This window comes from Arachis ipaensis, chromosome B5 (genome assembly GCF_059453495.1).
Source record: "Arachis ipaensis isolate K30076 ecotype BB chromosome B5, ASM5945349v1, whole genome shotgun sequence".
In the NCBI taxonomy this organism is placed as follows: Eukaryota; Viridiplantae; Streptophyta; class Magnoliopsida; order Fabales; family Fabaceae; genus Arachis; species Arachis ipaensis.
The window spans coordinates 2,773,796-2,844,321 of NC_142440.1; the positions used below are offsets into that span (position 1 = coordinate 2,773,796).

Genomic DNA, 70,526 nt, shown 5'->3' on the forward strand with positions numbered 1-70,526 from the left:
TTTTTTTTTTACACAGAAACTAATCAGTCAAAAAAAAAATATCAAGGACCGGATTGAATATTTTTTTTAGACCTCATTGTCCTTTTGAAATAATTGTCAGGATCAAATGGATATTCACTCTAATTTATTTGTAAATTTTTAGTAAATAGATACTTAAATTAATCCCAAAAAGATTCTCATCACCTACTTTCTTTTCCAATAAATTTTGGTTACACTAAAAGTTTTTAAAATTATTTGATTTATAGTAATATTTTGAACACTTAATTGCTTTATAATAAAATTTAGAAGAAAAAAAAAAAAAGAAATTCATGTCTTTGAACGCTAAACAGAAGCAGCAAGGAGCAGAACACACCAACACTGAGAAATCAGAACAGAACAAACAGAAGCGAGTCAAATTTGGGAAACAGCAATCTGCACCAAAATCTAACTTTTACCGTCTTTCAATTTCACACTCCCTCGAAAGATGAAAGAAGAAACAAGGACGAAGATGGATTCAAAGGGTGATGATTTGTGAATGCGAGACAGAGGAACCAGAATCAGATGGGGTTGGTTAAAACCTGCGAAGAAGTCACACATTCTCGGCCTCTGTTCTTGACGATCTACACAGTTGTCATCGTTGGCCTCGTCGTTTCCACATGCTACGTCTTCTCCGCTATTTACTCTGCCAACCCTTCTTCACCTGATTCCTCTTCCTCCACATGGTTCTCTTTGTCTTCTCAACCTTCCTCTCCCGTTTCAGGTACTCACTCACTCTAACTATTCTTAATGCATTGAAGCTGTTTGATAAAAGTCATGTAGCTGACTATGACATCAATTATTGATAAACTTCTGATGTATTGGTTGCATGTTCTTTTTTAGCATCAAAATCATGCCTTTGCTTGTTACTTGGCAGTTTTGGCTTGAATGTGGAGCACCCTTTGGTATTAAGAGTCTGGTAACATGTAGTGATATTAGTTTTACCTGCCTTTGATGCTATATCAGTGGGTTTGTTTGAATGAATGGATTGTTGGTATCTTTCAATATAGACCTTTTTTATTTGTTAGTTTGTCACATTCACCGGATTTTGTTATTGGCTTGTGTAACATACTTTTTAGCCATGTGTTGGTGGGATTTTAAACTTTTAATTGAAAATGGTTTTGGATTTTTCTTTTCCAGATGAGGGTCGTGGTCCTACAGATCAGACACTCAACTTTTCTAAGTCAGAAACTGTGCATGATGTGCACCCTTCAACCCCAGAAACACAAAAAGTATTATGGAAAAGACCTGTTTTGGATGTTCCACCACCGCCTCACCCTAAAAAGATGCCACCTTTGGAGGATTTCCGACTGACCAAAGAACTGATTCAGCAAAGAGTGAAAGATAACATCGTAATAGTGACTTTTGGGAATTATGCATTCATGGACTTTATTATGACTTGGGTTAGACACCTGGATGATCTTGGAGTCTCTAATTATCTTGTCGGTGAGCATCGCCGTTTAAGCTTTCATTATTTTTTCTTTTTTCTTATATATTGTTTTTGTTTAGTTGGCCATGACATTTTCCTAAGCATGTTAGGTATTCTTTACAGTTGACTAGTTAGGATTTTGTTAAATGAGCTTGAAATCTAACTTTTAGGTGCAATGGACACCAAAGTGTTGGAGGCACTGTTTTGGAAAGGGGTTCCAGTATTTGACATGGATAGCCATATGAGCACAGTGGATGTTGGCTGGGGTTCTCCAACATTTCATAAGATGGGGAGAGAGAAAGTTATTCTAATAAACTCAATACTTCCTTTTGGTTATGAACTATTGATGTGTGACACTGACATGGTTTGGTTGAAGGTACTTTCCTCCATTTTCTCAATATTTTTGTTTGCTTATAATGGTGACTGATAAGCTTGCGAAGTTCTTTTGTGCATCATCCAAATTGAACAAGTTTCTTTTTGACCTTGTTATATTTCTTTTTCACTAATCTTAATTTAGTATGGTTTCATTTTATCCTTTTGCTACATATTTTATGTTCCATTATCACATTATATCAACCTTTTATCCTCATAGTTAAGGATGTCTCCAACACTAGTATGTGATTGTTCTCAACTTATATATGTTGTTTTTCAAATATATATTCAATTTGGTGATTGTGGAGCAGAACCCCCTTCCATATCTTGCTCGTTATCCTGAAGCAGATGTATTGACGTCTAGCGATCAAGTTATACCAACAGTTGTTGATGATAGTCTGGAAGTTTGGCAAGAAGGTGAATATCTGATAATGAACAGAGCTTAATGATTTAGATTTTAGTGTTCTTTTCTAGTGGGGCTTATTTACTGCAACTGCATAATTATGAGTCATGTTGAACTCTTAACATATCATTTGCAAGTGATAATCAAGTGAAACCTATTTACATGAGAATGCTCCTTATAATGATAGTAACCTTTTATGCCATCTTGTACACACTTAGTTTTTCAGGCATCATTAGATTTCCTCATCATGCTTTTCGAATGACTTAAGATATGAAACCAGCAAAATATATTCTCAGGATGAAGTTTTTTACTGTAGTATTATTGGTATTCTCTGGTTTCAGAAGCAAATTTAATCTTACTGAGATATACATCCTGTGGCTCACTCTTTCTGACCATATACTAAGTATACTGTCTATCATCTTGAATAGTCGGTGCTGCCTACAACATTGGAATCTTTCATTGGAGACCAACAAAGTCTGCAAAAACATTGGCTTTGGAATGGAAAGAACTGGTTCTAGCTGATGAAAAGATATGGGATCAGACTGGTTTTAATGATATTGTTCACAGACAGTTAGGACCTTCTGTAGATGAAGACAGTGGGCTTGTTTATGCTTATGATGGAAATCTAAAGCTGGGAATTTTACCGGCTAGTATCTTCTGTAGTGGCCACACATATTTTATACAGGTTGGATCTAGTTAAACAATTTCAACCATTTGAGTTCTTTCTTTTCTTTTTTGGCTTGATTTCACATATGATGGGTTCTGTTTTACGCAAGTTATCTAAAGGAGTTCTTGTTGGACCCTGTGATCTCATTACTATCAATATTCTTGATGCTATCATTGTATAGGCTATGTATCAGCAACTCAGGTTGGAACCATATGCAGTGCACACAACATTTCAATTTGCAGGGACTGAAGGAAAGCGCCACCGACTGAGAGAAGCCATGTTCTTCCGTGATCCACCAGAATACTATAATCCTCCTGGTAAGTAGTTAATGCTCCTGCCTCCCGCTATTCTGTTGAGGAGATCATTCACTTAATTTTATTTTTCATTGCAGAACTGAGAATTACTATTTACATTTGTCTATGCTTGTTACTTAGTACTTCATGCATTTGAGAAATTTCCATGCTGTCCATCTTTCAAGCGGGCTTTCACATTCATACTTTTATAGTTAACTGTCACCTAGACGGGTCTGCTTTTGGACATTTTGACTCCTTTTCATTAAATTGCCGCAGCCTAACTCTTGGATTAACTTTTCCAGGAGGATTCTTGTCATTTAAGCCATCTATTCCAAAAAGCTTGTTGTTAAGTGGGAATCATACTGTTGGATCACATTTTACTCTTGTTAATTACCAAGTATGCATGTATATACCTGATCCTTTTCACTTATAAATTTTGAACAGAAATTTTTATGTTGTATTTTGTGATACATAAAATGAATTTGTGCAGATAAAACAGATTAGGACAGCACTTGCTATTGCTTCCATTCTGAACAGAACACTGGTGAGAATTGTTTTCTGGAATCATAAAATTGCATATTAAATGCATGTTTTTTAGTGATAGGTAGCAGCACTCATCTTGAACAAGTAACACTCTGAGGAGGACCTGGAATTATGTCCCCATGATTTATATGCTTTTCTTATAAGATTATGGATGTGGACAAAACAAAGTATGTATCAATTATCGAATTACTTTCACGTTATTAAATTTGCAAGGAGTTCTACCTTTCAAAATATCTTTGCCTAACATGTTGCCCATGATATCTGATTAGGGTAATCGATTTGAGTGTTCAAGTGGTTCTTAGTAATCGGCTATGATAATATTCTTTTTTGTTTTTTCAGTTCATTCTGTCTTCATAAATTATATTTAATGATCTTAAAATCGGCTCTAATATATGTGTTTTAGGTCATGCCTCCAATATGGTGCAGGCTTGATAGGCTGTGGTTCCCCCATCCTGGCGTTTTAGAGGGGTCTATGACTAGACAACCTTTTCTCTGTCCTTTGGATCATGTATTTGAGGTATTTCCCTTTTGATTTGGTGACCTTTATTGTTATTATTGTTCATTTATGCTTTAGTTGCGAGGCAATGCTACATAAAGGGGGAAAAGAAAAGATCTCAAAACCTTATCTACTTCACCACCCTCTTTCCCATGACCATATATTATTGGCCCCATTGCAGGTGAATGTCATGTTGAAAGAACTCCCCGAGGAAGAGTTTGGCCCTCGAATAGATATTAGAGAGTACTCATTATTTGATAATCCCTCTCTGCCGCCTGAGGTGAATATTATTCCAAGTTCCATCAAATTTTAGATCATGAGTTCTGCTATATTGTTGTAGTTTACTGAGTGAAAATCATGGTTGGATTCTTGATCAGGTTAAAAGATCATGGCTTGATGTTCAGCTCTGTAAAGAAGGCAGCCAAGATTGCAATGCATCAGATAATACCATTGGGGGAGTACTTAAATTTCCAAAGCATAGCAATGAAGAGATGGTATTTGAAATTTTGATCCGCTAAGTATTGAATTCAGTTCAAATTCTTCGAAACAACCTTATAAAGTACACTGATATGATCATATTAGAATGCTAGAACTTTTTTGATTCTACCAAGGGAACTCATTAACTTGCATTAAGGAGCTGATACAAAGAAAGAACTACAAATAGACTCTACAATATTTTCATTTTACTTGCATTTGAAATTCGTAGTTTTGCTTGAATTCACAGTACCAGAAAGTGTTCCCGTCATTCAAGGATGTAAAAGTCATTCAGTTCAGTTCGATGCAAGATGCTTTCGCAGGATTCACCGACAAGGTACGGCCATTTTGTCTTCTCCTGTTTGGAATTTTTCTATTAGTATGTTGCATAATGAAAAGAAACTTGTGTTGATTCATCCAGTCCTGATTACCATCCTTTCTTGTTTTAATCAGGAAAGGGAAGAAAAATTCCGAAAACGCGTCAAACGGTATTTAGGCATATGGTGCTGTGTGTTGGATCACACCCCCGGTCACATTTATTATGACATGTACTGGGACGAGAAACCTGGATGGACGCCGCTCCCTCCTCAAACTTCTGCAGATGATCATCCACCTTGGTGAGGTCAAATTCAGGATTATGTTTGTTAATATACTGTAATACACGCAAGAGTTTAAAAGATGGTTCGGTTTCTGATTCGTCGTCAAGACCACGGTTTCCATACTTACAGAAGCTAAAGAATCTAACGAATCTTGTATCCACTTTGAAGATGTAAGTTACCACTGAGATGAGACTCTGGTTCTTGTGTAACAATTGTAAGTAAAATTGCCTTGTACCAAGTTTTCAACATTGCAAGAAAAAAGAAAGTGAAGCCTACAATGTCTTAACATGAGGTTGCAGTTTTTGCACGTTGATATCTTAGTTGATATTGAATTGCATGTTTTATAATAAACTTAATACTAATCACATTAGATTATGGAAATATAACACCTAATGGCTAACACAATAGTTCAATGAATTCTTTTACAAACAAATTCGTGTTAAAAAGAAAAGAGAAAAAAAAAAAGTTATAGAACAAGATAATCCACATCAACACCTGAGTTGGCAGTTGCTCCAGAAATCCTAGACCCTACCCATCAAATAGCGAAATTTCTCTTTTGCAAATGCAAGCCTTTCATTGCAAGATTTTTCGTATTCTACAGTGATGTGAAAATGAGAACATGGGTAGCTTTTCCTTTTCAATTGCTCCTAAAGCATATAACAAGATGGGCCTCTCAAAATTTAGCCTTTCTTCCACCAAGAAGATCACTATCATCCAATTCATTTTCTTCACAGAACTACCATAAGGGAAGGTTCAGCAATTTTAAGGGGCAAAGAGATTTCATTCTATCAAATTCTCGTCCTCTGTTGTCATCTTTTGGTCATTGTTTTTCCACTGCCATTCAACTGTTCGAGGAAATGCCACAAAGGAGCTTTTGTGTCAATAATGTTCATTTTGGATTAGTTCTTGATTACATTAGATTGTCCCTCAAAAAACCAAGAACTGTGACTGCCTATGTTGCTCACTGTGCTTCCTTAAAAATAGGTGCTCTAGGTCACCTACCTATTTCAACATCTCTACTCACTGTTTATTCTAAGGCTGGAGATTTCAAATCCTCAAGAGATTTGTTTGGTGAGATTCATAACAGAGATATCATAGCTTGGAATGCCATTGTTGCAGCATGTCTTGAAAATAACTGTTATAGTAGAGCAATGGAATTCTTAGAGGAAATGAATAAGGCTCAAATTGGGTTTGATTCCACCACTCTATTGCTTATGGTATCAGTTTCACTCCACATGAAAAATTTTGAACATGGACAGGCAATTCATTGTTTGAGTGTAAAATCTGGGATGCTTGTGGATATCAGTCTAGGTAATGCTTTAACTGATATGCATGCAAAGTGCGGCGATCTAAGCTCCGCTGAGAGTCTATTTGAAGAGATGGAATATAAAGATGTTGTTTCATGGAATTCAATAATGAGAGGAAGCCTTTACAATAGTGATCCAGAGAAATCACTATATTACTTCAAAAGGATGACTTGTGCTGGAGAAACAGCCGATTGCATTGGTCTATCTTGTGCTATTTCGGCTTCTTCAAGGTTGGGAAAGTTGGCTTTTGGCCAGTCCATTCATGGGCAGGGAATCAAACTAGGTTACAGGGACAGATCACATGTTTCATTTTCCAACTCTCTCATTTCGTTGTATTCACAAAGTGGCAACATCAGCGACGCTGAGACAGTATTCAGGGAAATAGCACAGAAAGATGTCGTTTCCTGGAATGCAATGATGGAAGGATTTGCTTCAAATGAAAAAGTTAATGAAGTATTTGATCTTCTGCTTGAAATGCAAACAACAGGATCTTTCCAACCTGATGTTGTAACATTTACCACCATACTTCCACTATGTGCAGAGCTTCTGCTCTCCAAAGAAGGAAGAACTATCCATGCATTCGCAATTCGACGACAGATGGTACCTGATCATCTTCCTATGCTGAACAGCCTGATAGACATGTACTCAAAGTTCAACCTTGTGGAGAAAGCCAGGATCTTGTTCAATTCTGCCTCACAGAGAGATTTGGTATCATGGAATGTAATGATATCTGGCTATTCCCAAAACAGTTATTCTGAGGAAGCTCGAGATTTGTTCAGGGAGTTGCTAAACCGGGTTCCAAATTGCAGTCCTTCAACTGTTTTTGCTATTCTTTCTTCCTGTGATTCCCTTGATAGTCTCCACTTTGGAAGATCAATTCACTGCTGGAAGTTAAAATCTGGATTTTTGAACGACATTCTTCTTGTAAATTCTCTCATGCACATGTATATCATTTGTGGTGACCTGAAAGCTGGTTTCTCAATTTTGCAAGAGAACTCTGCAGTTGCAGATATCGGTTCATGGAACACTCTTATTGTAGGTTGTGTAAGAGGTGACCATTTTCAAGAGGCTTTAGAAACTTTCAGTTTGATGAGGCAATTAGCTGCTTTCAACCATGACTCCATAACCATTGTGGGTGCCTTGTCAGCTTGTGCAAACCTAGGACTACTCAGCCAAGGAAAAACTCTCCATGGTCTTACCCACAAATCTCCTTTGCAGTCAGATACTCGTGTTCAAAACTCGCTAATTACCATGTATGGCAGATGCGAGGACATTGACAGTGCCAGAGTAGTCTTCAAATTCTGCTCTGTTCCCAACCTATGCTCATGGAACTGCATGATCTCAGCTCTATCTCATAATAAAGAAAGTAGAGAAGCATTGGAATTTTTTCGTGATCTTCAGTTCAAACCAAATGAATTCACCATTGTGAGTATTCTGTCAGGTTGTTCTCAACTTGGCATCCTAAGACATGGAAAACAAGTTCATGCTCATGTGTTTAGGTCCAGAATTCAATGTAATTCTTTCATAGCAACAGCTCTTGTAGACTTGTACAGCAACTGTGGAAGACTGGACATTGCTCTCAAAGTATTTAGACACTCAGAGAAGTCAGAATCAGCTTGGAACTCCACGATTGCTGCATATGGATATCATGGAAAAGGAGAGCAAGCAATTGAACTCTTCCATGAAATGTGCAAATCAGGAACAAGGGTGACAAAGAGCACTTTTGTTAGCCTATTATCTGCTTGCAGCCATTCAGGACTAGTTAACCAAGGTCTTTGGTTCTACAACCGGATGTTAGAGGAATACGGCGTGGAACCAGAGATTGAGCATCAAGTTTATGTGGTCGACATGCTAGGTAAATCAGGTAGGCTTGATGAGGCTTATGAGTTTACAAAAGGCTTGGAATCAAAGGCCACCTCAGGTGTATGGGGAACACTTCTAAGTGCATGCAACTATCATGGAGCAATCAAGTTGGGGAAACAAGTAGCTCAACATCTCTTTGAAGTGGATCCTCAGAATGTTGGATATTACATATCATTGTCAAATATGTATGTTGCTGCAGGAAGCTGGAAAGATGCCACTGAATTGAGAGAGTATGTACAGGACCAAGGATTAAAAAAGGCTGCAGGCTATAGCCTTATTGATGTTGGCTTGGGACAGGAGAGTGCTTAAGAAAATTAATCAAATTTCAAGGGATAAAGTTATTGACTAATAGAAATGCTTTTAAACTGTAGATATGTAAATCTAGTTTTATAGTGAGCAGTCTCATATCTATCATTTGATCCACCCCTTCTCAATGGAAATATCTACCAAGATGCAGAGTAGATTTGATTAGACACTCTCTTAAAGCTTTTTTTACCCCTTAAGCAAAGTATCATGTTCAAACTGAGAATTGGCTAGAAACAAATTTGAAACATGATTACAACAGATATACACCACATAATTAAAATAAGCAACACTTCTATTCCATAAAATTTTAATATCTTTGCTGAAGTTTTTTTTACTATATCTTCTCAATTTCATTCATCCTTTAGTAACTACTATATGACTGAATAGTTATACTAACCTCTCTATTCGACATTGCCATCAGGAGTGTAATGTAAACTCCATGGTTTCTTTAATTAAATTAACGAGAGCATCCTCCTTCACAATGTGTATGATGCAATTCTAGAAAATATTTTAGAAATTAATATTTGGTTAAATTATGTGTAAGTTGCGTTTAGCTACAACTATTTTCTATTTATGTTGAGACTTGAAATTACATGGTAAAGACATAATTACGTAAAGTTGTATTAGTTGAACATAAAATCAAATCTATCTTATATGGTTAAGAAAGATTCTCATGAGTTATTAACTATTTTACTGTTTCTCTTGAACATTAGATTTGTGGACAAATTTAATTTGTATTTACGAGCCAAAGTAACCACCTAGATGCTTTGTGTGTAACTGCTATTTAAGGGAATTTATAATAATTAAATTTTAAATATTATTTTTTGTTTGATAACCTAATATTTAAATAAAAAAATTAGTACCACTGTACAGAAGAAAGTAGGGGTGAGTACGGGTAGCGGTATTTGATTACCGGTCCGAACTCGAACCGAACCAATTAAATTGGTTCTGAAACCAACGAGTAATTGGGTCCAATCCGAACCAAACTAATGACCTTTGTAAGTAATTTGTTCATGTATCAGTTCTGGGATACGAAATCCGAACCAACCCGTGAACCCGATCATATATTAATTAAATAAAAAATAAAAATATATATGACTTTTAGTGACATTATTCAGTATTAATTTGTTTGGATTTTAATGAGTTTAGTTTTTAATGTATTTAGTGTTTAACATGTTTAGATTATTTATATTAATGTTACATGTTTATTGTACTTGTTGAATTTTTAAGATAAAAATTTGATTTTTTTATGAATTTTAAAGTCATCGGATACCCAATTATTCAAATCGAACCAATCCGTTCTTAATCGGTTTAATTTGGTTCGAACATACACAAAAAAAAATATAAATCCAAATCAAACCGAACTAATTACATTTTAATCGGTTCGATTCTAATTTCACCTTAAACCCGAACCAAACCAACGTGTGCTGACCCTAAAACCTAAGTAAATTGAAAGAATACTGTAAAACACTATTTCAAATTTGAATCTCTTCAATCCCTTGAGAGACACGGGAATGCAGATGGAGGCTCAAGAGCCAACAGCGGCGGTCCTCTTGTGTGAAGTGGTGGTGATGGAGATCCTCTCTTGGCTTCCTGCAAAGCCTCTGACGCGGCTGAAGCTTGTGTGCAAGTCATGGAACTCCATCATCTCCGACCCTCACTTCGTCAAACTTCACCTTCACCGTTCACCCAAAAATGCCATCCTCCTCTTTACGCCCCTCGACGAAGAAAATATATGGGGCTTAGTGTTTAGTAGCGTTGACTCTTTCATCCAGAATCCATCATCTACTCTTGATGCTCAAGAGAATCGCTACTCTCTACACGTAAACGACTGGGTTGTGGGTTCATGCAACGGGTTGGTTTGTGTGGCCCATGTTCTTGACCACACCAAGACCGATATTTGGCATATCTGGGTGCGTTTATTGAACCCTCTCACAGGCTATATTTCAGAGAACTCGCCGTGCTTACGTGTCAATATGCACACTGCTCTTGGATTTGGGTATGATGAGTCAAGTGGCAGTTACAAGGTACTGGCTATCATTTGGGATTCTTCTGGAACATTGATTACGCAAGTTTATAGCTTTGGTGGCAGTTCATGGAAGAGGATCAAGAGTTTTCCTGCTTTTCCGTTTTCTTGTCAAGATAATGGCTACTTCATCGGTGGCACTCTTAATTGGATAGCTTTCCGTACCCCGCATGCAGCTGATTATGATTGGTATGCTGTTACACTTGATATGTTAATGCTTGTTTCTTTTGACCTGAAATCGGATACAAGTAAAGAGATTCCGCTTCCAAAGGGTATAGATGAGATCCCCGGTCAAGAGCCAACTCTGGGAGTTTGGGGAAATAGCCTGTATCTTCTTCATGATTACAACAGCACTCATTTAATTGCATGGCAAATGAAGGAGTTTGGAGATGAAAATTCTTGGACTCAATTGCTAAAGATTAGTTTTCACCATCTCGGTGTTGAATGCCTATTTCCAGGATTTGTATTTGAGAATGGAAATGTCTTCATGTTGAGAGGCAGGCATGGTTTTGAGGCAGTGTTTTATGACCGAAGAGATAATAGTGTTAAACGCGTTAATATCTCGTCCGACACTCATTACCTCGATGCATTTGATTATGTTGAGAGCTTGGTTCAGCTTTGTTAAAATTTGGTTCCTATTCAAAGTTTTGCTTCTGCAGCATTTTGTTCTGTCAGCAAAGTTCAGGTCATTGTGATTATTTTGGGTGTTTCCTTACTCTGGCTACTTCTTGTTGTTGGATCCAAATTTGTAGACGGATCACTTGTATTTTGGCTGCAAACTTTATATATACAGGTGCATAAAATTCTAACATCCTTACCATGACTACTTGTTGCATAAGTTTATTAATTTTTGCTAATTGTTAGATGAAGTTTAAAGACAAATGAAGTTGCGTTGATTTTTTCATTAGTAAGAATCTAGAACATGATTTTCTGGAGTGAAGAATGATTTTCGCGACCATCCCATTGTGAAAGTAATGAAATTTTCACTTTATTTAGTTATTGGTTACTTTATCTTTTCATGACATATATTTTGTATGGTGAAATAGCTTCATGGCAAGCTGAAATCTTATTTATAGTAGTCATGGGATTGGATTGTACTAATAGGAATGAATAATATAAGGATGGAAATAAATTATGACATCCAATTACCCTGCCAAAAAGTACCCTAAGTATGCCCTATCTATGATGTAGATGCTCTATTTATGATGTATATACCTTCATTAGTTTTTTTCCGTGGAAATTATGTGGCTATGTGAAGGTGGCTTTGATCCTGTGTATCTCCATTTCCAATAGTGTTGGAACCAAAAAACTTACGTGTCAGAGTATTGTTTTTAGTTCTTTTTTTCTTCGGAGTAAATTTGTCATGCAGCATATGATTTTTTGGATCTTTAGATACATGTCTAATAGGATAGCAACTAAAATAAGATTTCTTTCTTAGATTGTTACATACATGTCTAATAGGATGGTAACTATGTGTATTCTGAATTTTGTTGCTGTGAGATAGTTAATACGAAGAAAAGATGATGAAGTATTGACTAATGAGAAAATTTTTTGCCACTAGAAAAGTTAGATGTACTTAAGATCTTAAAATGATGTTGTAGAGGGATGGTTGGGAGGGGAGGGGTATCATAACAAAAACTTAATGAGGGAGCTGCTTTTAGTGTTCTATTGCTGTTTTGTCAACAAAATTATCAAGTCCAAGAATTACATATCACATTAGCAGCTGAAAATTTGTTTCAATGCACTAGAAAATATACTGCTAAAAGTCACAATAAGTTTCAATGCTAAAAGTCAATTGACATTATGTCTTTTTTTAAAATCCTTCTTTCTCTCTCTTTGTTTAAACTTTATTCCAACAAATTTGGATCAATATTTATTTATTAATAGCTTGCAAAACTTTCATTGTGGAAGAAGTGAATGGAAAAATAAGTGCGTATATGCAAGTTACTAAATTACGGACTTAGTTGTCAATGGAAATATAAACAACAATTTCTATCTGCAGGGTCTGGAAAATGTGACACCAATGATTGCAAAGATAGACCAGAAGAGTGCAATAGAGCTTGAATCATATGGCTTGGGTACAAGAATGGTAATTCCTACTAGTAGTAGTTATAGTGATTAGATCTTAGCATGTTGCCACCGTAATGTTGAGAACTTTAGATGATACAACATGTGTAGCATGTTATTGCAAGCATAGGAATGTAAGTAGCGAAGATTAAGAACCAAAATTTTATAGAACTAGAAGCAGTTATTAGGTGATATATATGTGTGGTAATTCCTTTGCCAATGTTATTAGTTCCTTTAAAATATTTACTTGTTTTCATGATTTCCATGGGTGCTATCATATCTTATGGTCAACTAGACATTTTATGACAATATCTTGTTATATTGAAGACCAAGAGCAATATTTTCAATCTTAGTAATGATGTTTCTGTATGACGAGATATCCAGTGTCGTGTGTGCAAAAGATTATGGTCAATCCTTGGTTCTTGGTTGACTTCTATGAATTCTTCTGAAATCATGCAAGTGGTTTTAAACCCCTGCATTTCATTCGTGGATACAGAAGATCAGGGTGCCGTAAATACTTTTGGTGTTCCCTTAGTTTGACTAACTGTTGTTCCTGTTTATTCATCATGCTAATTTTGGTTCTAAATATGTTGTTTGGTGAATTTATTTTGAATTTATTCAAGATAATGTTATGAAAAAGTGAGCTAGTATTTGCAAATTATAATATAATGAAGTTAGTTGTAAGTTAGGATATTGACACTGGATCTGTTTTTGATGTGAATTGCAATATTAACACCCAATATGTTTATCTGTTTAGGGTTTATTGCATTATTGTGGTAGATAGTAGAGTATGATTTAACTTTTTAAAATTTCAACCCTGTTAAAATTCAATTCCTCTTCAGAGTTATGCTTCTGCAGTTTTTTGTTCTTTAAGTTATTTTAAATGCTTGCCATTTCATGTAGGCGTAGGAAAAAGTTCAGGTCATTGTGATTATTTTGGGTGTTTTCTTATTATTGTTGGATCACAGATTGCTTCAATTTTGGGTGTTTCCTCATTTTGATCTGTAATGTTTGAAGTAATCTTATTGGAAAATTATCCGGTATTCCACACTACTTTAATGGAATATGGTATGTCATATACGAATAAGTTGCCCATGTTATTTTTGGTGTTTAGTGAGGAGTTAAATTCCTAAAATATCCATCTTATCGATGAAAAGGCTGAAAATAAGCCGCCAAATGTTCTGGACTTTTGGCTTTGAAGGCTGCTGCTCTGATCTTCTTTATTAGTTTTTTTATTTATTAAAAAAGAAATCCAATTAAAAGAAGACACGTGTAAACGTATTAACAGGTAATATTTTTTATTTTTACAAAAAATATTAAAATTAATATTGAGTCTATAGTTTAATTAAAAAATTGATGAAATTAGGTTTAATTAACTTTACGTAAAATTGATAACTGAGAGTCATTAAATGAAAATTTAGTCAAATTAATTATATATAGTCATATATAATGATTTTGAGTAAAATATATGTAAATTTAATTATTAGTTATACTATGCAAACAATTGAATTTTAATATACGTAAAATTTTAATTAATCTACATTATTCTTATATTGATAAATCTTCATCGATCTATAACCTTATGACAATATGTATTATTAATAGATTAATAATATTATTGATGCTTTGAGTTTGTTGAGTTTATAAATGGTCTTCATAATATATATTATGTTTTATTTCATTTAGTATTAGTAACCTGATAGTGTATTTTAGTACAGAGATATCAAATGAAATTATTAATCTAGTTTAAAAAGATAAAAAATTAAGTTTAATATTACTCAAAAGAATTTTAGTATATATCAAATAATATGTTCATTAGTTTCTACTTTATTGCAAAAATTATCGAAATTATAATACTAATAATATATCATAAGATTATTATTATTAATCGTATTTTAATATTTATTATTTATACATTTAAAAATTATTTATTTAATTTCATAATAAATACTATTTTTAAATTTAAATAATTAATTAATTAATTTGTACTTATTACACCATATATTCAATAATTTATTGAAAAAATATATTAATATAATAAATAAAAAAATCATTTGAAAAAAATAATTTAAAGAATAAGAACAAATAATTCCCTAACAAATCTAAATTTAGAGACAATTAAACCCTTATACACTAACACATAAGAACCACCTCAACAAGCATAACGTGACAACTCAGTCATATAACCTAACACACAGACTGCATTTGTGTCACCGAAATTACGTAACAACTCAGTCATATAACCTAACACACGGACTGCATTTGTGTCACCGAAATCACATAACAACTCAGTCATAAAACCTAACACACAGACTGCGTTGTGTCATCGAAATCGGAGATAGTGGCCAAAGTGGAATATTTTTATTGAGAAATCGCATTGTGTCATCGAAATCGGAGATAGTGGCCAAAGTGGAACATTTTTATTGAGAAATCGCGTTGTCATTCCGAAAAATAATCGGAGACCGGATTGATAGTTCACTCTAATTAAAAATTAAAGGAATATAGTTTATCTTTTATAATCGGCTCATTTGATGGCTAAAATTTCATGAAATGATTATTAGCAAGTCACCACAAATCTTGGGTTCGAATCTTAACGTCTTAAGCATTCAAGAAAAATAAGCTGCTCAGACCAAAGTAAATAAAAAGTAAAAACCACTCCGGTGGCAATATATTCCAAAGTAGAGGCATCTATCAAAATCAAGTCACAAGGGAGTGAAACATAATACTCCACATTACATATCCAACTCATAAATTAATAAATTATAAGCTCCCAAGAGAAGATTAAACTCAAATGGTTGTCCCTCTAAATTTGGGGCAACATATGTAAAACGAGACCAATATAAACTAATGTAAACATTCATATCCACCCACCTAAGTCATACCAAAACTGGTGATAAGCAACTGCACTAAATATTTAGGGAATAAAATATACAAAATGCACCAACCAACATAATGGCCTGCATGCATGCATACAGGCTCCTCAATTCATTGCCCAAGATGCCTTCAAGGCCAAAATGATCATCTCCTTATATGCCAAGGCATCAAATGAACTAAAGTTGATATTCCATGAAAAGCTCAAACTGAAGCAATGTTGAGTTGGCCTAGAGAAACTACAACAAGAGAGAATAGATTCAGTTCCCAGTAGGCATTGAAAAGCATTCTGATTTTAGACATGCATTAAGGACAAACCTATCCGCAAGTGTAAACTCAGTCGTCAAGGTAATAGTAAGACCCGGCATTCTTTTGTTCTCTGTCCTTGGTTGAATCAAGTTTGTTAATCCTAGGACGATAATTAGTCGGGTCCCTTCTAAATGTGATATCGAGATGCTGCAACAGCAATGGCAGACATTATATCAATTATGTAAGACTAGCACAGAAATCGAAAGAGGAAAAAAAATGGAATACTTGGAGATAATAACACTTACCGACAAGAAAAGGTTCATGCCAGTCAACAATGATTGCGGAGAATTGGCAGTACAATCAAGTGATGGTTTACCCTCGTAAACAATAACTCTATCAGCAAGATAAGTTGCCATAATGAAATCGTGCTCAACCACAAAAGCTGTTTTCTTCGCATGAAGGATAAACCTCTTGATGACTTTGGCAGCATGAATTCGCTGTTCAGAGTCGAGATATGCACTTGGCTCATCTATCAAATAGATGTCTGCAGGCTGTCATGTAAAATAGCAACAGTCAGAAATCTTCACATGCTCTTTTGTTTATAACAGAGACATCTAGAGAGACAGAAAACTAACAACAAAAACAAGTGACGTGATTCCAAAAATATATTTAGTTCAACTAGAGCCAATAGTATAGGCTTCACACAACAAAATTCAGCTATTAATCTAATTTCCATGATATGGAAATAAAGATACTAACTGTGGATAGGAAAATATGCAGCTACTCAAGAATGTACAGGGTAAAGCCAAATTCAGGCAGGCAAAATGCAAACTGCGATTAAAGGGCACAACCAGTCTTGAGCAGTTCTAAAAAGAAGTTTATAATACCTTTCCAAGACAGAGACATAATGCAACTCTTTGCAGCTCTCCACCAGAAAGATTCACAACCTCTTGGTCCATCAATTGTTCAATAAGAAGTGGCTTCATCACATCTGATATAAACTGGGGATGAGTGTATGCATCACGTATTTTTTGATGCAGCAAGTTTCTAACAGTTGACTGGAACTTTGGGCTAATCTTCTGAGGCTTGTAAGAAACATTAAACTCAGGCATCTCTGCGTCAGATCCACCTTCTATTGTGTCAGGTTTTAACAAACCAGCCTGAATAATCCAAAGTAGTATGGTAATTATACGTGTGGAATAATTACAGATTTCCATAAAATACCAAATATGACAGTATAAAAGAATACCAGCATTCGAATAAATGTTGTCTTTCCAGTTCCATTCTCTCCCAGCATCACAACAATCTGAGAATCCGTGAACTCTCCCTCAACAACACGAAGCTTGAAATTGCCCTGAATTTTGGTCATGGTTGGATATTTGTATCGGGCATATGACTGAGCCTCCTCAGCAGTTTCCTGTGGAGTCTCAGCAACCTAAACAATGCAAGAGTGAGGTATGTGAGATTTGTTGGAATAAAAACACAAACCTCGGAATTCATCCCTAATATTTTAGGACATTTTCATTGTTAGGCTATTATGTTTCAAACACACTAATGTAAATCAGGCAACACTAATGGGAATTATTTGTTCTATAATAACTTTAATTAGGAAGGAACTGCTGCTGAATATATTCGGTGTTCTTTCACGAGCTGAATATCTCCAACATTTCACTGACTTTTTCTTTGGAATCTTTAAACAAAGCAAACCCATATGATTTATTATGCATTCCGGTTTCACCAGCCAAATTGTATTTATATCCAGTACATATGAGAGGGAGATGTCTAAAAGTATTATACATACCTTGAAGGTAAGAGAGTCATCACGGAACCTAAGATTTTCTGTTGGAACAAAACCAGCCAAGAAGATATTAATTCCTTCTCTGACTGAGAAAGGTAATGTCACAACTCCATATGCACCAGGTTTGCCATACAAACAGCAAATGAAATCAGACAAGTAGTCCAAGACACTCAGATCATGCTCCACAACAATTACATAGCTGGAAAACAACAATTGCAAAAAAATCAACATACATCAGCAAAAGTGACACAAACAAGATTTCAAGCAGATAAAACACAGAAGAAAAGACACAAACCTATTAGGCCTAAGCAATGACCGAATAACTTGAGCGGCTTTCAGTCTCTGCTTCACATCAAGATAGCTAGAGGGTTCATCAAACATGTATATCTCTGCATTCTGGATGGCAACAACTGCAATGGCGAACCTTTGGAGCTCTCCACCAGAAAGATCACCAACATTACGATCTATAACCTGGTTAAGCTCCAGATCAGCACAAAGCTCTGCCTTCTTATCTCTCTCATCTTTCTGATCAAGCACCTGCCCCACATTCCCTTGCACTGCTTTTGGAATGTGGTCAACATACTGAGGCTTGATGATAGCCTATAATTCACAAGTAATCAAAATAAGCACAACTACCAAGATGTATACAAATTTTTTTATCACAAGAAGTATGATATCTTTGAAATAAATTCAAGCAACAGCTTAAAGTTGAATAATGAATGCTCAAAAATTTGTCAGTATACCAAAACCCACATTACCAAGTACAGAATTAAAAACGGTTTTTCTGAATACTAGGACAACGAATCCTACAGCGATTGTTCCAAAGTAAAGCATTTAATTTTAGGTGCATGATGAGAATCTAAATCTACAATGCCTTCAAACTTGCATCAACACATTCAAAAGCTTTTCAATTCTGTATTACCTACTTTGCTGATATCAGTAGTGATAGTGTAAAATGGGTGCTCAACTTCAACGTAACATTTCATGTGTGATAATGTTAATATAGTATATTTATGAGAATAAGGCATTTTAATGTACCCAATACCAATGATTGATGCAGTCTCCTACAAACTAATTTTGTGACTTGATACTTATTTACGGAAACAAACTGGCTTAACATATATTCAGGTACATTAACTTAACAACAATGATATGCTGTAAATCACCTGTGAGGGAAACAAAATAATAAGTAATAAAGTTCCATGAACCTAATTGCAAAATCATTGCACTGCTTCTCCTTTGAAGCAGTTTTACAAACTAGCTTAATGGACACTAAGCCTCTACCAAGACATAATTAAACAATGATCAAGTATGAAGACTTGAACGAGAAAGGAATTGACAATATGCACAGGTATGCAAAAGAACATAATATGTGATTACTATTTTCATTGTGACAATAGGAAAATCAGTAAAAACATCACTGCATACATACAGAATAAGGACACAGACATCACCTTAAGATCATCCTCAAGAATTCGAGTAAAATAATTCTGCAATTCAGATCCTCGAAAATAGGTCAGAATCTCCTGCCAATCAGGGGGATTCTGCAGAAGCAAGAGTAAAATCAAATGAACAAAATAAAACCTTGAACATTTTGGGCAAAAAAAAATCGAAAGGCCAGTTTAGTTATTACGGTGAAACGACCAAGGTTTGGCTTCAGCTTTCCGGCCAAAACTTTAAGGGCAGTGGATTTCCCAATACCATTAGTACCAACCAATCCAAGCACTTGACCTGGCCTTGGCACGGGCAACCTGCGATTTTAATTCCATTCATCACAACCGAAAGCAAACATATGGCCACCATTTTTTTAGATAACTGCAGCTAAATGACTCGCCTGTGCAGCTTAAAAGTATTGGGACCATATCTGTGTGTAGTGTCCTTGTCCAAGTCCTTAGGCAAATTGATAATCTGTATGGCTTCAAAAGGGCATTTCTACACCACCGAATATCAAAACCGTCTCAGAACACAAACGCATCAAACTAGAACCTAACAAAACTTAACAACGACAACAATAACGGCATCTTCAATACCTTAACACAAATACCGCATCCAATGCACAACTCCTCAGATATGAAAGCAATCTTTGAAGCAGAAGTAACTTCAATACACAATCTACCTGCAGTCACGTACACAATTCTTCAGTCACCATAAACCCCATAAGAATTAAGAAACACAAAACTACGATGACAGCAATTTCCCTAAATAACAAACCCAAAAGAAAGGGGATAAAACCCAAATCTATGATTGAGCTAAAGCATGAAATTTGAACTTAAATACAAAATCCACGTGTACGCACATAACTTTTTCACACACTAAAAACCTGATAACATCAATTTCTGGGGAAAAAACCTTTAAAAAAAAAAAAAAAAAAAAAACCCTAAATCGATTATTGAGCTGAAGTACCAAAAAATTGAAACTTGCTGGGGGCATCAAGGTATATAAACAAAACAAGAAAAGAATTTGAAATCCATCACAATTCACAAAACAAAATCGTAACAGAGAATGAAGAGATCTAAATTGATTGAATTACCGGTTCTGACGACAGGGCAACTCTTCTTACACTCCTGGCGGCACTTTTTGGGCTTGCACCTGTCGTTGCTAACGATAGCAATACGCGTCAACCGATCCGCCATCTCGCCGCCTAAGAGAAACGATTAAAAAAGCCTTCTTTGATGTTGTAGTTATGGCGGCGATTGAAGAATAAATGGAAGGAATTGATCGGAGAACACCGATCAGAGAGAGAGGGAGAGGGACGCGTGGTGGGAACGTTCTTATGCAGAAGAAAAGCACATAGCATATGGCTAAAGGTCTAAAGCAAAATCTAGGGTTACTTGCTTCAGCTTCTTACCACTCCAATCGGGTTTCTGGGTCGGTTTCAATTCGGGTTCAAACAGGGAAAAGATGAATACAGAATACCTATCTTTAGAATTTAATTTTGATTTTTATTTGATTCACTGGCAGTACACGAACATCTAATACCATAATAATAAAAATAACTCGTTTATATTAACTTCGTGAATAGTCATTTAAAAAATTATTATAATTATAGATTATGTAAAATATTTTATAGTACATCAAAATTAAATTTTTATTTTTAAATTAAAATAATAAATTTTATATATGATAGAATTTATAAATTTAATAATAATTAATATTTTTAATTTTTAATTAATACTATTTAATTTTTAAATATATTAGTAGCTATAATGTATAATCTCCTCTTTATTATTTAAAGTTAGAGGTTTCGAATTTAAGTCTCACTTCTAATTAAAAAAAATACATTGCAATCGTTATCAATAATACATATGATATTTTTTGTTATTTTAGTTATTTTTATATTTACTAATAAGAAATAAGAATATCTTTTTCTTTAAATAAAGGATAATATTACCTTTTTTTAAATATAAGATAAAAATTAAATTCTTATAAATAAACCGAAATTTTATTTCTGTTGTAATTCAAATTCTAAAATTCGTATTTTCATTAGCTTGTGTTGTAAATATTTAATAGATAGATAAGAAAAAAATTATACTAAGAGTATTGAGTTGTTAAGCAATCCAAACACCATCTCGTTGGCCTTTAAAAAACTATCTAAACAATTATTTTGTATATAAATAAAAATAAAAATAAATATTTTCAGAAATTTAAATACTATCTAAAGTTACTTGTCCTCCTTAATTACCTTTATCCAAAGACACTCGCATGTTTTTGAGGGAAGTCACTAAAGCCTTCCACCGTTAGCATCTTTTGCTACGTACATTTAAATCCTAACTCATCAATCAACTTTGGTCGATGGTCAGCTCACTCATCCGCTTAAATAAGTGTCGGGATTCGAATCCCGCCTTGTGCATGCAACAACCCATTGGCCAACAGCAGATCTTTAAATGGAGTTCCGATCCGCGACGAATTAATCCTTAGCCTGTCGGATTGGAAGATACAGTGGACAATCAAAAAAAATCCTAACTCATCCGAATTGAGGGTCTGTTAAGGTAGTTAGAGAGTTAAGAGCTTTATAAATTGTAATTTACTGATTTCTATTCCTATAAGCTTAGAATGGATATTATTCTATTTTCTTTCAGCTTTGTTGCCTTCTATAAACACAGTGCTGCTTTGTTATTCGGTTCTAAAAAGTTCACATTCCAATCGAGTTGAATTTGGTTTGATATAGTGGATAATTCAGTATAATTTAGTTTGATTCAGCATAATCCAATTATAGGTAAAAACTCATATACATTATCTTCTTGTAAAATTTATAGTTAAAAACGGTTAAATAATAAGTTAGTCAAATATATTAAATTATCTAATAATTTTCGATTAGTAACCTCACACAAAAACTACACTGCATTTTCACCTTCAATTTAACGCGACCAACATGGTTTGATATCAAATTCATGTTCATCTTTAAATTCTATCTAATTTCTCCAATATAAACTAATATAATTTATCTTGGCGTAACCCAAACTCTTGCAAACCATTCAAGAGCTCGACAATAACAATAGTTACATCAATTGACTACTGACTTCGTACAAGTTGTCGTTTATTTAATATTTAATTATTTATAGAAGCTATATATATAAAGCATAGTAGTAGATAGGGTATTATTCTACATAGAAGATAGAACTACTTCCACTTCTTGAACATTTTACCAAACTTGCCACGCTTATATTTCCCATGCTTGCCGAACTTTCCATGCTTGAACTTGCCATGCTTGAATTTCCCATGTCCCATGTGTCCCATGTGTCCCATGTAGCCCATGTGTCCGCTATGGTGGCCGTGAGAAAGATGGTGGGCGCCATATGCGGCAGCCGCAGCGGCAGCACCTCCAGCAAGCAATCCTCCCATCCCGCTGCCGCTGTGGTGACTATGCCCTGGTGACAAGGCAGAGAAGTTAGTTTTCGGCAATGTAGACATTAATAGACAGCATAAAAGAGAAAATGAGTCTTCTTATATTTATTTTTTTCACATTACTTTAACATGTTTGATCTCTCACCATTCATCATCTAAAGTCACACATGTGTTGTGCAGCTCTCACATTTCAAATGAGTGGTAAAAAATCACACAATGACAACCAACTCACAACACGAGAATTCATTCTCATAAAAAAGCTTTTCATCTAGCAAATGCATCATTGGATAGGGTTTAACATCATTACAACACATTCAGCAGCAAACATTAGCAAGTTCCAAATGCAGTAAAGAACAGCCAAAATAAACCTAAATGAAAATTGTTAGAATAATCTCAAAGCATGGTCAAAACTATTGACTATTGAAATAATAAATAGATTGTGTTGATTCATTTTATCAAAAGACTCATCACAATTTCTATCAAAGATTATGATTATATCTTTGGGACTGCATATAACATTGCTCAATTTGATTAGCAGTCAACACAAAGTCACAACTAATTTAAGCTAAAACTTAAAAAATCACTATGTTGTATAGGATTCACAATATAAATTAAGATAACAGTCTCATATCTGTTTTCTTACATGACAATTCATACTGTCATTGTAAAACAGTTATTTTTACTAACAAGACATTATGCGATTGGATGCACTTATAAAACTGTTTTGCATTCACAATGAATCAAAATGAAATTCTTTTAAAAAAATTAAAAAACACTATATATCAATTATATAACCATGATAAGTGAAATTACATAACCTAAAGACTAAAGTAGCTTGACAAAACTAAGAAAGAGGGATCATATATGCATACCATGTGGATTAGGATAACCAGCTGGTGGATAACCACCAGGAGGAGGATAGCCACCGGGAGGAGGGTAACCGGCAGGGGGGTAACCGTGGGCGGGAGGGTAACCGTGTTGTCCTGGAGGGTAGGCACCATATCCAACAGGGGGAGGGTACCCTTGAGGAGGGTATCCTCCATGATGTCCATGTGAGTGAGCATAACTTGATGCTGCCCCTTGAGCAAGGTGTGAAAACAACCCTTTCTCATCATGCTCCTTTCCACCTCCCATGATCAAGATCAGATAATAATGAAGGCTGATTCAGTGACTCCAAAATTGAATCTGCACAAAGAATTAAAACATTGGTAATTTGGTTAAAACACACAATCAGATTTAAATAAATAAAAAGAGAGGCAATATTTGTTTGTTATGATAAAGGTAAAAAATTCACCTAAAACTAAAACCTAATTGAAAATTTGTGAATGTTAGTGTTGCATGCAAAAGCCAATAGTAATATCAAATTTTTGTGAACAAGAAGTTCCGAAATAAGGATGAAAATTTTACGAAATGAAATAAAAAAGGGATAAAGGAGCTTACCGAATTAGGGATTTTGAAAGAAGTGGGTGAAGAAATTGGAGGATCTTTAGAAATAGAGGAAGAAGATGAAGATGAGGATGGTATTTATTGAATGAATTTGATTAGATTTGTTATGAGCGCAAAATAAGATAGGAAATATTTCAAGTGTACTGATAGTACCGGTAATCTAATTGTAACCGTTTCTGAATTATAAAAAATATATATAATATATATTAATTAAAATTAACGGTTAAAATAACTAGTACATCAGTACTCCCGGTGTACTTGAAATGTTTCCAATAAGATATGCACGCCGTACGCGTTTGTTGTTATATACGCGTCAAAAACAACTAATACATCGGTACTCCCGGTGCACTTGAAATTGAAATGTTTCCAATAAAATATACACGCCGTACGCATTTGTTGTTATATACGCATCAAAGCATTGCATGCTGCTCTCACACGTTGACACGTGGATATTCCGAAATTGTTGCCCCTCCTCGATTTTAGGCACAGGATCTTGTTGCATGCAAAAGTCAATAGCAATATCAAATTTTTGTGAACAAGAAGTTCCGAAACAAGGATGAAAATTTTACAAAATGAAATAAAAAAGGGATAAAGGAGCTTATCGAATTAGGGATTTTGAAAGAAGTGAGTGAAGAAATTGAAGGATCTTTAGAAATAGAGGAAGAAGATGAAGATGAGGATGGTATTTATTGAATGAATTTGATTAGATTTGTTATGAGCGCGAAATAAGATAGGAAACATTTTAAATGTATTGGGAGTACCAGTACTCCAATTGTTTTAACCGTTGATTTAAATTATAAAAAATATATATAATATATATTAATTAATTATTAACGGTTAAAACAACTAGTATATCAATAATCTCAGTGCACTTAAAATGTTTCCAATAAGATATGCACGCCGTACGCGTTTGTTGTTATCTACGCGTCAAAGCATTGCATGCTGCTCTCACACGTTGAGATGTGGATATTCCGAAATTATTGGCTTCCTCACTAACTACTGACTTATAATCTAAGCAACTTTCTTGTGGATTTTCATCCTAGTAGTACCAAAAAAAAATTCTGAATTTTTAACTTAAAAATACATAAAATTTTAATTAATTAAAAATATAAAATATTTGTTTTATTTTTTAAATACAAGACTTTAAAATTTTTTTTAAGATTTTATTTATTTTCATTCTTAAGAAGTAAGAAATATTTTTATATTTTAATTAATTAACATTTTATTTATTTTTGAGTTAAGAACAGTCAATGATTTATTTATCTTTTTCACTCTAACATTTTTTTAGAAGGAGATATGTCAAATGAAAAATTACATAACTTTGTTTAAGAGTGTAATTTTGATGTATCAAGGATATAAAATTTTTTTAATGACTATTAATGCAATAATTGAAAAGAAGTTTTTTTAATGTGATATATGTAATTGGATGTATATAAAATTTATTTATATACTATATGAGAATTAAATTCTTCTTTTAGTAACCAAAAATATACGAATTATATAATTTAAACTAGTTTAATTTAATTTATGCTGGAGTAATATTTCTTAAACAAACTAAAAACTAAAACGTGTTCAGATTTATTTATTTTATGTGGATGGGGAGATTAGATTTCATTGAATTATTCTAAGAGGAATTCTTAGTTAATTGGAATTGCATCTAAACAAGGAACTTCTTTCAAAGCTAATACAATGATTGCGATCAAAGAATCTGGAGCAATTTTTCTTTGGTCCCCAACTTGTGTTGTGGTGAATCTGATTCTAAGCTGGAATATTATTAAGAGGCATATAGTTTAGGAAAAATTTAAGTGTAGTGTTCTAGTTGTTTTAATCGTTGATTTTAATTAATATATATTATATATATTTTTTATAATTCAAATCAACAGTTAAAACAACTAGAACACTGATATTCCAGGTATACTAGAAACTCTTCCGTTAGTTTAACCAGTTTCAATCCCATTGAAAAAAATGGACAAATATCGGTGAAAAAGTGACATTATTATGTTTTACATAACTACTAATCATCTATCATTAACAACTAAAGCTACTTTGTTGTTAATATGATTAACAAAAATAAATTCGCCGTTGTGAGCATTGTCAGATATTACGTTTTTTCTTTTACATTCTTTTTAACAAAAAAAAGTTTTAGAACACCAATCAAGAAGATTAAAATAGTGATTGCTTCAGTTTCTTCGATCCAACACCTAACTCAACCACCATCCGTGTATGGTTTAAAAGACATGTTTGATTTTGATGGACTGGATGAGGTAACACGTCCTTGACAAATTGCATTTGGTTAATGCTAAACTAAAAATTGAAACTAATCATTATTCTATCATTTCTATTTCTTCGTACGTTACTTGTATCTAATTCCTTTAGGTAGCGTTTGGTGGAGAGACAGAGACGTAAAGACTGAGACTGAGAGACTGAGACTAAGAGATAGAGATTGAAATAAATCTCAGTATTATGTTCGGTACAAAATGAGAAACAGAAATTGAAACAATAATGAAACTAAAATTTAATTTGCACAAATCATAAAATTAGAATTAATTAATTGAAATGAGAATATTTTAAGTATAAAATATTATTAAAGTTTCAGTCTCCATCTCTAAAAATTTTAGTCCCGTGTCCCCATTTTTTAGAAGTACTGAAATACTGAAATTTTGAAGACAGAGACAGAAATTTTAGTAACAGTCTCTGAACCAACAAACATGATATTAAGTCTCAGTATCTCAAAACAAACGCTATCTTGTTATTTCTCCCAAAAGTACCAAGAAATTTTCGAAAACATAAATGAACAATTACTGCAATAACGAGAGAGAGAATGAAAAAATGCCTCAAATGATATTCAACTATACACTACCGCATAGGACTGTCACACGAAATACAAATAGTTAAGGCATATGATAAGACTATTACACGAAATTTAAAATGGGTTTTATAATCTACACCACTGAAATATTTTAATAGGATCTAAATGTGACATTGGAGCATCCACCGAGAAGAGAACAAAGTGAGGAATCAGCAAAACCTTAAAGTTGCTGCCAGCTCCTTCTCATCAGCACAATTGTATCCCAGCGTATAAGCTCTTGCTGTTTAAAGATTACAGAGTAGCAACATAATGAGATGGATGTGCAAGATTTGATTTGATCCGAAAAATGAACAAAGAACAGAAGCCAGAGACAGGGAGAGATGAGTTTACCAAAACGGCCCGACCCCATAAATGGTTCTGCCTCATCAGTTGCACCACCTTGCTGCTGTTCCTGAAGTTTCGAAAGAACAGAAAGCGTTACGAGGACAAGCTATACTGTGTACATGGTTATGTATCAGTATTATAATAGATGCTATTGATAATTAATTTTATGCTATATTAAGTAGACTTTGACCTACAGTATCCGGCTCCATCTCGGACGGTGACAGAAATCTATCGAAACAGTGCCCTGATATTGTACAGACCAAAAGCTCATTGGTGGGATCCATGATTACTTCTCTACAAGTCTCATCACAAACTAGAAAAAGAAAAAGAAACATTCAGTTGATAGATTTAGTCTAAACAAAAGGATTTAAACTTATGCAATGTAAAAATACACTGTAGCATTGTCCATAAAACATGTTTCATACCATGAACTTGCCCGGTCTTCTCACAAATAAATACATCTCCGATTTCATAGTAAGAGCATGTTTCCCCAGAACAAGCATGATCAGTTACCACTGCATCGCTGAGTCCCTTGCTGCTTTTCCATGATGACACTTGATCAGCTAATGTTTTGTCAAGGATTATTCTGTCGTCCTTCACCTTCACATGTTAAACGAATACAATTAGGGGAGGTCACAAACAGTTAAGAGGCACATCTTTTATGGAGGCAAGAAGCATTCACATCAAAACACATTATAGTATTAAGTATTAACAACAAAATTACTTTGCAGCCTAGCATTTGCATAATGTTATGAAATCCCAAATCCCTGTTAAGTTTTATATATACACAGAGCAAAATCAAACAGGCATTACAATATAAAGTTCAGCTTTCCCCTTCATCAAATAGCTTGGACAGCAGGGGAGTACGAACAACGGTACAAGGACCATAACTATTTATCTCCCTAAGATCATTCTCAATATATCAGTAGATATTTCCACATTAATGGAGGCTCCCATTACCTGCGAAGGATGAGGGGCTTGACTCCGCTTAGCTGCTTGCATTTGAATGTAATACTCCTTAAACTCATTTTGGCAGTTTCTGACAAGTTCAACCATATCCTCTTCATCACGCTGCACAATGATAAGACAAATGAAAAGATCCATAAACATGCATGCACAAACAAAATGTATGAATAACTCAACTCAAGCTTCCATGAGAGAAATGATGAAATATGATTATTATAAATACATAAAAAACAAATGTTGAAAGAATAGATATCAAACAAAATGGGCAAAATAAGCAATTACCTGAATATATAACTTTTTCCATGGACATTCCCTTAACTTTCTTGTAGGGGGAAGAAGACCCCATCGCATACAGTACCTGAATAATTTTTATCATGACAATGGACATAAACATGATTCATGAAAACCTAATATCACAAATCATATGAAACAAGGAATCATAATCAACATGAACTATTGAAGTAAAGGAGAACCCACTCCTAAAACCCAATCTGATAGGAGTTGAGATAGGAGGTGAGAGCCACCACTTCAAATGGCAGTTCAAGGTCTCATATCACTTCAGCATCAACTACAAGGACGATGCAAAATGAGGAGATATCATGGATTAAGAGCATGTAATCCAAATTAGTCAGCTCATGTCGTCAGATGCTAAATATTTAACAACTATCAACAACAATCGCAAGACTGCAAACTTTGACATGATGTCATTTACTTACAATCGACGCCACAATGCTTCATCGGATGCTGCATAATTTAGAAACCTACAGACCAAGGAACAAGAAATAAGGTCCTGCACCCATCAAAAAACAACAGAAGTTAGCCAATAAACCCTAAACAATCTATATACGTAGAGACCCTAAAATTCAAGGCTTTTCTCTCCTTCATCTTATTATTATTTTTTTCACAAAAATATATAAAGCGGCAACCTCTGAGGACAGGAATTTAAGGATATGGTGAAAGAGCTCAGGGGGGACTTTGCTGAAAGAACCGGTCTCAATCCTCTTCGGCACCACTACATTATTCACGCTGTAATTCTTCGACTCCAACAATGAATTTGAACTTAAACTTTGTTTGGCACCTTCCTTAGAACTCTCAGCCTCCTCTACCCTCTTTCTCTTTGGTTCAGGCTCCTCCGGATTCTCCTCCTCCTGCAACAAAGCAACTCAATTTAATCCTCCACACCTTAGAATTCGAACAAAATCTGCTAAATACCCAAGCTTTCACCTAAATCCCAATTCAAAACCCTAATCTATCATCTGATATGATAATATCACAAATTACCACACAAAAAGGGAACAATTTTACAAAATAGTGAATACCTGGTCAGAGGTTTCGGAGAGAACCTCCGATTCGAGAAAGTGAGCTAAGGTTTCGTCCTCGTCTTCGGAAATAGTCATGGCGTCACGGAAACACAAGAAAAAGGGAATCGATGAGAGATGGAACGGAAACCGGAGAGAAGATGAATGAACGACGGGTCACCGGTCGGAAAACCGGGAGAAATCAGCTCCGGTGGCCGGAATTGTCTGGGGGTTAGGTGAAATAAAGAGATGAAGGATTTGATGAAGATGGAGAAAGATGAGAAAAGGAATGAACGGTTGGATGCGTTTCGGGTTAACCCTACCGGTTTGAAAGCAATCGGGTTTTGTCCGGTTCTCTAGCATAGTCGGATTTAGATATATATATATTTTTTGGTCATATAAGATTTAAATCAGATCATCTAAATCTAAATCTTATCTGATTTATATCTTTCTTTAAAGTTTTTTTTGGACAGTTTCATGGGCCGGGCAACCCCACCCACAACAACAATATGAAATGCCACCAAATATGCAACTACATTGGGCTCTTGCCCCGTTTAGTACACCAAAACAAAATATGCAACTACATCAGGAACAATCTAGAGTTAGATTCAAAACATTTAATCCTAACTAATAATATCTGAATAGGAGATATAAATTTGGGGTGTTGATGGGCCTCTGATCCAAACTAAGCCCAATTTAAATTGGGCCATTTTTAAATCCAAACCCAATTCGGTAATTTAGGGGAGTATGGCCTATGGTGTAATCGCAGAAGTTGCCAGATGAATCGGATGCGAGTGGGGTTCCGTATCTCCTCTGCCGCCGTGGCTGCGGCGGCCGAAAAGGGAGGAGTATGGCGGAGGAACATGTCGACGGTGTCAAAAGCAAAAGAAATAATTGAAGGGAAGAAGGGCAAAAATCGCAAAGCTACGAGCGAACTCTGCAACTACCTCGGCATCCCTCATCAGTCTCGTTCAGAGATGGCGTTGACCCTCTCTAAGTTCATGAAGCTCTACAATGCCAGGGTTTCCATCTTCAACCCTATTCATACTTATTATCGTGTTATTATTGCAGCGTTTTGGGTCCCTGTTTCGTTGTTTGGGACCTGCATACCAACTGTTTGATAAATGTTCTCACTCAAAGATACCTTAATTTATTACACATTGCTATTTGCTTTGTTAATTGTGATCTTGAACTTTTTAACTTGATCTAGATTATGCAATACTGCAACCTTTAATTTGGTCAGCCATGATTTAGTCTATGATGATTATGAGATTCTATATAGTGTTTTTTATATGCGTCTTCTAGTTTCACTTTGTACACCAATTCCTCAAACTGAAAAATCAACCGAAAAACACAATTTAACTTTGCAACACTAATATACATGCCATGAATGAGCAACTATAACTAGTATTTATATTTGTGTGTTACCTTCAAAGTTATGGGGAACATAGTGAGTTTTTGTATGGATTGTTGTTCATTGGTATTATTATTCTCTAAGGCTGGTTCCATAGAGTGATGATGAGTACTACTACTACTACTACTAGTGTTGTATTCTGGTTTTGGTGCTATTCAGTTTTGTGGCATGGCTAATGATGGCTAAAGAATATAAAAGAAAGTGATGATATGATAGAGATTTATGGTGTTGAATGATGAAATATATGGAGGGGTTTTGAGAGAAGTTAAGAAGTTCCTTTTAATTTCTTGTCAATGTGTTATGTGAGGAGAAAGAAAGCACATAAATATATAGCACAGGCTTAGGATCTTCACTGTGTTGGAATACAGTATTTTAGGCCGTCTTTTGGATGTGCAATCCCACCTTTATTTATTTATTTACCTCACATTATTCTTTATCATGACCAAGCTCTCACCCCAAAACCTCTAGAAATTCTGAGCCACTGTTTTTTTTTTTTTAATTAACACTACATTTAGGTTTGTGAGAGCTTAACTTTAATGATGACATCACTGTTTTCTCTTAATCATCTGCTACTTTGTTAGTAAAACTGTTTAAAATTGACATATGCAACTCATAGACATTAAAATTGGAATGCTAATAACCATAATGCTTCAGTTATAGAAATAAATAATAACTATTTTAGACAAGAATAGTGGCTAGCAATAATGTTATTACATGCGGACCAATAATATAAACAGTAATTTGATGCAAATTAAAACCAACCTCCACTTATATGTTAAAATCCTAAAGGGTAGGTTCAAAATTCAAGGCAGATCAAAATCAAGGAACAAAGAAAACAAAGACTAGAAATGGCACAAGTAGACAAGAAGAAAGGAAATAGTAAAACAGCATCATATGATTTTTGTTTTGTATTTTATGCAAGGAACAAAGAAAGCAAAGACTAGAAATGGCACAGGTAGACAAGAAGAAAGGAAATAGTAAAATAGCATCATATGATTTTTGTTTTGTATTTTATGCAATACAGATAGATAGATAGATAGATAGATAGATAGATAGATAGATAGATTTAATATGTCATGTAAGATTTGATTTGAAACCTATAGAAAGAGAATGCTAGTACTACCTGATTTCTTCTACTTTAATTTTTGAGGTTTGATTATTAATGCATTGTTCACTATGTTGTAGGCATGTGAAAAAAAAAAAAGAAAGCACTATTTGAATAATGTTAAAAAAAAACTGCAGGGTCACTCACCATAATGCCTTTCTTTAACACCATGTTAACAAGAATACAAAACATGCAGAGTGTATATATATCTTTCTACACATCTATCATTGTTTAACCTTCTTAGTTCTTAGTTCTTAGTTTAACCATTTCTGGAGGTTATCTTTCCATTTTCTTTTGGAAGCTGTTATATTTATCTTTTCAATAATAATTCTAATTTTTGGAATATATTTAGACACAAACAAGATTGAAAAACAAGAGACTTCTGACAGGCATATAATTGATCTTAAGTTATACTTAAGATTAATGTAAAGTTGAGCCTAAACAAGATTAATGTGAAAAACCAAACCTAATAATAATATCCAATGTCTATAAAGGAAAACGGTGCTTTTGGTGAGCCATGATTAGTCTATGATGATTATGAGATTCTATATAGTGTTTTTTATATGTTATTGAAGCCTGGTTCTTGGTCGGTTTGGGCTGTTGATACTACTTTTGAGGCGGTCTTTCAGAGGGAGAACTTAGATAATGGATTGCATTTTGCATATCCTTGTGATTTCTGTAGTAATGTAGACAATTTTGGATGCAGTAAAGCATAGCTAGACCATTTGCTAGTTGAAAAATTAAGATTGACATCTTTAAGAATTCTATCACGAGATTTTTGTTGAAATTGGTGTAATGAATTACATTTGTTTCTTTTTCATCATTTATATCTTCATTTGGATTTTATTGTTGTTATGCCAGTGACTTTATAATGATATGGGTTGCACTGCAGAGTCCTGGTATTAAGAAAGATGACATTTGGGAGAAGAATTTGAATACGTTGTTACGTGGCAAAACTAGTATTGGTTTTCCTGAGGTTGCTAGAATTCTGTCTCCAGAATTTGGCCAGCAGGGTGGAATCAGCACCAAGGACAGTAACATGGATTCTCACACGGACAACACAAAGGGGAAGGGTTCAAAAAAGAAAGGGAAATCATCAAAGAAGTAGGTTTTCGCATATCGTTTTTCTGTCCTCTTAGACCCCAAGTTAGATATTAAGAGTTGTGGTTTCTTAGTTTGCGTCACTATCATAATTAGAGAAATCCAATGACAAAACTAGAGTTTTAACTATTGAAACTAGTTTGGTTGTTCTATATGAGAAAACTAGTTTTCCATTAAGAGTCTTGTCCTTCGAAATAATATTGTGTCTTTCCTGCTGCTCTTTTGGTACGTTCATTAGTCTTGAGCTTTAAGAGATGGTCTCTTGCTTAGACATAATTCATACATTGGATATATTTATATTCTAGTATGATAGCGACACAAATATTTGATTACGATCCTATAGTTGTTCTGAAAATTAAACTGGACCGGCCAATTTCACTGGATTAACCGGGAATCGGTCTTCTGGCCAATTCGGTTGACATGAAAAAGCAAAAAATCAGTGAAAGAACGAGTCGAACTGACGGTTAACTGGTAAATCATGTGAACCGGTTCAGTTTTTTTTTAGGGATTTTGGTTTGGTGTTAATCTGTTTAAGACGACACCGTTTTATTTTTTTTAAAAGAACGGAGTTTTTCTCTCTTTTAACAACCCAATAACTCTAAATTTATGTGAGTTAGTTATTATTAAGAAAAAAAAATCAGCTGCATGCTAACTGATGTTGCTAATCCTCATCCTGCAAATTTGTTGATGCAACCAAAGTATATCCAAAATCTAATTAAAATGTAATTTGTGTTGTTATTGGCTATATGTAATTTGGAACACTTAATGATGATTATGATTATAAATTGTGATGAGTAGTATGTTTTGTTTAGTTAAAACTTATTTTTTTTTGTGATGGAACATGTGTTTATCATTTTTGTATCCTCTGATTTTTAGTTATAAACTGTGATGTTTGAATTTGTTTGTAAATTTTTAATAATAAATTATAGATAAGCTATTATATAAAATTGTAAAAATTTAATTTTTATTAGTTTAAAAATTGTTAAATTTAAATATTTGAAATTATATATTAAATTTTTAATAATTTTATTTTATATTTAGTTAAATCAATTTAATCACAGTTCAACTCCAGTTAAATTATTGAATCTACTCTACTGGTTTGTTGACTGGTTTGGTTTGGGGTTGTGAGAGAACGCAATTATAAACTTCAATGTCTTATCACTTATGTATCATGGATAAAATTTCGTGGTTTTATCGAAATTGCGCTAGTTTCTGATTTCGTTCCTAGTTCCTGCTTCCTACCCCAAGAGTCCCTATTCTTTCTTTCTTTTTTTTGCTGGGCTGATAGCGTTGTTGCACCACAAAATTAAGTTTGATGGTCTTGATCTTTCATGCAATAGTTCATCATTGCAAGTTTGAATGTAATAAGTCAATGAGTTTTCCTTGAAGTGGCATTATTGTCCCCCTCCCCTCGAGAGGTCTCGACTTCTAGCTTCTTCAATACAACCAAAAAAGAAGTTTGAAAATACTATCACTTGGGATTTTATGAAGGAAAAAAAAAAGTTAGCAATAACGGTTTGTAAAAAACTAAAAATAAATAGCATAGATCAAATAACAAAATGATAATGCTCTCTAGCAATTATCTTTTGAACTAAACTATTCATTTGCCAAATTGCACTCACAGTTTCTGAGATTTATTCCATCTTTTATCTCAATAAAAACATTCATTCGTACAACATTGATTTTAGAGGATGTCATTCCAATATTTTCATACTGTTTAGACTACCATTGACTTAACCGTCGAAATCTATAAAAGGTTCCCTGAATCCTTCTCTAGCTAACTCCGCACAAGCTTAACCCGTTTTTAACACACACGTGTTTATATATATAGAGGGTAATGTTATGGTGAAGAGTGGAGATTATAGTTTTTACAATAGAAAAAAGAAGAGGTAACTACCAAATCGGTACCCGAAAGATTCTAACGCTGACAAAATGGTATCTGATTTTTATTATTGACAAAATAGTCCCTAAAAAATTTTAAAATTTGACAAGCGTGTCCTCGAACTCGCCGGAGTAAATCTCCGGTAAGCACAATGCTAACGTGGCCGCCGTGACTTGGCAAACCACCCCCAAACCCTAATCCCACCTCCTCATCGCAATCCCCCTTCCCTCTCCCTCCCCAATGCACACTCCCCCCTCCCTCTCCATCGCAACCCCTTACCCAATGCACACTCTCTCCCCATCGCAGCCCCTTCCCTCTCCCTCCCATTACAGACCCCCTCTCCAATGCACACTACCTCCTTCCCTCTCCCTCCCCAATTGCAGCAGCGAAACCTCAATAACAGCAAAAACAACACCATCAGAACCTAAAACAGAACCAATAGAAGAACCTGCACATTCAAAACCTAACCTTGCTTGTTCCTCCTTCTCTCTTTTCCCTCATTCCTTCCTTCTCTTATCAGAGGACCATAACAATAACAATATCCATTCACACACACAGACATTTACACAAACACATAACCTACATATATAAATATAAAGAGAAAAAGAGAGAAAGAGAGAAAGGTTGAGGGGCTGAGGAGATGCGGCTATTCCAGGCCTTGTTGCCGCTCCGATGGTGGTGGCAATAGCCCTTGATAGTGCTCTTGCCGTTGAAGTTGCTATTGCTGTTGAGGTTGTTGCTGCGATAGGAAGGAGAGAAAAGTGTGCGTTGGGGTTGCTGCTGTTGTTGTTGCTTATTGTTGTTGTTGCCGTTGATGTTGAGGTGGTTGTTGCTGCGAGTGGTAGTGGAGAAAGGGAGGGGGAAATGTGCATTGGGGAGGGGGTGCGATGGGAAGGGAGAGGGAAGGGGGCTGCGATGGGAGGGAGTGTGCGTTGGAGAGGGAGAGGGGAGGGGGGTTGCGATGGGGAGGGAGAGGGAGGGGGAGTATGTGCTGGGGAGGGAGGGATTAGGATTTGGGGGTGGTTTGCCAGGTTATGGTGGCCACTTTAGCATTGTGCTTGACGGAGATTTGCTCCGGCGAGCTCGTGGACACGCTTGTCAAATTTTAAAATTTTTTAGGGACTATTTTGTCAATAGTAAAAGTCAGGTACCATTTTGTCAGCGTCAGAATCTTTCGGGTACCGATTTGGTAGTTACCTCAAAAAAGAATAAAAAAATATGGTTTAATTATTCTGCTAGTCCCTATAGTTTTGCGAAATTTTCAATTAGATCCTTATACTTTTTTCTCTTTTAATTGAGTCTTTGTACCAATTTTTTTTTAATTGGTCCCTATATTTTTTTTTCCTTTTATTTAGCTCCTTGTACCGATTCTTTTTTTTAGTTGGGTCCCTATAAAATTAAGCCAATTACTACTAAGAGATACTTAATTGAAAAAAAATTTGATACTGGAACTCAATTAAAAAGAAAAAAAATATAGAAACCTAATTGAAAATTTTACGAAACTATAGAGACCAATAGAATAATTAAACAAAAAAAATATAGACATAACGTACAATGCACACTTTTCTAATAAAAAAACTACAATCTTCACTCTTCACCGAAAACATTCCCATATAATGCGAAGAAAAATATTCATATTCACACTAAAAAAAAAAGCGGGAAACAGAGAAACTTGTGAGCCCATCAACGTCTACCCAAGGCCCGCACGGCCAACTTCCAATGAAAACATGCCACGTCTTCCCTAATTTGAGTCACTTGTACGAAGCATTGAAAAGTTCCGACCGTGTATGTAGCAAGTTAGAAGAGGAAGAGCGAACCCAAAACCCACACTCTCGTAGTCTCGTTTATTGTGTTCACTCTACACTAGTTCTACCACTACTCCCTGTTAGGGTTTTTCACTTTTCAAAAATATTCCAACAAAACCAAGGGTCTTTTGCACTGCGATCATGGCACCAGCTAGGGTTTTTGGCGCTTTTGCCGGAAGAGCGCTCATGGCTGCTGCGGCCAAGGCCGGAGCATCCGCCACGGCCAAGAAGGCGGCGTCCGGTGGAGCTACCACCGCGACTAAGGCGGCGAAGAAGGCGCCGAGCAGGCCGCGGAACAACGTGGGGATACAGAAGGTAGTGCCGGTGTCTTCTGAGCTCGGAAGCTTCCTCGGTGCTTCGGAGGTGTCCCGAACTCACGCTGTGAAGAGAGTGTGGGAGTACATCAAGCTGCAGAATCTTCAGGTATCTTCGTTTTTTTTTTTCTTCTTTCTCCTTTTTTGTGGTTCAATAAGGGTGTTTTCATTTGTGATCTTTGTGGTTTTCGTGCTTTTCAGCCATTTTGTTCACTGATTCTTTCATTTCCTCGCTTAAAGTTACGGCTTTTGTTTGATTTTATTACCATTTTTGTTGTAATTACGTTTATTTGTGTTAGTTCTGGTTTGATTTTAGGGTTTGTGTAAATGTATAGTAACTCTTAGGCTTAGCTATGATGTTTTTTGCAATGTGATTCTTCAGTATTGAAAACTTTAGCTTGTTAGGCAAATAGTGATGGCCTTCTTTGTGCCAAGATTTTGGTTTTGATGTTTGATCCTTAGCTTTGAGACAGTTTCTTCTTTGGTTCGGTTGTGGTGTTAGTGTTGCAAGCTTGAAATAATTGTTCGGATTTTGTTTATTCTGTTTATGCTGGCCTAACGGATTTGGTGGAAACTTTTGTTTCAAGAAGTCTTAGATTGGAAGCCTATTCTCTTGTTGTGTGGCATTTTTCTGTCTTTTTGGCTGCTGGCTGGTCTCTGCAATGGCATAACAGGGCTGTGTTCTTTTGCAGAATCCTAGTAATAAGAAGGAGATCTTTTGTGATGACAAGTTGAAGACTATTTTTGATGGGAAAGACAAGGTCGGGTTCACAGAGATTGCAAGATTGCTAGCTACCCATTTTGTAAAATCAGGCTAGTGATATTCACCTTTGTTCGACTGTTGTTGATGATGATGATGATGATGGTAACTTGATTTTTAGTACATTAAGTAGGTCTTTTTTTTGTGCATGGTTTGTGACCAACCACTAAAGAAACTTGGATTTTGTAATTTCAGACAATTGGGTTTCCGACGTGATGTTCTTTTGTTTCACGTTTGCTATCTCATTGTTTAAGATTATGCATATATGTGCTTTTTATTTTCCAAGCCATGTGTTTTCATCACCTTTTGGTCCGTGATGCTATTTTAAGGATGGTTGTTCACTCAGGTTTCTTCTAATATCCCTTTTATCTCAAATTCATTTGAATATCAATTAATGTATGCATGCAATAGGTTCGGCCAATTTGGGTTACAGAACTATGATTTTGGTTCTTTGTGCAAGAAATAATATTTCTTCCTTTTTTAACTTTGGGTTACCTAGAATGTCCTCCATGGCATCAAAATGGTGGTAGTACGTCAAATTGAGTAACCTATGTTTCATATTTATGTTTAGTTGCAAGATCACAATTTCTTAAGACTTATTCTTCGGCTTCCCAGTTTGGGATAGGTGTTGATTCACCCCTGCTCATACTTTAGTGTCACACTTCGTCATGCATAAAGAAATCTAGTGACCAGTTATTTGTAAATTGTGAGTTACTCGAAGGCATTGGAAAATAACAAACTGTGTGTATATGTGACTGAGGCACTGTGGACATTAGACAATAAACACAGCACAATTTGGAGAACCACATTGAAATATTGAATGCTTTACGAGTTTGATTCATGCACACTTTTTCCGTTCTGTTCTTTTTGGACTTTCGGCTTGATGTTTTGGTCGACACTAGTGGACATTCATAATTTCATATAACGCTAGCTTTCTCCACGGAGTGATTATTCAAGTGAAAAAGAAATATGATGAAGACCCTCCAAAAAGAGGTGATTAAATGTTAAACAAGCTTGAATTCAGCCTCCACGTGCGTAACTAAAGCAGGCAACTATAGGTAACAATATACATTGGCCTAGCACACAAATCACAAATGTTATAAGAGGATCGGAGAACAAAGGAAAGGAACATCTAAACATGGATCAAACAAATGAATACGTTCATCATAGTGATGATAAAGAGGTCTTCACTATTTTGGCATCCCAATCCCTGATCTACTTTAACCATTTCTGTGATGCTTCTGAGAATCAGAATGATCTTACCGGTGCTTGTGACCTTGCTTTCTCAAATGCCTCTGATGATGATAACTATCAGATTCAGATGAATAAGAATGTTCATATCTGTGATACCGGTCAGCACCAGAATCCTTAGATGAATAGTAATCCTTTTTTCTTCTCTCCCTACTCACATCGCGCCTAGGATGTTCAGAACCCTCGGGTATATAGCGATCCTTTTGTTCGATCTTTCTACTCCGATCAACTGTGTCAACATCTGAATCTTCAGATGAATATGAATTCTTAGACATGTTCTTCTGTTTTCCGTGGTAGGGATCAAAATCATCATTTCTGTTATGCTTTTGGGAATCTCGATGGGCTGCTGAAGACTTCCTATGGTTGCACCTTCTATGATTAGAATCATCCGAGGAGTTTGAATTCTTGTCCCTACTCTTGTCATTTCCATGATGATCGTCAGGACCAGAGTCCTCCGATGAATTAGAATGCCTTTTTCTGCTATGTTTTCTCTTATGCTTTTGTATAATCTTTCTCCTTTTATCATCTCTGTCGCTGTCCGAATCATCAGATGAACAATGTTTCTCACTGTTTTTCGAATCCTCAGATGAATAATAATGTCTTTTTCTACCATGTTTCCTCTTATGATTTTGTATATTCTTTCTACTTTGGTCATCCCTGTCACTGTCAGAATCTTCACTTGAATAAGAATGCCTTTGTCTGTCATGTTTACTCTTATGACTATGACGAGAAGAATCTTTGGGCATCTCATGTTTAGTCCTTTTGCTATGGTCAAACTTGTCCCTGTCAGAATCTTCTAAAGAATAAGAACTCTTGCGTCTGCTCTTTCTTCGATCCTTTTCATGATCTGAAGTGTCTGCCGAACTCGACACATGATTTTTCTTCTTTTTGATTAGCTTTACCTTCTTTGATCTCTTCTCTCCATCATCTAGAGATCCCTCACTTCCAGAATTTAGTTGCTGATTCTTGCACTTGCTCTTTTTGGACTTCTTTGGTTTCTTAGAGAAGTTGGTCAACAGATCAGGGATAGTATCCATACCAAGAAAACCTGTAAAATGGTGGTCATGGTGGATTTGGAAAAATCAGGGATACTATCCATCCAAGACTCCAAGGTGTACCAAATATTTTATTAAATAAGGGCAGCAAGCAGTTACCTCCATACTCGTCAAATATTTCCTCAGCAACAATCTGCTGGTTGGGATCATCTGGTTTGAACCCTCCTCGAGGAGGACTGATTCCTGGCTTCTGCTTGAGCTCCCATTTTAGAGGCTGAATCATTGCCAAACAGCAGAATTAAGATTAAGATATATATTCATATGTTTAAATGTTGGGGGGGGGGGGGGGGGGGGGGGCGGGGAGTGATATTCATGTTAACTGCATCTAGACAATAATTTGCATTACAAGTACATAAGAATGCAATAACCAACAGTAAACCAGTGTAACTATTATGGAATTTGGTGGGATCCTGACTTAAAGATTCCTAATCCACATGGGAAGGATCTTTCTTTTCTAAGACTTTCGTCTGAATCAGCGCATGTAGAAGAAAAAATATGCAAAGTCCATATACATGCAATTTACGCTCCTTAGATATCAAAGAAAATAGAAATTGGGTTAGAGATTTAGGAGGACAGGCACAATTGACATTTTTCTTAATGCAATTCTCAGCAAATGTAAATATCAATTTGCAATCAGATATACGCCTACACAATGCAATATAAGCTTGTTTTCTTTTTCTTTCTTTCTTTCTTCTTTTATTTTTTATTTTTTATTTTTTGGTAAGGCTGTAACAAACATATTGCAGTTTAGTGGTATCATGGTGTGATTGAGTTGAACAATGTATTACTTAATGGAAGGATGAAAAAAAAGTAAAAGAAAAGCAAGTAACATTCATATGCAAACAAATTTCAAATTTGTCAAAGAATTAACTTATAACATTTTAAATTAGCCAAACTCAAATGATGCATAAGTGAAACAGTTGACATTGTCAAGACTAAATTGTGAAATTCTCAAAACAATAGTATACTAAACGTGAGTAACTGACCTCAGTAGGGTCTGTGTGCGCGAGGATAGCATTCAAGGGGTCATCTCTTTTCAATCTGCTCTCTTCATTAGGCATTATAACATCCTTCAAGGGACATTCACGATCACCACTTTGATGGCCGTAGTTCCCACATCTTAAACATTTTACATTGCGAACCTCAACTCCAAAAGGTTTCACCCTACCAGCAACTCCTGTTTCCAGCCTAAAAAACATTCAGTTACTAAGATTACAACTAAATAAATCAATAACAATTCATGTTGTACCAGTACTCATGGAAGCAAAACAATTTAACCATGAAACACACTGAATTGTATTAAAAAGCAATGTATGGAAATGACACAGAAATTTACAATCACCTAACAAAGTGATCTAATCTCGGCAGCACTTGTTACTACAGATTTCAACCACTTTCAACATCTGAATGTTGACTTAACACAGCTCCCATTTCCATGATTTAACAAAAGAAAATAACACAGCTCTCTAAATCATATTTAATGACAAAACAACACAGAAAATAAATAAACCTAATGGATATACATACTTTGGTGCATTTTTCAGAATCTCAAATTCTTCTTCGGTTGGCAGAGGGCGACCAAAAACATCTTTAGGCCTTGGTTTCTTCTTCTTCTCTTCACCTAAATGATCCTTGTCAGGCAAGGAACTCGGTGGCCTGCATAGCAAATCAATGGAACGAATTAACAAACAAATCAAGCCACCAAATAACTGATAAAAAAAAATCCAACTTTTAACCTCTCATTCACTAAAAAAACAACAATAATAATTCAGAAGTAGTAGACAAATAGAATTACACTGAAGAGGATGAGGGTCCTCCAGCACCATTACTCAATTCCTCTTTTCTCTTCTCATCAGCTAACTCGGCAGCTTTGGCAGCCTCAGCGTTGTAACCAGGAGGACGAACATACATAAAGCTAACAGCTTGCATCAACTCCACCTAAACCCAATTAGCAAAATTGAAGAGAAAATTGCGATCCAATCAAGGAAATAGGGAAAAAGGAAGCGGGTAGGTATAAAAGAGGGAGCTTTATACCTTTTCCTTGTCTTTCTTGGAGATGAGATTGGTCTGGCGGAAGAACTCTTGCTCCTGAGCGTACTCACGCGCCACCTCTTCGGAACGTCGCTGGCGGTGGGCGTGGGTCTGCTCGGCGATCCACTTGCGGCGCTGGTTCGGGTAAGAGAGAGGGTGCCATGGCTTCTGGTTCAGGTAAGAGTGGCTCCACGCGGTTCCAGATTTCGTCTTGTAATCGACCTCGCCGCCGCCGCCGTTGTCGTTGAACCTCTTGCTCAGCCTTATGCCTCCTCCTTCTTCTCCATCCATCTTCTCTCTCTCTCTCTCTCCGAGCAAGATTACTGAATAACGAGACGATTCGGCGGAACGGGCGTCGTTTCTTTCTTCTAATTGTTTCTATTATTTTTGGTGAATAATAATGGATAATTAAGTTTAAAACAAATTAAAAAAATAATAAATTTTTATTGTTTAATTCTTTTTCAATTTAACTTGAATTAATATGTGGTAAAAAAAATTATAAAACAAACTGTTTTTCAACTAATAATTAATTAATTTTAATTTTTTCTTTAATTTTTTCTCTCTTAAATCTTAATCCAACAAGTTATAATTTAAATAGTATATAGTTTTTTTCATTTTCATTTAAAAATCTTGAGTTTGAGTGTCATGCCTAACTTAAAAAAAAAAAAATCTTAATCATTGTCTATTTACTGATTATTGATCAAAATAAAAAATTTGTTCCTTAAGCTATATGATTAAGTCACCAAAAAAAAACTGTATATGATTAACTACAATGATGACAACTATAACTATTTCTTTTTAGACACTAAAAATAAAAGAAGCGTGTTAGGGATCAGCAATTTTTGTGATTTGTAGCTATCAAATAGTCATTAATGATGTTTTTAATGGTGTGAGATTTTATCTAATAATGTGAAATTACTTATTTTCCTTTTATTGGTTATATATTGGACAGAATTTAATAAAGTTGCTAATCCCTAAATTTTTCCAAAAAAAAAGTAAGTCTTGGAAGTTTGAATAAGATTGACTCCTATTAAAAAACATACTTCTTGCTCTAAGGAGAGTTACAAGCAGCACACTGGAGAATCTCAATGGCAGTTCAAAAAGGATGAAGAAATATAATTCTAGAGGTATATAGTATTAAGTGAATGCTATAGTGGCTAAGAGTGTTTGTCTAATTTATCAAAAGTGAAACAATACTTGTAAAGAAAAAAAAAAGTTCTCAATTTAGATATCAAATTCTCAATTTAACTTTGGACTATACCTCAAGTAAATTTCACTTTTATTGTGAACTACTATGAAATTTTATCATTATTTTAATTATAGACCTGGTGTCTCATTTAATCACAACTAACAATTTACTTGAGCATACTTGGTAATGGAAATAGGGTATTATTTCATTTAGAGGAAAACAAAGATCAATTGTTACATAATAAAACTTTCATTATGAACTTCAATTATTGTCAAAGCTCATAAACCAAGTAGGCAACTATCACAAGCAGCAGAGAATGTCAATATTGTTAGTTTGGTGTGTAGAAATTAGGTACATGTCATTTGAATTTCTTGATTTTTTTTTTCTCTTTTATTCTTTATGGAGAAGCAAGCAAGACTTTTATGTTGGCCTTTTTATTTTGAATGAATGAAATTCAATGATGCTATGCTAGCAGCACTTTGGACATTTGCAATGTGCTGAGAATATAGCATCACTGCCATGGACAAGTCCATACCACTCAAAATTCCACTCACATGTTACAATGTTTCAAATTTCAATTCCATGGTTTTTCCCACTGGATTTTATTTCATCAATCTAGAAAAGCCTACAAATGTTGAACTCTCCTATTGGTATCTAGTTCCTATGACAAAAAATTTTGGAATCCTTTTGTTATCAACTTTGACAAAAATTTCTTGTGTTAGTATCAATGAACTATATATCATGGATTCATGGTTAACTAAATGCTAATAAACAACATCTGTTAAGGATATGATTCATTTCTTTCATAAGTTAAGATTCCTCAAATTAGTTTATTCTTTGTAGTTATAATGTTGGGAAACATACAGCATATTTTACTGCCATCATGACCCTTTTTTCTTTTTATTTTTCATTTTTTTGGTCAAATATGTATGCTAAGGTCAGTGGCATGCATTGTTCTAGGACCTAATCTTCCTAAGAGTATAAGATTCCTTTGGTTGTTTGGACATCTGAACGTGGGGTTTGTACAATAAACTTTAGGCCTCTAATGGATGATATTCAAAACAAGGGAATGTTCCTTTTCTGTTATGAAACATCGATTTCAGGCTAATTTTTTTTGTAATGGATTCCCATTACGTGTTTTTCACTATTATGAATTGTTGTCGTGATTTTAATGGATATGGAGACATTTTTTTTTAAATAACAATCCACAAATCGGAGGCTCAGAATTGTAGAGGAGAGAAAACTTAGGGTTCGATTTGGGGTTGGTGAATTTAAATCCGAGTGATGAACAAATCAGACCCTTGGTATTGTGTGACCAGCTTTTTTTTTTTTTTTTTCAAGTTTGGAGCAAATCGGTGGGTTGATTTTGTAGTTAAAAACCTTAAATTGAACCTTTCGATTTATTGACAGTCATCTTTCACATTCTTGAATAACACACAAAATCTCAATAACAATAAATAACACCACTGATTTTCTCAATATAAAAATTAAAAAACGTTCGATTTGAACTGGTTTTCTTAATATTTAGAGCATTTTTGTATCTAAAAGACATTTTACCATTTTATCTATAAAAAATTATCGCTTTTTGAGATAATTTTAACGGTTTTATACTTCTAATATTTGAGTTTATGAATAGTAACTATAATACATAATAATTCTAATGTCACATAACTACTTCTCTCAAAAACTTAAACGGATAAGATGAGACATATAAATGATTGTATTTTTAACATCTAAAAAACAAATGTCCTTTTTAATTAATTAATTATACAATCATTTCGTGATGCAAAGGAGCATGCCAAGAGTAATGCACATTTTTTTTCTTGTTTGGCAGGAGTTGTTAAATGAAAAAATACATTTGACTCAGAAGGTGCTTAACCATCTAGTATTTTTTTTGAGAAAGTATAGAGAGCCAATGAAATATTTGTACAATGTGTACAGTAGAGGTTTAGGGATGTCCAATTCAGTATTAGAGATATAATTATTAGTGTTACTTTTTTCTATTAGCTTAAACTTTTGGGATGAGTGGTTTTATGATATAGTATCAAAACTCTAGATCTAAAATGTCAAGAGTTCGATCCTTGGTGAACCTAAAATCAGGCGCTTTTTTCATCTAATGACACTTGTGTGATGCAATTTTTTTTTTAAATGCCACCATTATAAAAACAATGACACATAGGTAAATAATTTGAAAAGAGTAATAGTTTGATAATAAGTTTGCATAAAGATAGTAGAAAAATGAGCAATGTCAAGTTCATAATCATGTTTTAATTTATGAAGTCACTCTTCTTTTTAACTACTTTTCTGTAGTAATGATTCTTTACTACTTCCTTATTGATCTCATAAGAGTAAACCATATACTACATGTTTGAAATTTTCATCTTTATTTTACTCTGATATTGATAATGTTACTGTGGTTATAGTCCTTTTCTCTCAAATTCAAAGTGATTTAGAGTGGATAAAGCACTATGCTGAAGTAGAGTGTGACACGGATCTTTTATATGTCATTTCTTATTTTACATCAATTATCAACATTATGATTTCATTGGTCTTAAAGGGTACACAGAAAACACATTGCTATATCCACCCACCACTTTCTATCACCAATTATTTTAGTGCTATTTCTTCATTATTTTTGGGTTAATTAAGCTTAGCTTATTCCAACTGCCATCATCTTGGCATTATTTGATGATGGACTTCAAGTGTTAATAATGCCCATTCTAATTAAAATATCATAAGTGAAAATTCAACCAAAGTTTGTGATGATATTCTTCAGTCAATCGGATAACCAAATATCATGGTTTTGAGAACCATATCAATTTACTGGTTTGACCCAGTCAACTAGAAATTGGTCACTAATTAATCGATTTGGTTCAAGATAAAAACCTCTTGGCAACAAATTAGTTAAAAAAAAAAATCAGTCAAAAAACGAATTAATCACTCAAACCGATTTAAAATAGTAAATTACAAAAGACATTAATTTTTTTAAAAGTATATACTTTTTACATAAATATATTATTTTATTATATTTAATTTAATTTTGGTTAAATTTTGGTTAAACCTTTGAACGTATAATTTCACCAATTTATTGATCGATTTGATATTTAGAACCTTGCTAATATTAAAAACTTCTTGTTATAACATTACTCATGCCTTTTGGAGAATTCAAATTTTTTTTGTGACAGAAAATAAAACAAACAAAAAAAAAAAGAATAAACAAGATATTGCTTTCAAGGCAACAGAAGTTTCATTTGGCGAGAAAGGATTTTCATTGCTGTCTTTGCTATGATGTCTGCTGCTATATTTGTATCTCTCAATATCAACTAGAGATCAGCATGTCATTTCTAAGACATAATATTTCGGATTTTCAACACTAAAGGATCAATAAAACCAGATTAATCCTATAAATTATTGACAATAATAAAGGCCTCCACACAGTCTGTCTCACATATAATATCGCTATTTGTTATTATGTAAGAATCAACTCATCAAATTCAGTGGTTGACAGGAGATCTCCAAAACTTGCCAAACAAGCTGGACTTTTGGAGAATCCCGAATGCAATGTAAAACCGATTCCTGACCTGAAAAACCTCATGGACAGCTATTCATATGCGAAATACTCCGCCTAAAACGAAATGCAACAGTAGAAAAAGTCTCCCGAAGACATAGCCAGGCCAAAAATTTATGTTTTTCCAAAACATATTAACGTCAAAACCAAAGCCAATTCCCTCTGTCCTCCCAACTAAACATCTTCTTACCGACCCACAAATGTAATCTCTCTAGTCACAAATTATGCAGGAAAACATGAAACGAGTAAATTATGGCTTTTAAGGCCTAAAAAATGGTCCACAGGAGAGTTATTTTTTCAGATGAAGACACTCTTGAGAGACTTAACATCTTGCTGATATATTTGACCTTTTTTCTTTCTCTCTTACATATTAGATTTTGTGTGTGATATTATTATCATTACTTCTTATCAAGTGGCATATCCCTTATGTTTAAGCAAATGAATGAAACTCATTCTAAAGTAACAACACCTTGGTAGTATTATAGAAAAATCTTGCTACTTTTCTCTCAATCCTTGAGGGAGATTTTGATACATATATATATATATTTATATTTGATTTGATTACATGAAGTAACATGAAAAGCCTAATATAATTCTAGTTATTATTAGTAGTAATATTATTGCTCAGTTTGAATTAGTACAAAAACCTTTCTTGAAATTCTTCTTCTCCTTGCTATGTGTATGAATCTACCTTACTCTACTGAGTGCTAAATAAGCAATTAGTCTATAACCAACCAACATAAGTGCCATAATGCAAACATCAACCCAAAGATGATTCAATCCCATTGATTTGATTGGTGGAAAATCAGCAACCTTGCACATCACACCCTTTGAGCATTCATAGTAATCATCTTGAGTGTATTGAACACCAAGAAGAAGCTTGTAACAGTAGTAGCTATAGCTCAAGTACTTTAGCCACACTATAAAAGGTGGAATCTGTTGAACATAGTATCCACCAGCAATGAGGAACACAAGGGTTGTGACAGAAGCTAGAGTGGTTGCTTGTTTGATCTCCATTAATATAGCACCAAATGCTAAGCCTAAGCTTTGAGAAACAAGGACACTGTAGAGAACAACAAGAAGAGAAAGGATGAATGTAACAGGATCAGGTTTGAGTCCTCCCATCCAATAGATTATGAACACAAATGCAGTTGGAAGTGCAAGCTCCAATGGCAAGTCTCCTATTGTTCTTGCTAAGAAGTAGGAAGAGAGCCTGTACATTCCTGAAGATCTTTCCTTTATCAGCATTCTCCTCTCTTGTGGGAATGTGAATACTGCATTGTATAGAGGGTAGAATCCCCAGAAAACTGAGAAGAAAAACAGCAATGCTACCTGCATTTTCACCACCCCATGTTAGCCCCTCTTAAGGGCTTTAAAACAACATAGTCAAAGTTTCAAACTTTAGATTTCTTGGACTGTTTCTAATCCATATCACAGAAACTGCATAGAAATTTAAGTACTTTTTACTATGGTTGTCTACACCTAATAACTTACTTCTAGTTTATAACTTTGATTTACAAAGTTGATACCTTTTGAAAAGTATAAAACTATATTAACAACTTCTAAAGTGCTCAAATATCAATTTTGAGATAACAAAGTAAATGTGGTTCAATCAATCAATACTAATCTTGATTAGTTTCAGAATTTTAGATATTTCAAGATGTGATGTTTGACAAGGGAAATTGAAAAGGAAAAGAAAATAAATTTCATTCATATTTTAAAGGCCAATTACATTCCATAACCTTTTTTTCTGTTTAAAGTTAAATGATGTTATTATCAGATATAACAAAAGTAGAAAAGAAGATAAACTTGATAACTGAATGCAAAAATTTTCTTACCCGATCTTCAATGTGTGATTCTGGGGTATGCCACCACAAGAGTCCACCAAGAAAAGCAACACTTATGACTTGGAATATTCTCAGCCTATTGAATGCTTCAAACCTTCTCTCCCTCACTCCCCTCTGCAATAGTACTTTAAACTGATGCCACCAACTTGTGCACCATTGCTCCTGATTTATCTGATTCCCTGCATCAAATTTTCATCAACAGAAAGAAGGATTAAGACCATTGATGAGCAATATCTTTTTCACTGAAAACTAAAAAAGGGTAGTTGGAATAGAAAGACCTACTTGCACAAGCATCTTTGATCATCATGTTGTTGTAGTTGTTCACCTCAACACTGCACAGCTCAGCTTTCAGCTTTGTTGCTATGTTCTTATCATAAGCTGATATTAGTGCTTCTCTAACTTGCTTCCTTTCTTGTTCTAATCCCTCACTTTGTTCACTTGCATGCTTTGAATCTGGAGCAATCCCTGAATCAAAGTTTTCCATTGTTATCATCACATTATTGTTATTCTTAAACTTAGTATATATATATATGAAAATATTGATTAATTACCATTGGCAAGATCAAGCAAGAGATCAGAAGGATTAACAGTGACAGAAGTAGAGAATCCAAGTGAAGAGAAATAGTCCAAAGCAGTGGAAGCAGGACCATAGTAAATAGGAGAGCCTTCAGAGAGCAACACAACCTTGTCAAACATGTAGTATAGCCTGCTAGATGGCTGGTGAATGGTGGTTATAACGGTTCTTCCGCCGCCGGCGAGTCTCTTAATAGTGTTCAAGATCCTCTGAGCAGTTGTGGAATCCAAACCAGAAGTAGGCTCATCAAGAAGCAACAAGCTAGGATTAATAAGCATTTCTTGTCCAATACTAACTCTCTTCTTTTCTCCACCAGAAATTCCTCTGAACAAAGGTCCTCCAATCATGCTGCTCCTACACCTTGTTAATCCCAATTCACTGATCACTCTCTCAACATGATGAACCTTCTCATCTCTTGTTAAAGTCTTTGGAAGCCTTAGAAGTGCAGTGAAGAATAGTGTTTCAGTTACAGTTAGGTGAGGATATAGAACATCATCTTGTGCTACAAAACCTGTTCTTCTCTTGATTGAACCTGAGAATGGATTGTTGTTGTATGTTATCTTGCCGGAGAGTTTTCCGGCGAGACGGCCTCCGAGAGCTGTAAGGAGTGTGGTTTTGCCACTCCCTGAAGGGCCAAGCATAGCAAGAATCTCACCAGGGCAAACACAACCACTGATTCCATTCAGAATTGTTTTCTCTTTGCAGCTCCATTTGTTGCTTCCCCAACATCCTCCTTTCTGTTCTAGTTTCACTTTGTACACCAATTCCTCAAACTGAAAATTCAACCAAAAAACACAAAGTAACTTTGCAACACTGATATACATGCCATGAATGAGTAACTATAACTAGTATTTATATTAGTGTGTTACCTTCAAAGTTATGGGGAACATAGTGAGTTTTTGTATGGATTGTTGTTCATTGGTATTATTATTCTCTAAGGCTGATTCCATAGAGTGATGATGAGTACTACTACTACTACTAGTGTTGTATTCTGGTTTTGGTGCTATGCAGTTTTGTGGCATGGCTAATGATGGTTAAAGAATATAAAAGAAAGTGATGATATGATAGAGATTTATGGTGGTGAATGATGAAATATAATGGAGGGGTTTTGAGAGAAGTTAAGAAGTTCCTTTTAACTTCTTGTCAATGTGTTATGTGAGGAGAAAGAAAGCACATAAATATATAGCACAGGCTTAGGATCTTCACTGTGTTCAAATACAGTATTTTAGGCCTTCCTTTGGATTGTGGAATCCCACCTTTATTTATTTATTTACCTCACATTATTCTTTATCATGACCAAGCTCTCACCCCAAAACCTCTAGAAATTCTGAGCCATTGCTTTTTTTTTTTTTTTTAATTATTATTAACACTACATTTAGGTTTGTGAGATCTTAACTTCAATGGTGACATCACTGTTTTCTCTTAATCATCTGCTACTTTTTTAGTAAGACTGTTTAAAATTGACATATGCAACTCAGAGACATTAAAATTGGAATGCTAATAACCATAATGCTTATTACATGCAGACCAAATAATATAAACAGTAATTTGATGCAAATTAAAACCAACCTCCACTTCCATTTATATGTTAAAATCCAAAAGGGTAGGTTCAAAATTCAAGGTACAAAGAAAACAAAGACTAGAAATGGCACAAGTAGACAAGAAGAAAGGAAATGGTAAAACAGCATCATATGATTTTTGTTTTGTATTTTATGCAATACAGATAGATAGATAGATTTAATATGGCATGTAAGATTTGATTTGAAACCTATAAAAAGAGAATTCTAGTACTACCTGATCTGACAATAAATATTAGTGGTAGCAGCAATGCACCTATTAATGTCTATGCCCACATTACCATAATTGATATAAGAAAGTGGTCTCTTTATTAACATGCCTAGCTAGTGATATACACCTGAGAGAGAGAGAGAGAGAGAGATTTTGAGCTTTCTGATGTTAGATTTCTTCTACTTTTAATTTTTGAGGTTTGATTATTAATGCATTGTTCATACTATGTTGTAGGCATGTGAAAAAACAGAAAGCACTATTTGAATAATGTAAAACTGCAGGGTCACTCACCATAATGCCTTTCTTATTTAACACCATGTTAACAAGAATACAAAACATGCAGAGTGTATATATATATATATAAACATATATCTTTCTACATATCTATCATTGTTAAACCTTCTTAGTTCTTAGTTTAACCATTTCTGGAGGTTATCTTTCCATTTTCTTTTGGAAGCTGTTATATTCTCTCTGTCCAATAGTAATTGATCTTAAGATGTAATTAAGATTAATGTAAAGTTGAGGCTAAACAAGATTAATGTGAAAAACCAGAGCTAATAACAATATCCAATGTCTATAAAGGAAAAAGCATCTTCATAGCTGTTATGATGAGAATCTGATTACCAATATATCCTCAAACTTAAAAAGGAAATCTTTATATATATAGGCACTAAACTATAGGTGTTGTGAGATTTTTATCATTTGATTTCCTTCATTGATATATAAATATAGATGTAGTATGAGAGCAGAAAATGGTACATTAGTGCTAGTGGTTAATGACATGTCTCTGCATGCATTTTTCACTTTCTTGTTCAGGTTGTTTCTTACCCTTCAAAAGAATTCTATGTTTGTTAAAGACACACTGATTGAAGTGGAGTGAGTGAGTGAGAGAGAGAGAGAGAATATCTTTGAGGATCCTGACACCTGTATGGTTCATTTGTCATTGTTCATAACAGGAAAATGCAAATTTATCTATAAATAGTAATGGAACTCATGAACAACTTTTTCATATATTTGAATGAATGAATGGATGAGAATTCAGAAACTTGTTTATTAGTATATAATTTAAATTTGGAATTAATTTTTTTTTCAACAATGCTAGGAACCAAGAGGGCCCACACAAAAACCAGACAAATATATCTGGGTGAATTCAAAATCTCTACGTGGATGGTGTTTATGCTAGGCATTAAGATGTTTCTACTAAGTATCAAAATGTTTCTTTTTCATACTAAATGGATGTTCTTTTATATATTTTATAAATTTTTTTATATACTAAGAATCGGGATTGTTGGAAGTTCCGTGATACCTGCCCCTATTTCTCCAACGTATCATTCAGAAATTTAATTTGGGGTGAGAAGCAATTAATATCAAATATTATAAATTAAAAATAAATAAAATTAATTAAATATAATTATAAATTAGTTAAATTGTTTATTTTTTGACTGATCACCTCTTGATTCCATATACTTTTTTTTTTTTTATGAACGAATATTTTCACTAAATTTGTAGAAAATATGAGTATTGTTCATGATTTTTTTTTTTTTTGTGAATTTTTTCTATTATAAAAAGAATAATCTTTATTTTCGTTAAAAGGTACAATATCCGGTAGCATTATTTATCAAAAAATCCACTAATTTGGTTTGAATTATAGAGATTTTAAAAGAAACTTTAGATTTTTCATTCTAATAATCCAGTCTAAATCATTTAGTTAACAGTCCAAATATTTGTTATTTTAACTAATTCTTCGTTATTCATAGACACAAAATTAAGGGAAGTATACAATTATATATTGTCATTTCAATAAAAAAAATAGTTATTTTTAAAATTTTCATTAAAAAAATCCAGTTAAATATTATTATTATTATTATTATTATTATTATTATATTTTTGTATAAATAATTACATATTATACTGATAAGAATAATTATTTTTAATAATACATACTGGTTAAAATAGTTATTCAACAAATATTAAAACGATAAAATAAAAGTTTTACATTATTTGTGAGTGAGTATATTAAAATTTAAATTTATATTATAATTGTTGTTATTATTCTTAAAAGAATTTTAAATAATTACTTTTTATATTTATTTTAATTTTAAAAAAAATATTAATCAATTTCTTTTTTTACTAAGATAGTGTAAAGATTAAAACCAAGACTGCGAATGAATTAGAATTTAGTATTGTGTTTAATTACTAGAAATAGAGAAAATTGAATTTTTTGAAATCGAATACTGAAATTTTAATAATATTTTTTTTATAAATAATTTTATGTAATTTTTTAAATTTTAAATTTATCCTTCAATTTTTATATTTATCTTAAACCAAACATGATACTTAAACATAACTTAATTGAGTATATTTTATATCAAATATAATATCAGGTCTGTTATATATACAAGCCTTTTTGACTTACAAACTATACAAGTTGGCCCAAATTCAAAAAAAAAAAAATACGCACACGACTCCTTTACTATACAGCATAAAAATATTTACTTTTAGGTATTATTTTTCGAAAATGATTTTGTCTCCCCCATGTGCTTTGGTGTTAGTTTATAGGTCAAACATTTGAGTAAAGGAACCATCTAACATGAAAAAAATAAAGTTATATATATATATATTCTATTATTCTCTTCCTCCTCCTTCCTCGGCATGTGATAACCATTTATCTTAGTTATCCTCCATATAAATAAATAAATAAATAAAATGAATGAACGAGATTTAAGAAAAATATCATATATGTTTTGGAATTCAATAATGGAACACGTCTTCTAATTTCTTTGCAGTTTGAAGTACACACAAAGTTTGTGCCGCACAGTGAAAACTTTACATTAAATGAAGTATAAGAGGCAAGAATATGAAAAAGTGAAAAAAAAAAAAAAAAAAAAAAAAAAAAAAAAAAAAACTAAGGGGTACGTGGGGATTTACCAAAGAAAGATCGGTGATTAAAAATAGTCTTAGATGCTTCTAAGATAATAAAAAAGAAAAAAACAAATAACATGCTTTGTTCTATATACATTTATGTTCATTTTAGTCATCAATATATGATTACATTTTTTTATCAAAGATAGAGAAACTCGAACTCGCGACATCTTAGATTATATTTACTTTATTAACAAGAATTTTGAAATTTAAATTTAAGATTCATATATACTATTTAATTATATTATTAATTTTTTTGAGATTGAGCTCAACACAATACTTATTTTTTATTCGAGTTTAATTTGGAATTTTCTCATGTTCAATTTTCATCCGCTTTGGGCCAATGAGTTATAGCTTAAATGGTATAGTTTCCTTATTTACAGGTTCGAGTCTCCTATTTTGGTAAAAAAATATATATATTTTTTCATCCGCTTTGGGAATCAAATTTTAGTTAAAACAAATAACTAATTATTTTCAATTATTACAATGATTAGTATATATTAAGAAAAAGGCGATCAAAGTTTTTCAAAAAAAAAATGAATATAATTTCCATAGGTGATAATTTACCACAATACAGTAGATACATACATAATCTATCACATTTTTTAAAAAAAATATTTACTACTAATGTAAAATTTAATAATTTATTAACCTATAACTATTTTCCAATAACATAATTTTCTTTAGACCTTTCCATCGAAATTTCTGTTCTTCTTTCGTTATTTTTCATTATTTAAGGTTAATCAGGGCCGTTTGAAACTTTTAAAAGTTATTTTTTAATTTTTTATTTATAAAAAGTAATAGTATTAATATCTGATATAATTTTTAAAATTAAATTATAATTTTTTTAAAAATTATTTAAATATTCATAAAAAAATTAAAAAAATAACTTTTTTATAATAAATTTTTTTATTATATTTTATTTAAAATAAATATTTTTAAAATAAAAAATTAAATATAAAATAATTTATTTATAAATTATTTTTAATATAAATATTTATTATTTAAATTATTTTTTAAAAAAAATTTAATTAAATTATTTATCTAAACTGAACCTACGGTGATGAAACTAACCGTTGCATTTCTTTGCAATGCAAAGTGATTATATTCTTATATTATTATTCCCTCTAAGCTAGGATGATATAGGAACATGCTATTGATTATAGCGCTGTGGTTTTTCAACATTCGTATCACCGAAAATTCGATATGACTAATTTTATTATATCATTCTCTGTTAAATTATCATATCACTCATTCTTCAGTTAAAAAGCATAGGGATGCGACATGCTAATAATAATAAGCTTAGCAAAGTGTTTACCGTTCCCTAATAATTATTAATTTTTCTAATCTTATTAACACTTCCTCCTAATGAATAATAATACCAGGGAATGATTAAAGTTAGAACCCATCAATCAGATTCCAATTTCTGTCCATGAAAATAATTTAATAATTTTTTTTTTTAATTTTCCTTTTGGGACAGCACTAAGATAAATGGTATTTATAATGGGTCCGGTGGGATATTGTACCTTTTCAGTGCGCATATGTAATTTTCTATCTATCAACTTGTATATATCATAGTTTATATTTAATTAATATATATATATATATAATTATTTATGTTTCTCTTTTTCATCGATTTAAATTTTTAGAATAAAATATTTTATATCATAGTATTATAATTTTTGTGACAAAAAAAAATTATAATTCAATCTTTATTAATCTTAAAAAAAATTCAGCACACATGAAATGAAAAAGAAAATTCAAAATTCAGGTGATCATTAAAAAAAAACTTATATAAAAAATGTGTTAAAAATATAATTATTTATATATCTCTTTTATATCAAATTAAATTTTTTAATAAATAATTTTATGACAAATAGATGAAGATGTATATAATTAATTAGGTATTTTTTTTTCTCTCTCCCACTTACCTTTTTCCACATATATTCACATTAATATATATTTAATTTACATGCATGTGGATTCTCTTTTTTTTTTCTTTTTTTTTTTTTCACCTTGGGTATATCTTATACCCTTAGCATAAAAATACCTTAAGATAAAGCCATCAATTTCATCATAGTATATAATTTGGAATTTCGATGATAAGATTTTATAAGATAAGTGTCCATTATTTGCAACTATTCAACATAGTATATAAATCCATTAAATAATGCATACTATAATTATTAAATATTCTATTTTTATCTTTCTTATTTTAAGAACGGATAATAAAATTATTGGTTCACTCCTGTTTTCATTTGATAATGAATTTCACATTCTTTGATTAAGACTAGCATAGATCAGAGACTGTAGAGATAAGTATATACACATAGATTTGTATTAATGGGGAACAGAAATTAAATTTCACACCATCATATATAACATAAATATTTGTTTTGATCCTGTGATGATTTTTCTATTTCCCCATCATGTAAGACATGCGCAATAGTAAATTAACTGTGTGGAGGGACTTGCTTGCAAAATAATTTACAATTTGGAGGAGATTTTTATATACGATAAACACTAAATCTAAAAATTTTAAGTCGTGGGAGTAAATATTTAGTATATAAAAATAATTAAAATTTTATATAAATATGTTAAAATATATAAAATTAAATAATATTAAATATTAAATACTCAATAATATTTTATTATTAATTATCTTTTAACTAATAAAATTTTTATTCAAGTCTTTAACTAATTTTAAATGATTTTAGTCAATTTATGTTTGAGTCAAAATACATATGTAATTTATTAGTAAATATTAAAATCGAGTAAAAAATTCAAAAATATAAATTTTGACCAAATAAGTTCATTAATTGAATGGTATTAAGTTGATTTAATATATAGGATGTTGCTATAGCATGTGTTTTAATAGTAATTTTAATAATATTAAAAAAATTAAATTAATTAAAAAGATATTTTTTTATTTTTTAAATATATTGAATATATCAAAAATTAAAAAAATTATATTATTATACTCTTAAAATACATCTTTAAGATACAAAATAATTAAATTCATTTAATAAATTTTTTTGACATAAATAAAATAATTTTTATTTTAATATAAGAACATACAAATACAATTTTAGAATAAAAATTAAAAACACATATATTTTCTTATACATTTAAAAAATATTAGTGGAACACTTACTCCCGCAACTTCCTATGTGCACTGTAATATGATGGACGACATGACAAGATAAGAAATTGAAAAATGTTTTTGTACAAGAACTTTCTAAAGTTAGAACAAATAAACTTTTGATTTGTCAAATTCAATGTAAATGTGTGAAATTTCAAATTTGATTCCATTATTCTTACCAGTGCATTAGCTTTAGTAGTTAAAAATAAAAATCAACTAAAGGACCACGATTCTATTATTCTTATCTTATCTTATCTTTATGTTATCTTTTTATCTTATTTTATCTTTATTAAGCAATACTTTATATATATTTAGTTTTACCTTTATAATTTAATTTAATATAATTTAATGAGTAAAGTATCGTTTTTGTCTCCAACGTTTGAGGTAAGTTCTATTTGTGTCCCTAACGTTTAAATCGTCCTATTTGTATCGTTAAGATTTATAAAAGTGATTCGTTCAATGTTATCCTACTATCAATTATACTAACAAATCAGATTATATTTTTCAATTATTCTCACTTAAATGTATTCATTCTCAATTACGTCTCACTTGGATGTGGTCGATTTTAATATTATACCCACTATTTGTGTTTAGATTCAATTATGTCCTTAGAAAAGTGAATTATGTAAATGTTGTAGGAATTAGTTTCAACATTTGATGAGCTAGTTTTCGGAGTAGATCATCGATTCTATCACAGACATTTATATTCTAACTTTAAGAAGAGGTTTTTAAAACTCAAATTAAAGCGCTCATGATTTGTAATTGACGACAGGATAACATTGAATCACTTTTACAAACGTTAGGGATACAAATAAGACGATTTAAACGTTAGGGACCCAAATAAAATTTACCCCAAACGTTGGGACAAAAACAATACTTTACTCTAATTCAATTCAATCAATCAAAAAATACAAAATATAATATTCTTTTTTTTTTTTTTATTCTTTCACAATTTTATCAAATACCATTCAAACAAATGATGATCTCGCTCCTTAATTAATTAATTAATTAATTAATTAATTAATTAATAATAGAGACAATAGAATATAGATAGAGTGGAGTCGTCAAAAGTGGGAAATTATATATGGTGATCTTGTAGGGGCCAAAAGTACTACAATATATATAGAGAAGATATTTCACACTCATATATAGTGTGATGGGAATATTAGAGTCAAATAATTATAATTAAGCCGTCTAAATCTAAGTCATTAAATCATATAATTAAATAGTAGATATGCATGAATAAATCATAATGTTAGCATTATATGATCACAAACATTATTAAGAAATATAATATACATGTAATGTATGTGGATCGATGATTGATTGATTGTACATACAAATTTTTAAATGATAATGATTGTGAGATTGTCTTAGCTTATTATTATTACCGAGGTAGCTTAAGTTCAACCAAATCCATTGTTTTCCCCTCAAATCACACCACCAACCCACTCCCAAAATTTGTAATAGTGAAAGACAAAAGGCATAAAATTTTCAATGGTATACCCCAATCTATACTTATAATGTTTTAAAAAAAATATTGAAGTAGCTTAGTGTAGCCCTAGCTTGAATCTTGCATTATTAGGGCTGCTAATTAATTATTATAACGAGTTGAGGATGCTAATGGAATTGTTTGCTACTTGCTAATAATTTAAGTTGATATGAGCAGAAAAAAGAAAAAGAGACAAGATTTATTGATTAAAGAAATAATTCAACTCGTTTGGTTTGTGGTAAATAAATATAATTATATATTTGATGAGGTGAATTATTTTTTGGACATAAATTAAATGAGATGAATTTGTTAATATTCTATGGAGCACAAACACTTTTTTGAATTGTCGTGTTCGAGTGTCAGACACATTTTAAACACGACACTCATCTGACGCACGTATCTTTCGTATTTAACTGTGTCTTAGTAAAAAATATAAAATATTTTTTCAGACAGACTTACACACATTTAAATACTATCATTTGTCAATCGTGTCCAACTTTATTCTTAACCTATATTCTTAAAATGGAATTTGAAATAATATATATATATATATATATTATGATTTATTAACACAGAAAATTATTTTAAATACTATATATAATTAAAAAGATATTAAAAATAGTTAAAATATATAATTTATATTTTAATACGAATAAAATATTAAAATATTATTATAATTTAACTAAAAGATATTTTATATTTTATATATATATCGTGTTTATGTGTCTTATAAAAATTTAAAATTTGTGTGTCTACGTATTTCATATTGTGTTGTATCGTGTCCCGTATCCGTGCTTCATAAGTTAACATTTAATATATTTAAATAGATAATGCAATATATTCATATTTTTTATTTTATTTAGGCGTTTATCAGTATCCAAAATCTTTACTGCTAATATTTTTTTTATTTAATTATTTCGTCAGTTCTTATAATTTTATCGAATTTTTAATTAAATTTTTATATTTTTTATCTTTTTAATTGGATCCTTATACTATATCAAATTTTATAACTAAGTTTCTACCATGACAAAAATATTAAAATTAACATAATATTTTGTTAAATTATAGAGAATATTCGAACAAGTGTTAGGCATATATTCGTTTTGCTTAACTGAATATTTTATTAATTTTAATATTTTTGTTACGAAATGGACTTAATTACAAAAACTGATATAATATAAAAATTTAATAAAAAATATAAAAATTTAATAAAATTATAGATATTGACAAAATAATTAAACATTCTTTTTTTCATTAATATTGAATCCGATGTTCTATTTACGTTCTATTTATTAAGGAAAATAAGTAATATTGAATCACATGATTCAAATATATGTTACTAACTAGATCATCAATAATAATAATAATAATAATAATAATAATAATAATAATAATAATAATAATTTATTATTATTATTATTATAAATTATTATTATTATTATTATTATTATTATTATTATTATTATTATTATTATTATTATCATACTATTTTACTTGATTTTATATTTATTTTTAATATTATATCATTTGATTATCTTAAAATATCAATGAAATAATAATAACGACAATAATAATAATGTAAACAATATAATTGATTAAAATAAATATATAAGAATAGATGTGATAAATATATAATTTTAAATAATAAATACATAAAATTATAAATATTAAATTAAATAAAATCATTTTAGATTATTGTCCTTAGTATTACTGTTTCTGTTTGCAAAAATAATAGATATTCTAAAATTCTACCATAATTTTTTTTTTAAAAATTTAAAAGATTTGTTTATCATGTTAATTAAAATAAAAAGCTAAGTTTACAATTTAATAATCAACTCATTATAAAAAAATACTTGATAAAATTTTTAAATTAAAAAAAAATAATTTAAACGCGAAAAACCAAAGTAGATAGACCTTAAACTGAAAATTTAATCAGGCATGCATGGTCTAAAGAAAATGGAAGCTAAGGTAAGCAAATAAAGAATTGGTATGTTAATATTGTAAGTTGGAAGGGCGTAAGGGTAAGGTAATTATTAATAAGGTTGGGTGTTGCGTATCGTGGGAAGAGGGTGTCGTTTAGTGAGTAAGCAAATAGGAGTTAGGAAGATGACACGTGGCATCCACTCCGAGTTTGTAGTGGAGCAAAGGTTAGTTGTCGTTTTGTTTGGTGATTAGGTCTGGACATACTCACGCGCAAATCATTTGGTGGCGCGTGGGATCCACATGTCTCTCCACTCACTTCATTATTATCTTCCCTACCCTACTCCTCCTTCCACAATAAATTCTAGGTGTCTTTCACTTATTTAGACTCACACTATATCAAAATTCATTTTTTTTTAAAGATAAATATTATTTTATTAATATAAAATAAAAGTGTTTCCATTAAAAAATTACAAAAGAATTGGGTATTTTCATTTATCATCAGCTGTGACTAAAAGACTAAGAGTTTAAAGAAGAATAAAGTAAGAGTAAAGAAAAAGTAGCATCTATCAGGTATGGTTCACGAGTTCACGCACTAAATTGCTAGCTTCTTTCACTATCTCTGGTGCTGGGCTTATTACCTTCTCAAAAACACACTGATTCCTCGCTTTCCAAGTGCTCCAACACAGCGCCGCTATGAGAAGGGTCTTTTGTCTACCGTCGAATTGAGCCGCTGCCCAGGATAAGACTCGTTGCCACCAATTGAAAAAAGTTTCTTCTTCTCTCATCCATAGGTCAGGGGTTATTAAGCTTAGGCTCCATATTATTGAAGACGGGGGGCATTGAAACAAAGCATGAGAAATTGATTCAGCCTTCAACATGCATCTTGGACAAATGGCAAGAAATTCATTTATACATTGAATTAAATATAATAAAATAATATATTTATATTTTAAATATATATATATATACTTACAAAATATTTTTTATATTTTATTATTTTTAAATTAATAAACTATTTAAAACTCAGACAAATTGACCCTTTGTTATCAATTTTTTTTAATTTTTAATCAATTTGCTCACAACTAATTTATATTATGAACCAAATCAATCAAATGATCAGTTGCTAATTAATTCAATATTATATTAAATATATATTAAAATTAATTATTAAAATAAAATATATATTAAAAATAGATTAAATTATACATAATATATACAAATCAAAAATATTATTTGTACATCAAAATCAATTACTAAAATCAGTCACTGATATATTTATATTCTAGCATATATTTTATACTAATAATTAATTTCGATAACTAATTTTAATGTAGACATAATATAATCATATATAAATACATAATAATTAATTTAAATAGTTGATTTCAGTGTAGTTATAACCGATCCAATTATTAGAAACCATACATTTTACCATGCAATTCTGTGAATGAACATGGGGTTAATATATATAATAATGCACACCGCACCAATTCAATTGGATCAACATATTGAAGATCGATAAGATATCGATACAACTAATAGATCTATACCAGCTATAATCTTTTTCTATGCCGGAAAGTTTTATTATCACACCACCACCAACAATCTAAAAAGATGTCATTTCTATCTTTTCTATCATATATATGAGGTATTCAAATCCTATATTTGCTATTTCAGATATAATTTTAGTATTTTACATATACATTATTGATAATTATATAAGAAAGGACTACTATAAATTATTTATAAAAAAAAGAAAAACTAATGAAACTGAAAGTGGATTGTCCCTCATGTCTTTATCTTTATTTTGCCATCACAAATAAATCGGATGGGTGTGTGCTTGAGGGTAGCTAAGAACTTTAACATATCTTTTTATTACAATAATAGCTGCTTTTTAGGGTTGACCCCTTCAACCTATAAGACATATACAAACAACATTGTTTAAGAACAATAGGATCTTCTTAGGGTTTAAGAAATTTATCATGGCCTCTTATGGGATCACCTTTTTATAAAATTTAATTACTAAAGACAACTTGCTGATATATACAAAGTTGAAAACACGACACATTAACCACAATAATTAGTGGATGACCTATGCTATATATCTTCATCTCTATTTTTTATATACCCACGTATCTTTAATTTGTTATATATGTACTAATAATAAATGATCTCTTTAATTTTAATTAACGAACTCGTTTAAATTTGTAAATTCGTTAGAGTATTATTATCTATATTTTTTTAGGATAAAATATTAAATTGGTTTTTTCTGTTTGGGTTTAATTCTGTTTTGATCTTTAAATTTTAAAATATTCTATTTAAATTTAAAGAAGTTTTATTTAATTTCAATGTAGTCCTGCCGTAAAATCAATATTAAATAATTAACGAAATTCAGTTTTCAGATATAGAAAACTTATATAACCAAACTCTTCCGCTGCTAAGAGAGTTCCCGCAGTAGAAGTGACGATGGCTTTATCCTCGTTACTACCGGCAAACTGAAAAGTAAGTTCTCGAAGATGTTCTCCATGTGCTTGAACCAATGCCAGTGGCTTACGGTGATGCATCCGCTGATAATTTTGTGCCTCTCATGTTTGTACAGGACATTAAGATCTGGTGAAATGGTGAAGTTAATTATTTAACATTGATTTTACGGTAAAACTACATTAAAGTTAAATGAAACTTTTTTAGATTCAAATAAAATATTTTAAATATTATAGATCAAAACAAAATTAGACCAAACGTAAAAATCAATTTAATACTTTATTATTTTTTTATTCAATTTAAATTTTTAAAACAAGTAATTTTGTAACCGGATTCACTAATTCTGTATAATACATTATCCTTTGCAATACCACATATATTTGATGTGACGCTACAAGTGAAGTGATCTAACTTTGTCATGTCTCTATTATTTGTGGTTTAACTATATGCCGATATCTTAATGACTGAGAATTTAATTTTATTTAAACTATAGGGTACCAAATCCTTTTTGCTAAGTTTTACGCTTTTTGTCTTTGTCAAATGAAATGAATAATAATAATAATAACTGTGATCTTTTATTAAAATAATTTCTTTCAAGTTAATACAATTAGTAGAAAAGAAAAGTGAAGCATAGAGGATATGCTAAGTTGAATATAATGCATAATGCTGCTCATTATTAATTTTTTTTTTCTTTTTAAAAAAGAATCATAATAAAATAATGCAAGATGCTTATTAATCGCCTCTTGTTGAAATTCCGTATTAGAATACAATATGTCAATATTTGTATGTGGCGTTAGAATTAGAATAATTATATTCTTTTTTTTTTTCCCTATTGAGAACTAACTATTTAGTTTCTACTACTTGTGGTCATTATTTGGCTAAAAAAGTTACAAAATAAAGAACAATAATTATTATATCCTCAATTTATCTTTTATACCAAAAGGATATTTACAATAATAATGACTTTTTTTTTCTTTGTATGATCACTACTCTTGTTTGAGGAGCTTAGAACTACTTAGGCAATTCTTTTGGGTACTTAAATTGTTAAGCTCAAAATCAAAAGATTGAGACAAAAAAAAAAAAAAAGGGGATTATGAGTAACAAAGAAATGATACATATACAAAATAATTTTTAAAAGATCACTAATAGAGTGGTTACCAAGAATCAAGAATTAAGTAAAGAAAATGATTAATATGGTTAAGAGTATAGTTAATATGGTTAGGTAGCTTAGCTATCAAGTAAGTGTGTTCTATTATATCAAAACCTAGTCTCTCTAGTTTGTGTATATATGACAAATCAAAAATGATATTTGTACAATAAAATTAGTCACTAAAATCAATCATCAATGTATTTGTATATAAATATATATGTGATTTAATTTATTTTTAATGTGTATTTATATTCCAACATGTATTTTATACTGGTGGCTGATTTTGGTGTACACGTAGCATAACTCATGACAAATACATCATGTATTGCACGATGATCAATTTAGGGATGTCAACGAGACAAAATGTAGTAAGAGATGCATCTCTATTCTTTGCTTTTTGAATCCTAATTTTTTTCAGTTTCTGCCGTAAAAAAAATAGCGTATAAATTTTTTAGTCATTTCACATGTGATATTTAAGGGACGAGTGACTCTAACATAATAGAGAGCAAAAAAAGAAACACCTATAGAAAAAAACATAATAAGCTAAAAGAGTAGTTGGTTGGCGAATGACATTGTCTACTAACTGTTAAAACAAAAAAGAAAGACAAATAAAATTAAGATTAGAGTTTAACTTTATATATGATAGATGACATGACTAAAAAATTTATAATAAAAATTAATCATTAAAAATAATTAAAGATATTTTACGTAAATTTAAAAATTAAAAAAAAAATGGGATAAAGATCCTTGTTTGTGTTGCTGAGCCTATCTCAAAAGAATTTTGTTCCCATTCTCATTTAATTTACAGAAAAAAAAAATAAAATTCTTCATCAAATAAACGAATCTTCATTTAGAATAATAATTTCCGCGAAAATATCTGTATTTAAGGAATTTTTGTCATCCCTAGATCAAACAAATAATACAATTTAGTTCTATAATTCACTCTCTTATAGATTCATTTTAATATCTCAAATTTCTTCAATCACATGCATGAACCAATTTGATTTTTAAAAGAATCAACATCCTAATTTAATTAGTGTTTAAAAAATACTAATGTAAATTAAATTGATATTTTATTGAATTTCTACTGATGTATATGAAATAAAGCTTATAAACACATGTCACATTATTCTTAATTACTAGCGTGACACATCAACTGAAAGTTAAGAAAACTAATAATTTGACTTATCTTGATTCATATGTTTCATGAATGACCAAATTATTGAGACATTAAATCTTTTAAGGTTTAAACTGAACATTAAATCTTTATGCTATTATTAGTTTATTATTGAATAATCCTCACAAAAGGTCTATATATTGATACCTAATTGAAAACAAATAGAGAGGAAAAAAAGTCTAGTATTGATTAATTAATTAATTAACTTAACCCTTCTTCTTTTCCCTTTTGTTTTTACTAATAATAAGTCCCGTAAATTCTATCAAACTTTTTGAGATATATTTCTTACTCCGCTGATGAGTGTGTGTCATGATTTGAGAATGCGTTTGTGAATAGAATAATATATACTTTATTTATTTAATTCACCTAGTCTGAAATGATGTGGAATAATAATAATAATAATAATAATAATAATAATAATAATAAGAATCCTTAGCTTCCTTTTATGCATGGAAAAGACACTAAAATTAAAGTTGATGTTGGGGTGACCTACTTATTTGTTTATTTCAATTAATTAAATCGCTGACAGAGAATTTTGTCCAAAGAACATTAATGAGAAAAAGAAAAAAAAATTGCGAAGCTAAGCAAAATTAAGAACATATATAGAAAACCAATTTTAATATTCTATTATCATTATTTTGTTTAATTATACTTGTAAAATCACATTTCATCATCATTATTATATAACAATATAGCATAAAAAATAAGATTAAAACAGGAAATTAACTTATAGAAATAAAGAATATTATTTCTAATATTTCAATCATATACATAAAACATTTTACACCAGCACTGAAATTACATGCATCTTTGTCAATAAATTTCAAATTAATTTGAGAAATAAAAGATTCAAACTATTTTGATAATAATGCATAACATACACTAATTCTAATAATGAGTATCAATATATAGTTATTTTTCTTGATGAACTAATAATATATAGTTTGATGGTTGTGTAAAAATAATTATATATTAAATAAAAAATAAATGAATAAAATTGTAAACAATGCTTACTTTATGATTTTTGGTAGCCTAATTAAAATGAATAAATATTTTTTTGTTAAAGTAATATATATATATATATATATATATATATTAAATCTTAGCATAAAAAATTAAATAACTGGAGAGTATACCCTGGCCATAATTTTTATTTGAAAAAGCTAGTCGGCCCAAACAGAATAAAATTATAAAGTTAACAACAAAACAAGTTATCACGAGAGAAATCATGAACCGAAAGTGTTGCAATTTATGCTTCATCTTTATGGTGTAAAAGTTGCATTAATTAAGCAATAAAAGACTTTCATATAAATCAGCTGAGATTCTTTCACAAGAGGAGATACATTATTTTATACAAATTAAATGAACAGAATAAAAGAACAATTTCCTTTGAAGAGTATAAATTACATTTGAATCTTTATAAGGATGCCTCTAATAAATGGTATCAAGTCATTATTACCCAAAAAAAAAAAAAAAAAAAATAGAAGCTATATAATCCTTCTACTTGGTCCCCCTGTTCTCTTTCGGTTCCTTATTTCCTTAGTCTACAAATGGAGGTTGATTATTATGCATATGGAATATATTCCTTGTTTTAGTGAGACTTTACAACTCATTAGAAATCAAAAGAAAGATTTAAAAACTATTTGACATACTAATTATTATTAGTGACGGAAATGTTTGGTAACAACAAAAAATCAGCCAAAAACAGCCATAAGTTGCCTTATTTAGCATTTATTAATTGTTGCGACAATTAATGAATGTTAAATAAAGCAAGTTTTAGCTATTTTTTTTTGTCTCTCTAGTATTACTCAGTGAAGCATTCATTGATATATATCCCATCAAAATCTTGTATATATTGATTCAATGCTAAATTTATTTATGCACTATTTTATAAAGTATTAGAATTGAGATTCAATAGAAATAATCCAACTTTAAAATTAATTTATAAAATAAGAAATGCTTTGTAATTATAAATTATATAAATATCTTATTATTAAGAGATATGAAATTTATAATGGGAGCCACTCAAATAAAGACGTTGAAAACGTCTTTTTATAAAGATGTTTTTTAATAATTAAAATTTAACATATATAATCGATTAAATCGTATTATTGTTATCAAAATTAGACTAGACAAATTAATTTGACCAAAAAATGGTGAATCAAATCTTGAATTGGTCTAAATTAATATTATTTTTTATAGAAAATGACAATAATACCCTATTATAAAAAATGACTAAAATACTTCTATTATATATATATTAATTTTAAAAATTCTAAATTTTAGTCTTTTATTTTTCTATCGTAGGATTAGGATTTAGAATTTTTAAAATTAATATATATATATATATATATATATATATAATAAGAGTATTTTAATCATTTTCTATAATAAAAGTATTGTAGTCATTTTTTATAAAAAAATAATATTAATTTAGACCAGTTTAAGATTTGATTCACCATTTTTTTGGTTAAATCAATTTATCTAGCCTAATTTTGATAAAAATAACATAATTTAATCGATTATATACGTTAAATTTTAATTACTGAAAAAACATCTTTAAAAAAAGACGTTTTAGGCGTCTTTATCTGAGTGACTCCCGTCTATAATATACTAGTTTCACGTAAATATTTGTAGTAGTTGATCCAATAATATTGGGCCATATAAATTCTAATATTATATTAAAATTGAGATTAATTCTAACTAAAATATTTTTATTAGATAAAAAATATCTCACACTTATAAACTATCTAAATTAAAAAAAAAAAAAAAAACACTTGTAATGTGTAATTGACAAATTAGTTTAAGTGCAAGAGAATAATTTTATAGAGGTAGTGATATAATTCAATTCAAAAGGGTATTGATTATAACCTGCATCATCTTTACAATTGGAGTAGTCCTCTTCATTCCTATGCCTCAGCTTTTTCTTATGCATGTGGATTCTATTTTAATAGAATCTACTAGCTAGTAGTTGAATCATATAGTAACATCTCTATCATATGTATAACCTAATTAAAGCCCTCATATAGTATATGACATGAAAATTCAAAGCAATATATGCCACAACAATGATGGGTACCTCTCATTATTGGGACAAATTAAACAAGAGTAAGTTGGTGTTTCCTTTTAGGACCAGCCATATGGTTACATTTGAGACGCACATAGATATAGTGTTCACACACCTAAACTAAATAATATATAGGTTAAAATTAAATTTTGAACTTAATGGACAATTTTCATATTTATTTTTACAACCAAATTAAAGCTAATAATACTCTATCAACCAATTTTAATCAATAAACAAATAAATTCATTTATTCACAATTTTTAAAAATTACAATTTATTTATTTTTTACTTTTTCTCTTTCTTCTTAATATTATAATTTCACTCATTTCCATTAAAAGTTTAGCCAATAAACAAACAAATTTATTAACTTTTTTTTTTAATTTTCTTTTTATCTTTTCTTATCTTTTATCTTTTCAATCAACATCACAATTTCACTCATCACGAGTCACTCACCATTATCGATCGTCGACAATCTCCCTACTATCACTGACAATTCTAAATTCTAAATCTAATTTATAAATCTTAAATTTTAAATTTAAAATCATAAATTCTAAACCCTAAATCCTAAATTTTAAATCTTAAATTCTATATCCAAATTATATTTATTATGTTTTACTTTCGAATATTTTTTTACTTGAGTTTTATATGTTTTTAATTTTGGATTTTTTTATATTTATTTTTTTAACTTATTAGGTGTCTTTCAAATTAGTTGATTGGATTAATATTGGGTTGATATACTTTTTCTTAATGTTATGGGGTTAATTAACATATATATGATGATTGATGATGGGGCCGGGGTGTATATATATATATATATATAGTGGTTAATTAAAAGAGCACCACTTTCTTTAATAATGGAGATGAAGGGCCAACTGAAACTGATTGCAGCACCTGCACTACACTTTCTATTCTCTTTATAACTGAAATTAATTATATTATCTTTTAATTCCAACTGCATTACTCCTATGTTTTCAAAAAAGATGATGGGAATTATTATTAAACAATCATCATCTCTTCAGACTAGCCAGCTATTTATTAATTGGATCACTAACTCACTACTTGATTCTAAGTTAATGTTTTTTTTTTTAATTTTCTTCTTTTAATTGCAACATTGCATGTTCTTATTTAATATACATGTTATTACTATCTTCAACAAGAGAAGTGGGAAAAGGCACAACTTTAATTTGTGTGTAAAAAAGTTAATTGTTTATTAGGCATTTATTGAGAAGAAATTAAAGCCTAGCAATAATACTAATGCAAATTATTAAAAGATGCATTTTGGTTGCATAGTTATGAGTTGTATACTTGTGAATTATTATATATTGTTTTCCAAGGCTTCCATGGCATGGAATTATTAATAATATATAGATGGAAAAAGAAAAGGAGAAGAGAAATAGTTAATTAATATGTTAGTTGATCATTAAAGCTCCTTTAAAGCGAAAAAAATAGTAAAATAAAAAAAATTATTTTTTTTTTAAATCAAAGCAGTGAATATTATACATAATAAAAATTATAAATTTAATAATGATTGATTTTTTATTTTATAATTTTTTTTCTAAAACTACTAATGAAACATATATTCAATTTTATATGATTGCACCCTAATAGTCAGATGGAGTCTTATTTCGAATTTAAATTTAGGATTTAAGATTTAATTTTAAGATTATTGGTAGTTAATAATCCGATCCACATAGTCACGATGAACTAACTTAATTTATAATTAAAAATTTAAATATTAAAATAATCAATTTTTAAAAATTCAAAAATCAAATTAATTAAGCACTACTGAATAAAAAAATTGAGGCATTCCCAATCCCATTTAATTTAATTTAATTTAAAGTAAAATTAATAATTTATAGTTTGTCCTATTGTTAGATGTAAATACACATGGTAAGCACATATATTTGCAATGGGGCATGTTAATTATGTGTGGGGGTAGAAAACGGCTAGGTAGTCTGTTAG

At 31.7% G+C, this 70,526-nt stretch overlaps 10 protein-coding genes across 12 annotated transcripts; 5 read left to right on the plus strand and 5 right to left on the minus strand.

Annotated features, from left to right (window-relative positions):
- The first annotated feature begins 226 nt into the window (after nt 1–226).
- On the plus strand, nt 227–5,556 carry LOC107642455 (arabinosyltransferase XEG113). Its single transcript, XM_016345815.3, has 13 exons — nt 227–739; nt 1,156–1,461; nt 1,615–1,820; nt 2,128–2,233; nt 2,648–2,904; nt 3,068–3,203; nt 3,482–3,576; nt 3,670–3,723; nt 4,126–4,239; nt 4,400–4,498; nt 4,596–4,712; nt 4,943–5,029; nt 5,146–5,556. Exons 1-13 carry the CDS (start codon nt 541–543, stop codon nt 5,311–5,313), a joined length of 1,944 nt encoding a protein of 647 aa, XP_016201301.1. The 5' UTR covers nt 227–540; the 3' UTR covers nt 5,314–5,556.
- Nucleotides 5,557–5,708: 152 nt separating this feature from the next.
- On the plus strand, nt 5,709–8,932 carry LOC107641621 (Tetratricopeptide repeat (TPR)-like superfamily protein). Its single transcript, XM_016345102.3, has one exon. It carries the CDS (start codon nt 5,903–5,905, stop codon nt 8,768–8,770), a length of 2,868 nt encoding a protein of 955 aa, XP_016200588.1. The 5' UTR covers nt 5,709–5,902; the 3' UTR covers nt 8,771–8,932.
- A 1,318-nt stretch (nt 8,933–10,250) lies between these two features.
- Nucleotides 10,251–13,232, plus strand: LOC107641622 (F-box/kelch-repeat protein At3g23880-like). The gene is made up of 2 exons (XM_016345103.3): nt 10,251–11,586; nt 12,796–13,232. Exon 1 carries the CDS (start codon nt 10,282–10,284, stop codon nt 11,416–11,418), a length of 1,137 nt encoding a protein of 378 aa, XP_016200589.1. The 5' UTR covers nt 10,251–10,281; the 3' UTR covers nt 11,419–11,586; nt 12,796–13,232.
- A 2,267-nt stretch (nt 13,233–15,499) lies between these two features.
- On the minus strand, nt 15,500–20,685 carry ABCE2 (RNAse l inhibitor protein 2). Its single transcript, XM_016345817.3, has 12 exons — nt 20,309–20,685; nt 19,809–19,894; nt 19,613–19,710; nt 19,412–19,529; nt 19,233–19,322; nt 18,074–18,378; nt 17,782–17,977; nt 17,230–17,415; nt 16,868–17,140; nt 16,286–16,531; nt 16,050–16,187; nt 15,500–15,970 (listed from the first exon to the last, which is right to left on the minus strand). The coding sequence occupies exons 1-11, from the start codon at nt 20,409–20,411 to the stop codon at nt 16,068–16,070; spliced, it is 1,821 nt and encodes a 606-aa protein (XP_016201303.1). The 5' UTR covers nt 20,412–20,685; the 3' UTR covers nt 15,500–15,970; nt 16,050–16,067.
- A 1,361-nt stretch (nt 20,686–22,046) lies between these two features.
- On the minus strand, nt 22,047–24,216 carry LOC107642459 (uncharacterized). Of its 2 annotated transcripts, none has more exons than XM_088486153.1 (3): nt 24,064–24,216; nt 23,496–23,808; nt 22,047–22,646 (listed from the first exon to the last, which is right to left on the minus strand). In XM_088486153.1, exons 2-3 carry the CDS (start codon nt 23,755–23,757, stop codon nt 22,399–22,401), a joined length of 510 nt encoding a protein of 169 aa, XP_088342279.1. In that variant the 5' UTR covers nt 23,758–23,808; nt 24,064–24,216; the 3' UTR covers nt 22,047–22,398. The 2 variants fall into 2 exon arrangements, with proteins under 2 accessions (XP_088342279.1, XP_088342280.1); XM_088486154.1 differs by lacking the exon at nt 24,064–24,216 and adding an exon at nt 23,918–24,047.
- Nucleotides 24,217–26,891: 2,675 nt separating this feature from the next.
- LOC107642458 (F-box family protein) lies at nt 26,892–29,938 on the minus strand. Of its 2 annotated transcripts, none has more exons than XM_016345818.3 (9): nt 29,548–29,938; nt 29,155–29,376; nt 28,945–29,018; nt 28,511–28,586; nt 28,223–28,333; nt 27,688–27,862; nt 27,457–27,575; nt 27,269–27,329; nt 26,892–27,158 (listed from the first exon to the last, which is right to left on the minus strand). In XM_016345818.3, the coding sequence occupies exons 1-9, from the start codon at nt 29,623–29,625 to the stop codon at nt 27,088–27,090; spliced, it is 987 nt and encodes a 328-aa protein (XP_016201304.1). In that variant the 5' UTR covers nt 29,626–29,938; the 3' UTR covers nt 26,892–27,087. The 2 variants fall into 2 exon arrangements, with proteins under 2 accessions (XP_016201304.1, XP_016201305.1); XM_016345819.3 differs by having other exon boundaries at nt 27,453–27,575.
- A 334-nt stretch (nt 29,939–30,272) lies between these two features.
- On the plus strand, nt 30,273–33,478 carry LOC107642462 (uncharacterized). Its single transcript, XM_016345825.3, has 2 exons — nt 30,273–30,548; nt 32,938–33,478. Exons 1-2 carry the CDS (start codon nt 30,306–30,308, stop codon nt 33,151–33,153), a joined length of 459 nt encoding a protein of 152 aa, XP_016201311.1. The 5' UTR covers nt 30,273–30,305; the 3' UTR covers nt 33,154–33,478.
- A 3,068-nt stretch (nt 33,479–36,546) lies between these two features.
- On the plus strand, nt 36,547–38,264 carry LOC107642463 (upstream activation factor subunit UAF30). Its single transcript, XM_016345826.3, has 2 exons — nt 36,547–37,256; nt 37,840–38,264. The coding sequence occupies exons 1-2, from the start codon at nt 36,975–36,977 to the stop codon at nt 37,963–37,965; spliced, it is 408 nt and encodes a 135-aa protein (XP_016201312.1). The 5' UTR covers nt 36,547–36,974; the 3' UTR covers nt 37,966–38,264.
- A 594-nt stretch (nt 38,265–38,858) lies between these two features.
- Nucleotides 38,859–42,664, minus strand: LOC107642461 (uncharacterized). Its single transcript, XM_016345824.3, has 6 exons — nt 42,248–42,664; nt 42,009–42,151; nt 41,741–41,869; nt 41,200–41,401; nt 40,313–40,427; nt 38,859–40,206 (listed from the first exon to the last, which is right to left on the minus strand). The coding sequence occupies exons 1-6, from the start codon at nt 42,533–42,535 to the stop codon at nt 39,167–39,169; spliced, it is 1,917 nt and encodes a 638-aa protein (XP_016201310.1). The 5' UTR covers nt 42,536–42,664; the 3' UTR covers nt 38,859–39,166.
- A 4,816-nt stretch (nt 42,665–47,480) lies between these two features.
- On the minus strand, nt 47,481–50,716 carry ABCG14 (ATP-binding cassette 14). Its single transcript, XM_016345823.3, has 5 exons — nt 50,292–50,716; nt 49,400–50,195; nt 49,131–49,313; nt 48,840–49,027; nt 47,481–48,333 (listed from the first exon to the last, which is right to left on the minus strand). The coding sequence occupies exons 1-5, from the start codon at nt 50,442–50,444 to the stop codon at nt 47,689–47,691; spliced, it is 1,965 nt and encodes a 654-aa protein (XP_016201309.1). The 5' UTR covers nt 50,445–50,716; the 3' UTR covers nt 47,481–47,688.
- Between the last annotated feature and the right edge of the window lie 19,810 nt (nt 50,717–70,526).

Excerpts from the sequence above, each read along its gene's own strand:
- LOC107642455 (XM_016345815.3), top strand. The coding sequence starts at position 541 with ATGGGGTTGGTTAAAACCTGCGAAGAAGTCACACATTCTCGGCCTCTG. Across the intron at positions 1,821-2,127 it reads CTGACATGGTTTGGTTGAAG|AACCCCCTTCCATATCTTGC; the intron begins GTACTTTCCTCC and ends ATTGTGGAGCAG. Across the intron at positions 3,724-4,125 it reads CCATTCTGAACAGAACACTG|GTCATGCCTCCAATATGGTG; the intron begins GTGAGAATTGTT and ends TATGTGTTTTAG.
- LOC107641621 (XM_016345102.3), top strand. The coding sequence starts at position 5,903 with ATGAGAACATGGGTAGCTTTTCCTTTTCAATTGCTCCTAAAGCATATA.
- LOC107641622 (XM_016345103.3), top strand. The coding sequence starts at position 10,282 with ATGCAGATGGAGGCTCAAGAGCCAACAGCGGCGGTCCTCTTGTGTGAA.
- ABCE2 (XM_016345817.3), bottom strand. The coding sequence starts at position 20,411 with ATGGCGGATCGGTTGACGCGTATTGCTATCGTTAGCAACGACAGGTGC. Across the intron at positions 19,323-19,411 it reads CAAACCTTGGTCGTTTCACC|AATCCCCCTGATTGGCAGGA; the intron begins GTAATAACTAAA and ends TTGCTTCTGCAG. Across the intron at positions 17,141-17,229 it reads CAACATTTATTCGAATGCTG|GCTGGTTTGTTAAAACCTGA; the intron begins GTATTCTTTTAT and ends TGGATTATTCAG.
- LOC107642459 (XM_088486153.1), bottom strand. The coding sequence starts at position 23,757 with ATGGGAGGTGGAAAGGAGCATGATGAGAAAGGGTTGTTTTCACACCTT. Across the intron at positions 22,647-23,495 it reads TGGTTATCCTAATCCACATG|GGCATAGTCACCACAGCGGC; the intron begins GTATGCATATAT and ends CCTTGTCACCAG.
- LOC107642458 (XM_016345818.3), bottom strand. The coding sequence starts at position 29,625 with ATGACTATTTCCGAAGACGAGGACGAAACCTTAGCTCACTTTCTCGAA. Across the intron at positions 29,377-29,547 it reads TCTCCGAAACCTCTGACCAG|GAGGAGGAGAATCCGGAGGA; the intron begins GTATTCACTATT and ends GCTTTGTTGCAG. Across the intron at positions 28,334-28,510 it reads GGAAAAAGTTATATATTCAG|CGTGATGAAGAGGATATGGT; the intron begins GTAATTGCTTAT and ends ATCATTGTGCAG.
- LOC107642462 (XM_016345825.3), top strand. The coding sequence starts at position 30,306 with ATGAATCGGATGCGAGTGGGGTTCCGTATCTCCTCTGCCGCCGTGGCT. Across the intron at positions 30,549-32,937 it reads TGAAGCTCTACAATGCCAGG|AGTCCTGGTATTAAGAAAGA; the intron begins GTTTCCATCTTC and ends GTTGCACTGCAG.
- LOC107642463 (XM_016345826.3), top strand. The coding sequence starts at position 36,975 with ATGGCACCAGCTAGGGTTTTTGGCGCTTTTGCCGGAAGAGCGCTCATG. Across the intron at positions 37,257-37,839 it reads TCAAGCTGCAGAATCTTCAG|AATCCTAGTAATAAGAAGGA; the intron begins GTATCTTCGTTT and ends GTTCTTTTGCAG.
- LOC107642461 (XM_016345824.3), bottom strand. The coding sequence starts at position 42,535 with ATGGATGGAGAAGAAGGAGGAGGCATAAGGCTGAGCAAGAGGTTCAAC. Across the intron at positions 42,152-42,247 it reads CCAAGAAAGACAAGGAAAAG|GTGGAGTTGATGCAAGCTGT; the intron begins GTATAAAGCTCC and ends AATTGGGTTTAG. Across the intron at positions 41,402-41,740 it reads ATTCTGAAAAATGCACCAAA|GCTGGAAACAGGAGTTGCTG; the intron begins GTATGTATATCC and ends AATGTTTTTTAG.
- ABCG14 (XM_016345823.3), bottom strand. The coding sequence starts at position 50,444 with ATGCCACAAAACTGCATAGCACCAAAACCAGAATACAACACTAGTAGT. Across the intron at positions 49,028-49,130 it reads GATCAAAGATGCTTGTGCAA|GGAATCAGATAAATCAGGAG; the intron begins GTAGGTCTTTCT and ends AATTTGATGCAG. Across the intron at positions 48,334-48,839 it reads AATCACACATTGAAGATCGG|GTAGCATTGCTGTTTTTCTT; the intron begins GTAAGAAAATTT and ends GTGAAAATGCAG.